Source organism: Mus caroli, unplaced genomic scaffold (assembly GCF_978045245.1).
Source record: "Mus caroli unplaced genomic scaffold, Mus_caroli_1 scaffold_12, whole genome shotgun sequence".
Taxonomy (NCBI): Eukaryota; Metazoa; Chordata; class Mammalia; order Rodentia; family Muridae; genus Mus; species Mus caroli.
In genome coordinates, this window is record NW_028227267.1 from 74,493,139 (window position 1) to 74,565,227 (window position 72,089).

The 72,089-nt window shown below is 44.3% G+C and overlaps 1 protein-coding gene across 1 annotated transcript; it reads right to left on the minus strand.

Moving 5' to 3' along the window:
* Positions 1-6,226: 6,226 nt before the first annotated feature.
* Tnfsf11 (TNF superfamily member 11) lies at positions 6,227-38,480 on the minus strand. Its single transcript, XM_021182380.2, has 5 exons — positions 38,194-38,480; positions 30,577-30,738; positions 12,261-12,306; positions 12,080-12,178; positions 6,227-6,768 (listed from the first exon to the last, which is right to left on the minus strand). The coding sequence occupies exons 1-5, from the start codon at positions 38,413-38,415 to the stop codon at positions 6,347-6,349; spliced, it is 951 nt and encodes a 316-aa protein (XP_021038039.1). The 5' UTR covers positions 38,416-38,480; the 3' UTR covers positions 6,227-6,346.
* Positions 38,481-72,089: the final 33,609 nt, after the last annotated feature.

Below are 72,089 nucleotides of genomic sequence, written 5' to 3' on the forward strand. Positions count from 1 at the left end.
CTTACAAAGAAGCATACCTGATTAAATCACCATGCCACAGTTACATGCTAAGAAAACATTTCAATTAATTTATCTCCGTTTCTGTCTTGCTTACTCCCTGTTGATGGCAGAAAACAAGCTGTCAAAGTAATCTTTGAAAAATTAACTCTGAGCCCCTTAAACAGACACTTGAGGCATGCAGGGCCCTGCTCTCCCTTCTTCAACCACAACCTGCTTCCTAATCTCTTCATTAGAATTAGGAAGACAGAGGGAATGCAAGTCTTAGGAGAAAGTGATGCAGTCAGTAGTGGTGACTGAGCCCGACTCCCACAGGTATATTTAGCCTGAAATCAGGAATGTAATCCAAGTCAAAGTCACATTCCAGCTCCCCAGTGCTCGGCCCAAGCCCCTGGGCATTCCACTTCAAAAGCACACAGGGCCACCGCTCAGAACCTAGATTGTTCCAAAACCAGAGTCTCTTTCCGATGTGTTTTAATGCTCCTTACTACCGACTTCAATAGCGCTGTAACAACAGCGTGGCAACAGGAAGAAAACACCCATAATCCCACCTCTCCAACACAGATACATGCTGGTGTTTGTGAACCTCCCCTGGGGTTTGCCTCCACATTTTTAGAAATTTGCAGACACAGACATGTGCATCGCTCTGTATTTTGCTTGTTATTTTCATAATCACAGTCTCTTCGGGCCCAATCCCTCCCTCAAGCCAAGGCCCCAAAAGGGAGGAGAGGAGAGTGGCTGGCAACAGAGCAGCTGAGACTTTAGACATGATGCTTGGGAGAGTCTAGTAGGTGGAAGGGCCCCCAGTTAAAAGACATGTCGACAGCCTCTGAATTCTGGAACTCGTGAATGTGACTTTCCTCAGTCAAAGAGCCATTGCAGGCATAAGGCTGTATGTGAAGATGAGGTCAGGGTGGATCCTAAACGTCACGCCCTGTTCCTTTATAAGAAAGAAAAGATGAGGCTGGTAAGATGGCTCAGTAGGTGGAGGCCTCGGGTGTGAAGCCCGAGGACCGAGTTGAAAAACAGCTCCCCGAAGAACTTGTCCTCTGACCTCCGTACTCCAGCTGTGATATGCTGGTGCCCACACATAAAATAAAATAAAGAGCTCAGATGGAGAACTGGAAATCAGAGGTATGGAAAAGTGTGAAGACGAGGCAGAGGCAGAGGCAGAATTTGGAACAAGACTGGTACTAGGAACTCCTTGAATCCTTGGAAACCAGAGAGGTGAAGAATTGGCTCTCAGAATTTCCAGGTTATGGCCCCGCCGACGCCTTTGTTTCAACCTCTTACTCCAGAAGCAAAGCGAATGCATTTCTGCAGTTCTAACCCACCAGGTTTGTCTGTTGTATGTTATAGCGGCCATACCCATTCAGAGGTCAACAGTGTTCATCATAGTTTCAAGGCAGGACTTCATGGATGCTTTGAGAATTCACCCTGCAAAGGCTCTTCTTTATCTCTCTAAGGCTCACAGGCACATGGCGCCCCCTGGTGTCTGGGTAGCCCAGGACTCACAGGCACAGGGCGCCCTCTGGTGTCTGGGTAGACACTCAGCGACTGGATGATTTTTGGTGATTCTGCCAGTCTTCCTCCTGAGTTACATGCTCTGAGCTAAACAGATGCCGGTACTAATAGCCGTGAAACCTGGGTTAACATGGAATCTCACTGTTCTATCTCATCCCCACGGACCAGACGCTCCTAATGACTCCTGTACTACCGACCTGGGCATGAATTCAGGCCAGGGAATCGTACTGCCCACATTCAAGTCTAGTCTGACTTCAACAAACCTAATCTAGATATACTCTCTCAGGGGCATGATCAGAGATTTGTTTCCATGGTAACCTCCATCAAGTTGAGAAGTAAAATTGCCATCGTCCAAGTGCGTTTGGGTTTCTAAAATAGCAAACTTCTTCTAAGTTATGTTACAGGTGACTCGGAGTCCTTAATGTCGCATGATAGTTAGCTTTATGAGGCAGATCCACTGAACAACTATAGGACTCCCAGACAGACAGGAAAACACTATTTCTGGGTGTGTCTGTGAGGGTATTTCTGGGATTGATCATCTGAGTCACGACTGTCTTCCCCAGTGTGGGTAGGCAGCATCTGATACACTGAAGGTCTGAGTAAAGCTGGAAGAGAAGTCATTTGTGCTCTTTGCTTGATCTGGAATGCCCATCTTCTGTGCTCAGATGCCAATGCTCCTGGCTCAGGCCATGTCTAATTAAAACAAAAGAACTGGAATGTTGTTTAAGATGCCGTAGTACCGAGCCCTGAATAGAATTTCAAGTTACCAAAATAAAAACAGGGCTGGAGATGTGACTTAGCAGAGATATGAATTTACTTCCCAGCACCCACGTAAAGATGCTCACAATGGCCTGGAACTCTAGTTCCAGGGGATCAGAAGGCCCCCTTTGGTTCCAGAGCATTCGTTCTCTCTCTCTCTTTCTCTCTCTCTCTCTGACTGTCTCTTTATTTCTCTCTCTCTCTCTCTCTCTCTCTCATTCTCTCTCTCTCTCTCTCATTCTCTCTCACACACAGTAAATCTTTAAAGTTAAAAAAGAACAAAAGAATTGCCATAAGTGTGTTATTAGTAAAAAAAAAAAAGGGGGGGGATGCTTGTTTTATAGCTGTAGACAAAACACCAATGCAATTTTTTTTTTCTTTTCAAATGAATGGCAAAAAGCGAGACAGTTTGGAGAAAGCCAACACACTAAAGTAAGAACCGCTTCATGTCAGTTTTTGGATGCATGGGCCTGGTGTGGTTGTAAAAATTGATTCAGGAAGACAGATAACCTGGGACTTGGCATGCTCTCCTTCCCCAGACTTGGCAGGTTAAGAGGGCTGACATGCAGCAGGTAAAAGGAGCCAGCAGCTCAGATCCATTACTTCCAATAGACACAGGTGTCCTACACTGTTTTGTCACGCCTCCCACCGAGGCAGCTGTGACAGGACAGGGACATACTCTAGGGACATATGTTCATCTCAAGGAGACCCAACAGCCTAAGGACCATGAGTATGCTGACCAGATTTTATCAACCTGACACAGACTTAGGCATATCTGGGAAGAGGGAACGTCCACTGGAGGATTCCCTCCATCGGATCATCCTCTGGGTAAGTCTGTGGGACATTCTCTTGATTAATGATTGGTGCAGGAAGGTCCAGGTCACTGTGGATGGTGCCACCCCTGGGATGGAGGTCCAGGGTGGTATCAGAAAGCAGGCTAGCCAGTAAGCAGTGTTCCACTGTGGTCTCTGCCTCCAGATTCTGCCTCTGCTCCTGCCCCGACTTCCCTCTCTGATGGACTGCAATTGAAACATGAAGGCCATATAAACCCTTTCCCCCCTAGCTGCTTTTGTTGTGGCTTCCGTCACAGCAACAGAAAGCAAAGTAGGACGATGGGAGACACGAGAGTCTGGGCAGGCGGAGGATGGGAGGGTTCAGTCGTAGAGGGCAGACACAAGAAAGAGATGCACAGGAAAGCAAAGCAGAAGGAAGAGAAGGAAGCAGGGATGTGCTGTGTGTTCCCGCCTGCATTTTAAACCCATTTAGAAGATGCTGCTCAGAGCCTGGCAAACTGAGGCATGACCGGAAGAGAGGTGGCTTCTTGCCTCTCGCTATGTCCCATCCCTGCCGTTACCCACTTTAAAACACTGGTTGATTTCTAAACACGTCACTAAGTCATTGTTGTCTCCCCTCCCCCAACCTGCGACCTGAGGTGCCATAGCGTAGCGTTCATTATCCTCCACATCACACTGTGGCTGAATCCCCCAGGGCTGCCAAGAAGGTTTTTCTTGGCATCATGTGAAGCCATGTTGCTTTCACATGGTGGACGGCCCCCACGAATCACCTCAGGAGATCCTGACACTTTAACCCCGCATCTTTGGGAGAGTGCAAGTTGGTTATTCTTGATGGATAGCCCATGTTGAGGGTCTGCTAGTCTGGACTGATCAGGAAGGCACAGCATGTCAGCATGGAAGTTTCCTGGGAGGATCAAGGGACAGAGCCACTTGCAGTATGGGCATGCTTTCTGCTCTCTGACCCCCCCCATCACCGCCATCTCCCCAACATGGAGGATCGAAACCTCTAAAATCTTGAGCTTGAATAAACCTCTCTTCCCCTAAGGTGTTCACTTTAGGTTTTTAATCACAGCAGTTCAAAAATAGCTAACATGCTACCCCTCAGTAAAAATTAATAGTGAATATTCTGTGCCCACATTGTATTTTTGTTCCACTTCCTGCGGTTTCATTTTAGACTCTGAGATTCCCAAGATTTTGATCAAGCAGGGCATGCTCCTTGCCACATCTAACATAAGCAGAACCAGCACTAGAACAGGAGCCTGGGGCTGAGAGACCTGCCCTCGTAGCCATGGTGCCTGGGACTGTAACTAGCACATCACTGACGCTCCACAAAGTAATATGAAGTGAGCGAGCCGAAACTGCTGGTGCACGCTCTAAGCTGGACAAAATTCTATGTCTGCGGAAGCTGCAGAAACTCAGCTGCTCCTCGAAATTCTTCCTTGAAACAAGCAGCAGCTGTCGGGATACACAGCGCCCAAATCACGTTTTGCACTGTTCAGACTCAGATTTACTGACAGATGTAAAATAGTCCGTGTATGTGGCCAACACCATTGAGTCCCACCATGATAGCTCCACTGTTTAAAATGTACAGTTTCTTCTCTGTAACATCTGCTATCCCTCCCTCTATTCTAGGCTGTTGTCATCAACATTTATCTTCCAGTGTCGAGTATCTCAGAGAATGGCTTCCTGTGCCTTCCCAAGCTGACTGTTTTCTGGTCTCTGCCCTTCATGAGTAATCGACATGGTTTAGACAGCTCATCCACACTGATTTCCAAGAGGAAACATGTCCAGGCTAAAGTGAGTCCCCTTTACTACGGTAAGGGAAAGCAAGCTCTAATTTCCCCCAGCTCAAAGCACCATATTTTTCTCATGATTCAAGGAGAGAAAACTTTTCCTTTTTTGAGTGAAGAGCCTGTTTTCTCTCTGGCTACATCCTTGCATACAAATCCCCTGCAAATTATTTTTCAAATTCCAAGGTTCATTAATTTAATTGAATCTGTTCCTAGTTTTTAATTAAATCTGCACTTCTCCCAGTAACCTTTGGAGAAAGATAGAAGCCACATTATCATATTGGAAAGAACAGGATCGCAGAGCAAGACCCACATGAAAGCGAGCAAGAACAAAAAGCACCAGGCAGGTTTTCGTACAAATTTATTTTTTGTACCAAAAAATTAACATTCAGAGACAATGCTTTTATTGTACAGTATAATAAAATAACTTTCACTAAATTAAAAAGTGGATTGTTTTTTGGCTGATAAACTACAGTACATTTTCTATTGAAAAAAAAAAGAAACAAAATTTACAATTTGTAGCTCTTGTAAAAATAGACACCTGTTCAATAATTGCACAAATACTCCTGACAGATTTCAGTAGCCTATTATGTATCCTTTTTGGCTATGTCAGCTCCTAAAGTCAATTAGCTTCTAAATTTGAAAGGCACCAGGTGACCAACATCCTACTTATTATTCAAGGTATTCATTTTATTTTTATTTATTTATTTATTTTTGCTTGCATAGGCTTTACAAGTCTGAAGACTCTATTAAGTTAAAAAGAATAAAGAAACAAACTACATGTGGTCACCAGAAACAGTATTCTGTCCCCTTAGCTACGAGTACCTTCAGGGGAATTACAAAGTGCACCAGTTAAATACATCTGTACAGTTAAAACATTAAATATGTCAACAGTGAGACATTTTTAAATATTTTGAATCAAATACTATAGCACAAATATAATTTACAAAACTTTGCACAGAAAACATTACACCTGAAATATAACTTTAGACATTATATAAAAATACATATATTTTTCTCTCCTCATTAGAAAAAAAAAGAACTTATTTGCAGGCCCCAGCTCAATGTAACAATTCAAAAGAACTTAACCCTTCACGCTATCGTTTCTCTGCAATGACACGGCATCCTCTTAATCTCCAGGTTCTCAGTGGCACATGTCCCGGGGTTAGACCCAGACACTGTGACCCCCTTCCATAGCTCACATGTAATTTTTCATAAGCATCGGAATACCTCTCCCAATCTGGTTCAATTCTAGGAATTCATTACAAAAATGGTAAAACCGTTGTGTAATCACCGTGAATCTAACATCCCCTATGGACTTTACATATACACAACCTGTATAGGTTCAAGAGAGAGGACCGTGAGTTTCATACACCGTGGGCCATGTCCCTTAGTAGTCTTACACATGTATAGACATCATCCATGTTTTAAGAAGTTTCCAAACATCTAGGACATCCATGCTCATGCTCCACGAAACGAGCCTCAGTCTATGTCCTGAACTTTGAAAGCCCCAAAGTACGTCGCATCTTGATCCGGATCCAGCAGGGAAGGGTTGGACACCTGAATGCTAATTTCTTCACCAGCTCGGAGCTTGAAAAATCCCCCAACATTTATGGAATAGAAGTGGAATTCAGAATTGCCCGACCAGTTTTTTGTGCTCCCTCCTTTCATCAGGTTATGAGAACTTGGGATTTTGATGCTGGTTTTAACGACATACACCATCAGCTGAAGGTAGTCTGTAGGTACGCTTCCCGATGTCTCGTGATGCCGAAAGCAAATGTTGGCGTACAGGTAATAGAAGCCATCTTGGTTAACCCTTAGTTTTCCGTTGCTTAACGTCATGTTAGAGATCTTGGCCCAGCCTCGATCGTGGTACCAAGAGGACAGAGTGACTTTATGGGAACCTAGAGAGAAAAAAAAGGCACAGGATTTAGAATCCACTTCTTGGATGAGAAAAGTTCCTCATTATTTCCACAGGTTGGTGGGGTAGCATCATACACTAACATAACAATCCTGATTCCAACACAGGAACTTACTTATACGCATTTTCTATATGGGCCTGGGTGCATGCAGATGTACTTAGTGCATTCTGTCAGGCACTGTAAAGGCACAAAACCAAAAATCCTCTATCCTGCCCTAAGGAAGCTATAGGATACTAGTGATGGAGCAACATGGTCCAGGAAAGCAGCAAAGCTTGGGGGAAATACAGAGAATTGCTATGAGAATGAGAGAGGGGGGCGGGAGGGAGAGAGACAGAGACAGAGATACAGAGAGAGAGGGAGAGAGGGAGAGAATGCAAATTATTCCCACAGAAAAGGATCAAAACTGACTCCATGTAGGTGCTACTGAGCATAAAAAGGAGAAAATTGAGCCCCGTGGACAGGAGCGATTCATTCCTAGTTGAAAGAGGGTAACGACCAGAGTCACTTCACCTTGGAAAGAAACCAACTTGTATAGGAAGAGAATCCTTCCTTCCATCCTTCATATAGCTAACCTTTACTTAGTTTGTGGTGGTGGGGGTGTAAAGGAATGTGAGAATCTGGGTTGCAGAAGCTCTGCGGAGACCAACCCTCCAATTGTGTCACTATCTGGTATCCCCACCTTAGCCTGGGCCATATAACTCGGTAGCTATCCCCAGAAGCCACCAAGCTCCAAGCTTCCCAGCTCCTCAGCATCATGTAATTGCATTCACACATTGTAAAGTCACTCCCAAGTTCCATGTTCTCCTACAACCCCTTCTGGTCCACACAATGAAATGACAAAGGGCTTCCTTGCTACTGTTTTTGGAGAAGTTCTACAGAACCTTCTAAATCAGCTGTGTGCCCAATGGTTTTCATAGCCCAGGTCCTTGATGTGTATAACTGGGTTTTTGAAATGTAAATAAAGAAAATATCCAATATTTTTTAAATTGGTGATTCCTCTGTAATAAATCAAACTATTCCATATGTGTACCAATGCAGACATTTATTATTCTACTGACAAAAGTAATAACTGATAGGGTGAGAGTTTACAGGACTCTGGAAAGGTCCAAACCACATCTTTTCCCCAGGGATTTTATGAAGAGTTTTACCAAACTAACACTGCCACCTCTCTGATGTCAGCAAGTCAAAACACAGACAGGTCTCAGACAATGGGAGCAGAGGATAATTTGTTTCAGTAGCATAAAAAAAAATGTTGGGTGCCATATTGTCTTCAACTTGTTAGTCTTGAGATAGTAAATGACAGAAGTCAGTCAGGGAGACCAAGAGAAGGGAAGAACTACAAGTTCTTGTTCATGTATGGAAACTAGGAGACACACACACACCCCAATCATACAAACAGAAAGGGCAGTATTGGTGACTGAGTGAGATGGAAAGTAAATAAGATCAAAATACATGACATATTTGAACAAACATGCCATTATGAAACCTATTGCTTTATTCAACAATATACATAAATAATTTTATAATTTATTTAAAATAAATATAATTTATTTAAAAATAAATATAATTTATTTTTAAATAAATATAATTTATTTTAAAATAATATAATTTAGCCCAGAGACTGACATTGAAGCCACCACCCCATGAACTAGATTCCAACTCATGAAAGGACAACTCTCTGGTTTGGTGGATCCAAGGAGATCCTTTTATTAACAACAACAACAGCAGCAGCAGCAGCAGCAGCAATAATAATACCACCTACGTACCCTACAGTTTATGAGAAGGAATACTATGGCCTGGTCTTGGGAAGACTTGAACACCTATATCTTTCTCTAGAGAGTCAGAGGATGAACCAAAGATGGTCTATGGTCTCTTGGATCTGGTGATCTAAGGACCTCCAAATCAAGCTACAGCAGACTGAACAACAGGTAACAGAAAAAGTGGGAGGAAAGAGATGAGGCAGTATTCAATCTACAGTGGGACAACCCATCATTACATGACCAAGGAAACAATAGTTCCAGCTTCCAAAGAGGACAGGTGTGTTCTCAGACTTCACAGCAGGGCTGCTACAGTCACCAGCCTCCAGGCTCTGGGCAGCAATTGTCCTCCTTTGCCATGGTAGATCCTATCCCAGCTCTCCCTGGAGTCAAATGTTCCAAATACAAACATCACACTAGGGTCCCAAGTGAGTCAAGATGAGAATAGAAAAGCTGGCTCACTACATAAGCGCTGACATTGTAACTCCTCCAACCTGGTAGATAGCCACCTAACCCATGGACAAGGCTCATGAAATTCAAGATATTGCCATCTCACATTATCCCATGTTGCCCCAGCTTCTCTCTGTCCTGTATTCCATTCAATTGCTATTTATGTGTCTCTTAATAGAGACAAGTTAAATCACTAGTGTGAAGTCCCTTCTTTCTATGGGATTGGCTAACTCACATTGGAGTGAGCTGCCAAGGAAGACAAAAAAGCAATACACAGTCATGGTGAGGAAAGACAGGAACCCTGATCGAGTGCCACTTCGAGTCCAGTGGAAACCGCTATGCTATATATAATATGCCTCTCTGCTTTTCTCCATTCCCGTTCTCAAGCCTTATTTCATCCTGGAGATCTGACAGGGGCACCTGATGTGGCGCTTCCTCTGGACATCCACTCTGCCCATAGTGCAGAAGAACTCACTCCATCCATAATGAAGACTTTCCCCAAGTAGCAGCCCCTCAGGATGCTTACCGCTGACGGAACGGAAAGCGAGCATATAAAGATGGCCTGTCTGGTGCTGCGTGCTATCAACAGGGTTGACTTCAGTGACAAGGAGCTGCCCAAACTAAACTGAAGAGACTCCTGATGCTCAGCAGAGCTGAGCTTGGTGAGAAAACAGGTGAGCTAGAAAACCAGGAAGCTTTGGGTCCAAAATGTCCAAAAGAGGGGGCATCTTGGTGAGAGAAACTCTACTGGGCATTGGGGAGTTCACGGAGCCTGCAGAAGAAAGGCTAGAAAGTTAGACAGAGTGGATAAAAGCACTCACCAAAGATAACAGTCGGCAGAAAGACTAGAACATAGAAGGGCGGAGGGCGGAGGGCTGCCCTGCCTGCCAGGACTTCTATTGCTAATGAGGCACGCTGAGGACCTCTTCGCCCAGTCTGGCTGACCTCCTCAGCTCTCTGCTGGGCTCCTGGCTGCTAGAGGTTGGAAAGGGACCTCAGCAAACATTTAGCCTGCAACAGCTTCCTAAGAAAAATTATATATTCTTACCCTACCCCCAAGAACTTCCGAGTGCATTTTACTCTAAAAAAGTTAAAACCTCCTAAGTTAACAGTCCACGTACAGTAGGTTCTGTCTCCTCCTGTGTAAATAAATATATAACAGTGTTCCAAAATAGCAAGTCAGAGCCAGCTTCCTCTGAATCATTCAGTACTGGCCAGCTTTGAGAGAACAAGGGGTTAGAGGGGCTGTTGGCCCAACCAGAACAACTAACTCTATTCTCTTAAACAGAAGCATAGAGTGGCTCGTTTCCCTGCATCCTAAACCAAAGAGCTGTCGGAACAGAACCAGGAGCTTTGCCTGGGTTTTGGCACTGAGTAGATTCTAGGTGCCTGCAGAGGGAGCTTTATAACTAAAACATGCTTGTGGTTGCCAAGCCGACTTTGGCACACGCTCTCAGGCAATATTTATCCTATGCCATTTAAAGTGAACTGAAAAGATAAATGCAGGGTACAGTCACAGCACACGCAGCCCGCACACTGGTATTAATTTGATTGCCTCTGTGAACATGCAAACTAGTTTCCCCACTCGGAGAAAATTAGTGAAGCACCACCACCAGGCCCACGCAGACAGAAAACCTGTCTATGGAAGTAACTATGCAGAGGATCAGAACAGGCAGCCTAGAGAATCTCCTGACAGTTCAAGAGGTGATTTCTCACCTTCTGCACCTTCCATCAGGAAAAAAAAAAATATCACTATGGCCTATGCTGTAATAATGGCTGGAAACTATTTATTAAAAGATAGATTTTTATTATTTAAAAGACTCAAAAAGTTTAAACTCAGGAAAAAAGGAGAAAATTCTGCCTTAAGCCATTTATGAAACAAAGTGGAATTTACATAATGACTTAATTAAGTTCAAATAGTAATTTTTAGATCACATCTACTGAATGTAATATGGTCCCTCCCCACCCCGAAACATAGTATGTATAGCCGCCCTACAAAAAGGACAGAGCCTTCCTGATTATTAAGACTGAGGCGTAGATTGCAGTACTTCATACAAGGTCACAGGCAGGTCACAGACCCACGGAGACATTAGAGCCCTGTCACTGGTTTCCACACTAATCTACTTCAAGCAAAAATAATGTGACCCTTGGAGAAGTGCCTTCCGACAACGCCATCCTAGCACACGTGCCTGCGTCTAGGATAATGCACGGCGCCGAGCTGAGAATTGAGTCGAGAGGAAGGTCAGTTTCTCCTCCTGTAACCACAGGGACCTCAAACAAAGGGCAAACTGTGTGAAGCACTGTGGTACTGGCTGAACAATCTGAACGATAACTGCTACCTTGCAGTGAGCTCAAACACCCACTTCCGTCCCTGAGAGTGAATACAGAGATGATATGACAGGATGTGAGGGAATGAACACACACTGAAACACCTCAGCCACTGGAGGTGCGTGGCATGCAGGCCACAGTGGTGCTGACACTGAAGCTCAGTGATCACTCTCGCATGATGCTCTCTGTAATCTTTATCATCTTTGCCTAGCTCGGGGTGAGCAGCCAGTGGGGCTCTGTGATGACTACCTAGCGCACTGAGGTAGCTACAGGCACACAGCTCTGGGTCCTCATCTTCAAAAGTAACTAGGTCTCTGGTCTAATAAAGTAAATACTTATTATTCTGGGAAGATAAGCATAAGGAAAGGGGTCAGAAGGTCTCAGCTTCCAGAGGACTGTTGTCACCTGCTAGCCCCCACACAGCCTTCCTAAATGGGGATGTCTCTGGCTTCCTGACTGCAGCCATCCACCAAGGAAGTAGGCAGTGAGGATCCATTTGATATCAAACTCGTCTACTTCAGAGGGAAACCGGATGGGAACTGTGAGCAATTATACGTGTTCCCACCAACTGGCAGGAGCTCAAATACCCACTTCCATCCCTGAGAGTGAATACAGAGATGATATGACAGGATTGGCAAGGTAGGGTTCAACTGAAGGGTTTGCCGCCTCCTCGTGGTTTAGAAGGTTTGAGTAAGTCCACTGGCCGAAGAATGAAAAATTGAAACAATGTTCTCAGGCTGGGTGGAAATGTAACTTACCCGATGGGATGCTGGCAGCATTGATGGTGAGGTGTGCAAATGGCTGGGCCTCAGGCTTGCCTCGCTGGGTCACATCTAACCATGAGCCTTCCATCATAGCTGGGGATGACAGAAGTTCATGAGCTTAAAGACTACCACCCGTACAGGACTTCAAACACTCATTTAAATTACTCACAATTACCTGGAGCTCCTGAGAAGCGCTGTGGCCCCACAATGTGTTGCAGTTCCTGAAATAAAGGAGAACTGTATTCATAAACTCATTCTTTGTGTAAAGCAGGGGAATATATATATATATATATATATTTACACAGGACTACCAGATGCAAAATCAGTTAGGATGCTTTAAAATGAAGCCAGAAGCTGAGAGGCAGCAGAATTCCTGGATCTCACATTCCTAGCATCTGAGCTCCCAAAATGCTTAAAAAGTCCAACACACACACACACACACACACACACACACACACACACACACACATCACCACCACCACCACCAAACAAATCCTTTGAGGCAATAAAAGGAAACAAAGTTAAATTATAAAACAAAACAACTGAGCATAATTAATATGTAACAGGTACACAAATGGAAATGAAGTGTATATAAAATGTATTGTTCTCTTCAGTCTTCAGTGGGTCTCTTTCTGTGGAATTCAGTAGTGAGTTCCTATTATAATGCAGAGGCTCAGCCCACAAGTGAGAGAATGATACCTGGCTCCCAGTAGTTTTTTTTTTTTTTAAGTCAGTGTGTTTAAAGTACTATATGAAGGTCTAAAAGCTTTTAGAATGCCAATAATTAAAATACTGTAGGAAACAAGTCTAGATGCATAAGCCAGATGAAGATTGAGTATAAGAACATAGGAGTAGATAACTGCATATTTATCCTGCGCTCCCAGAATGAAGCCTCTACCAAGTGACCATGTGCCCACCCAATTCAGACGTTAGCTAACAAAATATCCCATAAGGCAGAGCCGGTTGAAGCTCTAGTCTTGCCTTGGTTCAGATCATGGCTTCAAGAGCAGACCAGTCAGGATGGTTAGATGAGGTAATATAGGTGAACACCTAGCCCGAGTGCTCAGTAAACCCAGATACCTGGAACTACCAACACAAGATGGGGTTCCAGTTCACACTTAATGGGATAAATACTCCTGCTGACTGTTACTACCCCACAAGGTCTAAAGAATAGATCACGTAGCAAGAGCTTTCCCTATGTAGACAGAAAGGCTTTCAGCCTTATAGTCGGACCAATAAATGGGTAGATAAAATGACATGAATTCAATTCTGGTCAATGAGAGATAAGATTTTATTCTTCTTTATTGTTCTCTCTGCCTTCAGACACCCCCAAAGGAGATAAGAATCTATTCTGTTTTTCATAACTCTTAGAGACACCACTGAGGTCACATATGGTCAGCCTCTCTCTGTCCTGGCCTACCCCTTGGTCCCTGTGCAGCCTGAAGCCCACTGTAGGGAATGTTAAGCAGATGGTGGCTTCCTGCGTTAGACAAAGCAATGGCTCTTAGTTGGTTTCCTTTTCCTCCCCACCCCTGCTGACCTCTAGTCCACAGGTCTCTTCTTGGGATTCCCAATGGTATCCCAATTTCTGGAATTTTCTGATTTTGCTTGATTCACACACACACACACACACACACACACACACACACACACACCTCATCATAGAAAAAATATCAAGAAAAATGTCACTGTGGCCAGGGCAGTGACACTCAAAACTGGGGGTGGTGCATGCTGACCTAAAGGAGGGGCAGGCAGGTGCCAGCTGCAGGATCAGGTAGTCTGAGATCCAGGAAGCCTGGGCTGGAGTCTCTGACTTGAATTTCTAACACACTAGTAGCTGCTGCTGCAGTCTCTACTGAGATCGACAAATCCCCTTTGAAAGGATTTCTACATGGGCAAATGAGGAAATGATCTTAAAGCTTGAGACCCAGACCAAGCAGCAGGCTGAAGCCCCAGATTAATGGGAAGGGGTATTTTTCTCCCTCTCCACTGCGAACACACTTCCCTTGCCCATTTAATCAGTGGCTTCTAGGTCAGAGCTGCCACAGACCCATTTAGTTACAAGAAAATTCAATAAATAGCACCTCTCAGAGGCACTTTCAATGCCTGCTGTCAGGGGAAGAAAGGGTTCATGTCCCAGGATGAATTAGAGCGCTCGTTAGAGACCCAGGGAGGTGACGCTTTCCTGTTATTTCTCTAGAGAACCCAAGAACTGTAATTCTTCTCAGACATTCAGAAAGGAAGTTTCAATACCAAAAAGGGATCTTAGGATGAATCTGTGACCTCTGGTCACACAGACACAATACTCTAGCACGTATGTCTCCACGCCAATCTTCTGAACCCCAAAGAAATCGCTATTTGTGGGCAATCATAAACATATCATTCTAGTAAATCTATAATTTTAAACTGTCTTTGGGTTTTGAGATGAATAAAAAAGTAATCTTAGCTGAAGGATAGCTCAGTTGGCGTAGTGCAACCAAGAAGTTAGAGTTAGAGGTTTGTTTGATTGATTTAAAAAAAAAAAAAGAACCTGGAATATTAGACATTGGTGCACTCTTGTAATCCTCACTCTCAGTGGGTCATCCCAGCACACAGTAGGTAACCTCTGCACTCAGTAGGTCATCCCAGCCCTCAGTGGGTCATACCAACACTTGGTAGGTAGGTCCAGCACTTAGTAGGTCATCTCAGCACTCAATGCATAATCCCAGCACTCAGAAGCTCATATTTGGAATTCTCTGGACAGCCGACCTAGGCTAATCATCACTCTTCAAGCCAATGAGGGAAGGGCCCTGGTAAACCATTGTGTGTGGCTTCTGAGGAACAGTGACCTCTGGCCTCCACACACATACGCACACACACCCATACACTAGTGCACCCTTTCACGTGCACACATAAATGTCTTCTAAGTAGGACTTGATGCTTTCCCACTGGGGGACACAGCTGCAATTTAGAGAAACCTTTGGAGTTGCCCTGGTCCAACTCACAGCCACTGGTCTCAAATCGCACTGATATTTTCCAAAGAGGCTGCAAGGTGGACTCTAACCCATAGCAGGCATTGAGAAACGGGATTGCTAAATGAGTGTTTTCATGAGTCAGGTCCTCTCAAAGAGTTACATTTCTATCCCACACATTGAAACATAGTAACTCCTTATGTTTTCAGCCAACCAAGTTTTCCCTTGTAGTATCCTTTAGAATCATATGAGACGCAGAGAGTAAACATCCCAGAAGCCTGGACAGTTCTTAGAGTATGGAACAGAGCAGAGTCCTCTTCCCTCCCTAACACCCCCCCCCTTGCCTAGATCCCACTATCAAGTTTTGCTCTAGAGAACCCAGTTTTCTACCTGACTTCCCTATCTTAGAAGATCAACAATCTGCCTTCCCAGAACACAGCTACCTGCGAAACACACACACACACACACACACTCACACACCTACCTTGATTTGTATAAACTACCCAGGACAACAAGAATCTTTAACCTGTGAGAGCTAATAAGAAATACCATGAATTAATGAACGTGTTTATGGTCAAACTGTAACAAGTAGTCTTTTCAAAAAGATGTAATCATTTTTAGATAAGCATAATTTAGGCCAAAACTATAGCAGCTTCCTTTACCAGAACAAGGAAAGGGAACAAGACAGAAAGAAAAGAGGAAAGGGAATAAAGTGGGCATCCGCCCAAAAATTGCAACCAAGTCAAGGATAAATGTTCGGACACAGTGCCACCTAGTGGACATTGTCCCAATTGACAGTCCCTGGATTGCTACAGGTTTTCCAATGGGGAAGTTTCAACACTGAGTACTCTGTCAAAGTAGATTACATTTTTTTTTCATCTTTTCTGTCAGAGTACATCTGCAGAGACACGAAAACAACTGATTTGATTTTTTTTCTTAATTTCAACTGTAGTTTAACTCATAGGAAAAAATGCTGGGATTTCACAATCTCTCCTCCAGGGAGCACGGCATACAAAAGATCAATTGTGTAACTGTGGTCTTGACTTTCTGCGACTTTTCTTAAACAGGACATCCAAAAAAGTGTGGTTCCCAGGAGTGTGATAGCGAAAGCATCCAGTCTCCTAGGACCCAGCTCCCTTCAGACCCCTGCATGGCCTTTTAAATGATTTAGGAGGGTTTTTTGTTTTTTGGGGTTTTTTTTTTTTGCCAAACCCAGGAAATAGCTGCTCATCTTGAGAAGTTGGGCCCACTTATGGGAGGCCACACTGGCAAGAATAAATACCAAATTCTGAGTTGTACTTGAAAGTCCTTGGCTGGCAATAGGGATTTCAACACTTTCAACCAATTTCTAAACCGCCTTTACAAACTGCCAAATAACCACTAGGAACAAGACCCCGAGTATATATAAGATTAAATTGGTCTTATATTTGTTTGACTGCAATCTGGATACCATCCTTCTAAATAATAAAAATATATGTCCCAGCTGCCTAGGTTCCATGTAAAAGGTCAAGTTACTGGAGTCTGGGTTTATCAGACTGAAATCCCATTTGGACTGTGATAGGAATCACGTGATCCATTGGTACCTGTCAATCAAATCACGGGAGAAGCAATTTGTACAACCAGATGCTCCCGACACTATTGCACCAGTCAGTAGCAAGGGTCTCAGGTGGCTGCCTCCCTCTGCAATACCACAGCAGCTGCAGGGACATCTGGCTGGTTGAACAAGGATTTAACACCCCGCTTGCCAGATATAATACAGGGTTCATACACTTGTTAACATATGTAATGCATTCATTTTAACATCTTAATGATACCCTTCATGTAATTCTTCTCCAACCTAGTTACAAGAATAGTGCATTCATCAGCCAGTTAGCACTTGAATGCCACACTCCCGGCTCTTTCTGGAAATGAATAGTCCATTTCCCACTCCTGCTGGGAAGTCCTGCGGACTTCTCCTTGGTAAATAGCTCAGAAATCCCATCTCCTCCTCCCGGGCCAAGGCTGCAGCATCAAGATCCCATCACTCCTCAGGAAGACAAATGCCTCTTGCCACCTACTCTCACAGTCTTTGTGCCACAGACAGATGCATGGATGGATGGTGGCAGGAAAGATCATCTTAAGTGCAAGGGGAGCTTGTCCCTCCTCTTCTTGAAATCACTTGGTGACTTCAGGAACAAGTACAGCCCTAAGGTTTATAAGGCCCCTCATGACTGGGCCTCTGTGATATTGCAAGATAGATGGAGAGAGAGAGAGAGAGAGAGGGAGAGAGAGGAGGGGGGGGGGGAGGGAGGGAGGGAGGGAGGGAGGGGGGGGGATAGGAGCATCTTCTGTTATTCATAAACCTTTTTCAACCAGACCTATTCATGCCAATGAGATAACGCAAGGGATGGGAGCTGGTTGCCAAAGCAACCAAGTACACGATTAGGAGATAGGAATTTTGCAAGGCGTATCCCACTGTCCTTCCACATCTTAAGACTTAGAAACTGTTTTGGTCAAGGGGAAAACTGGAACACTTGCTATCTGAAGTCTTTGGGTGTAGAGAAAGCAATAAGCTGTTCACTGAGCTGACTGCCTGGCTTCATAGCTCTTCCTCCGCTGTGGGCCACCTCCTCCCTCAAGGATGCTGGCAGCACTGTGGGTAGATGCTGGCAGCACTGTGGGTAGATGCTGGCAGTACTGTGTGGGCCCCATGGAGCTGTTTCTGATGGTGCCGGGTGCCAGAACCTGGCTTCCCATTCATGGGTACCATTGATACCTGCTGCTCCTTTTGCTGAACCTGAGAATCTCAGAAGAGAAAAGACCAAATCCACGATTGTCCAATTAAAGCAAGCAAGCTGTAGTTTGGGATGCACCGTGAACTCGCCAGCCAGATGATTCACCCTAAGTCTCAGGATTCGAGAAGCAGCCCCTGCTGGCCTCATGAAGTTCCTTTTTTTTTTTTTTAAAGAAGAGGTAAGGTGTTCACAGGGGTGAGAGTTGGCTGTTATATACATTGTTAGAAAGAATGATAGGGATGGAACGAGGGTACAGTATACATCACGTATATGGGGTTGCAGTTTACATCAGATTTAAGAAACGGATGCTTGGTTCCAGATCCTGGGTCAAGGGACTGAGATGCTTATCTTACACACCAAAGCAGACCTGGCCTCCAGGTTCTCCCAGCATCCCTCAGTCCCTAGCTGGCATACTCTGCCCCCAGCCGTGAACTTTCCAGCCCAGGGGCTGGGCTGCCCTTCCCTTAGGGGCTCTCCTCTATATAATCCAGACATTTTGTTCTCCTCCCTCTCTTCTCTCTTCTTTCTTCTCTCTTCTCTCTTCTCTCTCTCTCTCTCTCTCTCTCTCTCTCTCTCTCTCTCTCTCCCCTTCTCTCTGTTCATGCACACTTTCTCTCTTTAGTTCCCCCCTCTCCTCTCTCTCTCTCTTCCAATGGCGACTTCCCTGGCCTCCTTTCCAGGGGCCAGAGAACTCGCCCAAGAGTAGCTTCCCAACAAACCTGTCTTTAATATAATCTAATCTGGCTTGAATTGGCTCATTTGACCAGCGGAGAAATAACTTATCAACAGAAACCTATTCTTAATTACAAATAGAAACCTTAATTTGCAAGGACTTAACATAGGACAAACAGGAACTTATTTTTAACTGTCTTAAATGCAAGCAGAACCCTTAACCTGCAAGGAATATTGTTCCTGTTTTGGTTCCCCATTGACTTGCAAGGTATATCGTTCCTGTTTTTGGTCTTGCACCTAGCCAGAATGCCCTAGTGGTACCTGCAGTGAGTCATCTTTAGGCACAAAGCTTTTTCACCTCCAAGACCTGGAAGAGCTACTATCATGTCGCTGTACAACCCCTGCCAGAGCAGGACTTAGAATCCTTATCTCAGCTCTCCCTGACCCTAAAGCTCATACCCAGAGAGAGATGATTATTTGTCCTCAGGATGGCGCAGGTCCTTAGGCGGAGTCATTGAGTCCCCAAAGCTAAGAACTGTAGAGCCCTCTTCTGTCTTAGCAGGTACATCACCAGAGATGCCCCTCACCTTAGCCCCGGGAGAGCTCTCAGAATGAACACAACTCCTCACCATCCCCATGAGGGAAGGATGAAGTCCAGAAGGGCATCCAGCAGCTCAGGAAAAGAAGGAGAGGGCAAAGGCAGAAGGGGTTTCTAACCCACTGAACCTGAGAGTCGGACCTCATCCTGCTCTCTGAGCCAATGCCATGGACGTCTTTGAAAGCTCCTAGTGAAGAACTTGGCCGTGATGGCCACATGGGTACCATTTCTTCCAGGAGTGAGCGGAAGAGACATTCTACAACTGCTGATGTACTTTCTACACCGAGAGCCCGAGGAGCTACGCGTCCTTGTTTTCATAAAGAAGAGTGATGCTTTTCCTGGAAGGGCAATGGGTACTCTGGGAATAGAAAATTAGTTTTTATTGTTTAACCTTCATGGTTTAAATGAGGAAGCTTCTACAGTGGTTAAAGGTCTCCTTGGGCTTTGATTTAGCAAATGCCTTATGACAGCGGTATTAGTCTTCGTAAAAGCCCAACTTTAAAGTGTCTTCTATTGTGCTACTCATTTTTAAAGGGGAGGGGGTTATGCAGGGGCTCAACAGAGGAGTGCGGCGTGCCTTTGCTTTGCTGTGTCCACAGCAACAAGAATGCCAGCCATACACTAGCAGAGCTTTCTACATCACCAAACACCGCCTCCTCACAAAAGGATGGCTTCCACAGTCTCCCAGCCCTGTTCTTGATACTCTATTCATAGAGTATATTCATAGAGTATATAGGAGTCCCAGAGCAGCCAAGATGTCAGACCAGCCACTGCAGACACTGAGGAGGACAATGGAAAGAGGCCATCAGAGAAAAGCCCCTAACAGGCTCACGGCTACAGAAAGAAAGCTGCCCTCTGGAAACAGACTATACTGGAGAGCCACAACCCTAACAAATCTTATGAGTGTACAACATGACTTGCTTCTGATAAGTGACTAGCGGCGTGTGCTGACTTGTTTTATGTCAACTTGACACAAGGCAGAGTCATCTGGGAGATGGGAACCTCAATTGAGAAAAGAACGCCTCCCTAAGATGGAGCTACAGGCAAACCTGTAGGGCATTTTCTTAATGAGTGATCAATGGGGGAAGGCCCAGCCTGGTGTGGGACCATCCCTGGGCAGGTGGTCTTGGTTTCTATAGAAGGCAAGTGAAGCAAGCCATAGGGAGCAAGAAGCACTCTGCTGTGTTTTTCCTATCAGCTCCTGCCTCGAGGTTCCAGCCACTTCTAATTTCCTGCCCTGACTCCCTTCCAGGATGAGCACTGATATGTAAGTCAAAGAAACCTTTTCCTCTCCAACTTGCTTTTGATCATGGTGTTTCATCATAGTGATGAAAACCCTGCCCATGCACAACGTGACACATAATTCAGGAAAGATATGGGTTAGTCACTCATTAACTTTGTGCTTCAAGTTGTATTACCACGTGCCTGCCACTGGGGGCATAAAAGTCACAGGTCCTTGAAAAGCTCACCTGTGGTGAGTCAGGCCCAATCTGGATGCATATAGCTGGTGTACAGATAATAAACTCCATGTGTATCCGAGACGGCCTCCTGATTACATAGGCAGGTGGGCAAGCGTTAGTGGGAGCCTGTTTTGAGAAATGCCTGCACTTCATTATGAGAGACAACTGGAAAAACGACTAGACAAAATGGGCTGGAAATAATAAAAGAGCACACACAAGAACCCTAATCCATCCATGTATCCATCAGGTAAATCCTGCTTGGATGTTTTGTGAGGAGACAGAATCCACAGCAGGCCACCAGTCAGGGAAGAGTCGGTGGGCAAGAGTTTAAGACCATCCTCAGGCTCCTAGCTTGGTGGTGTAGTGACTAAGCTGTCCACTCGGGAGGGTAGACCAGAGGTGTAGCTGAATGGGCATATGGAGAGGACTTCGTGTTCTGGAAGAGTCTTACCCTTAGCATTTTAAATTGGTGTTTTGTTTTGTTTACCACAGCCATTGCTGTGATCACCACTTGGTATTCCCAAAAGGCCAAGGCCAAGAACTGGAGTAGCCTCTTAATAACCAGGATGCTTCCTAGAATGGGCTTCTTCTAGACCTTGAACTTCAAGCTCAACAGGCACTCCATATCAGGTCATCTCTGATATAGATGATTCTCTCCAGCTTCTAATACTACCCTTCCACCAACCAACTCCATTCTGTTTATCATATTTAATTTATTAAACAAAAAAGGGCTGTTCTGTCCATCGGTGGCTCTTAGCACTTAGGCTGGTTTGAAGACATTATGGGGTCCATCCTTCTGGCTATCAAGGCAGAACCTCTAGCCAAGGCACTGGGAGCTCTTAAGCAAGGGCCCCAAGGTCACTGAAGATGTAGCTATTGTAAAACACAGCCCCCGGACACATATTCCCATCTGTGATGGTTTGTATATCCTTGGACCAGGGAGTGGCACCATTTGAAGGTGTGGCCTTGTTGGAATAGGTGTGACCTGGTTGGAATGGGTGTGTCACTGTGGGTGTGGGTATAAGAACCTCACCCTAGTTGCCTGGAAGTCAGTCTTCCACTAGCAGCCTTTGGATGAAGACATAGAACTCTCAGCTCCTCCTGCGCCATGCCTGCCTGGATACTGCCATGCTCCCACCTTGATGATAATGGACTGAACCTCTGAACCTGTAAGCCAGCCCCAATTAAATGTTGTTGTTTTTTATAAGACTTGCCTTGGTCATAGTGTCTGTTCACAGCAGTAAAACCCTAACTAATACAGAAGTTGGTACCAGGAGTGGGGTATTGCTGTGATAGGCCTGACCATGTTTTTATTTGAAAGAATGTGGATTTTGGGACTTTGGATTTGGAAAGCAGTGGAATGCTTTAAATGGGGCTTAATGGGTCATCCTAGTAGGAATATGGAAGATTTTGTTGCTGGGAGTAATTTGAACTGTGTTGACCTGGCCCAAGAGATTTCAAAGGAGAAGAATTTCAGAATGTGGCATAAAGACTGGTTTTGTGGTATTTTGGTGAAGAATGTGGCTACTTTTTGCCCTTGTCTGAAAAGTTTGCCTGAGGCTAAGGTGAAGAGACTTGGATTAATTGCATTGACAAAAGAAGTTTCAAAAAAGCCCAGGAGAGACTTTGTTCTCTGGTTAAGTCTTATGAAGAAAAGTTTGAACAAGCATAGCAAGCTTAGAAAGGAAAAATATAAAATATATGGTTTGAGTATTAAAGGAGTACCAGGAAGTGAAATGGAGCAAAATCTTGTGTTTTAGGAGATAAAGATTAAGGGAGTGGGACCTTGGGGCAAGATCCTACCCAGCTAAATTAGATCCAGGCATGGTGCTACACACCTTTAATCCCATGAGACAAGCATGCTGATCTCTACATTCAAGGTCAATCTACAGAGCAAGAACCAGGATAGCCAAGCTTAGGCAGTGAAGGATTTAGAAAACATAAAGCTAGTGATAATGTGATAATACAAGGGGATCATGTTCTAGTTCCTGTAAACAGCAGAACTCGGCAGCTTCAGCCATGTGCCTCTGGCTCTAGAGTTAAGAATGGAAGGAACTACTGGGAAAATTGATGCTGGTTAGCTGGAGCTAAGGAATTAGCGGTGATTAAGAAGAGACCAGCATCGTTGAGGTGAAATCTTCTGGAAATTGTTTTCTGGGAGCACAAAGAAGCTGTGTTCCAGAGATACCCAAGGTTGTTCTTCATGCTGCGGCTGGACTTGGTAATGTGTAAGAGTCACTCAGGTGGTACTGCTTGTGTAGGAATGAAGGGATCATGGAGAGAAGCTGAGGCTTAGCACTGTGAGAGGCCAGGGAAGCCCATTGGAGAAGGTGAAGCCTCAGCTGTAGTTGATGGCCCAGGATTGAAGGGATCATGCAAAGGATTTGAGACTTGGCACCTTGAAGAGAGCCTATGAGAGGCTATTGGTGAAGCCTAGTTGGAGTGGAACACCCCAGTGTATTGGAGATGTCAGTACCATGGGATGATCACCAAGAACAGCAGCCGTAATGGAGTGGATCAACCTGATCATAGAGTGCTACAGAGGACAGAGATGGAAAAGTGATGCCAGCCCTCAGGAGGAGTCCAAAAGATCAAGTGGAATCCCAGAAAGAAGAAGCTGTAACATTGAAATTGCCTTGGAGACTCAAAGATGTTAAAGATGCCAGAGCCATGGGATACATGCTGAGGAAAGCTGCTAACAGGGAGTGGAACCAGCCCAGGAGGAAGCAGTTTGTTGCAGTCAAAAAAGATGAAAAAGGAGTGGAGATCTGAAGACCACTTTGACATCAGCCATGGAGATGCAGAGTTTGGAGTTTGCCCAGCTGGTTTCCTGCCTTGCTTTGGGGATTACAGTTAATTAAGTTGAATGAATCTCAGAAGAGACCTTGAACTTTGGACTTTTAACATTGTTGCAACTGCTATAGACTATGAGGACTTTGAAAGTTGCACTAAATGCATTTTGCATTATGCTATGTTTAAGTATGGCCCCCATAGACTCATGTTTTTGAACAAGTCTATGGGGACCAGGGAGTGGAATGTGATGGTTTGTATATCCTTGGACCAGGGAGTGGCACCATTTGAAGGTGTGGCCTTGTTGGAATAGGTGTGACCTGGTTGGAATGGGTGTGTCACTGTGGGTGTGGGTATAAGATCCTCACCCTAGTTGCCTGGAAGTCAGTCTTCCACTAGCAGCCTTTGGATGAAGACATAGAACTCTCAGCTCCTCCTGCGCCATGCCTGCCTGGATACTGCCATGCTCCCACCTTGATGATAATGGACTGAACCTCTGAACCTGTAAGCCAGCCCCAATTAAATGTTGTTGTTTTTTATAAGACTTGCCTTGGTCATAGTGTCTGTTCACAGCAGTAAAACCCTAACTAATACACCATCCATTCCACAGGTTGCCACTCCACTCGAATTCATGAGCCAACCCACCCCTTAGCAACACAAGCTCCATTAAACCTCTGAAGTTAGCCCGTCATGAATACCCTCCTCTCGGGTGAATGCTTCTAACTCTGTTTCTTCCAAGATGCCCACTCAGAATCTTCTCTTCCATCCTGGGACACCCACAGCACAGATCAAAGCTCACCCCTGGCATCACTTACTGGTTAGTTCTGGATTGCAACCCTCCTGTCTCTGCCTTCTTCCCTGAGATTGAGCACACACCACCATCAGCTTTTGTTGAGTGAATGACAGTGATGGTTCTGTGGTTTAAATAAGAATGTCCCCCACAGTCTCCTGCATTTGAACACTTGGTGGCACTATTTGTGGTGGTCTGGAAGGGACAACCTTGCTAGAGGAAGTATTTCACTGGAGATGGGCTTCAAAGCCTCCTGCCATTCTCATCATGCATGCTCACCCCTCCGTGTGTGTGTGTGTGTGTGTGTGTGTGTGTGTGTGTGTGTTACTTATGACTCACAATGTGAGCTCTCAGCATCTGGTACACACTACCATGTCTGCAGTGTGCTGCCAAGCTTCCCGGCTGTATCAGCCCATCATGAATGCCTGCTTCTCAGGATCCGGAAGCCCAAGCAAACCCTGTCTTCTGTAAGTTGCCTTGGTCATGATGTTTTATCACAGCAAGAGAAAAGTAAGTACAAAGCTTTGGCTCTGTAGGAAATCTCTGTGGATCTTACTCTAGATTTCCCATGAAGACAGCTTTTATACACACTAAATATGACTGAGGTTGGTTGCAATTCTCAAAACCACGGTGGCAAAGGGGGGGACGGGATTCTACTGGAAAACCACTACATGACTAACATCTCGATTTGAGAATGCCAGTGACCCAAACTCAAACCTTCTGGGCTTGTGAGAAACTCTCATAGGACACATATTCTTGAACACAAAAGCAAAGAGGCAGTAAATGGAATTTAAACTTCCCCCTTGATCCTTCTTTTGTAACTAGGAAGCCTAGGAGACATTTCATCCACATAACAACTCCAGTTGTCTCCAGGCAGATATAACCTGTCTAAGATTTCCAGTGATTTCTAATTTACTTCAGTTGAAATTTAGGGGAAAGGCTTCTTTTTAAATTTTATTCTATCATCTATCTATCTATCTACCTATCCACTTATCTTTCTATCTATTCTATCTATTTACTTGAGACATAGCTCTGACTGTCCTGGAACTCACTATATAGACCAGGCTTCTCCTGAGTGCTAGGATTAAAGATGTATATACAAGCCTGTCTCTAGGCTTCCTCCTTCCTTTCTTTCTTTCTTTCTTTCTTTCTTTCTTTCTTTCTTTCTTTCTTCCTTCCTTCCTTCTTTCCTTTCTTTCTTTCTTTCTTTCTTTCTTTTTTCTTCCTTTCTTCCTTCCTTCTTTCCTTTCTTTCTTTCTTTCTTTCTTTCTTTCTTTCTTTCTTCCTTCCTTCCTTCCTTCCTTCCTTCCTTTCTTTCCTTCTTTCTTTTCTTAAACTAGGCTTCTTTCTAATAATCAACATTAGAATCCTAAAGGATAAGAGTTCGATGAAGAACAAAAAAAAAAAGAAAACAACCACTCAAAATGAGGAACATTCTGACTTTGAGTAAATGTTCTCAATCTATGAAATCTAGCTGAAAACAACAGGCGGCCATCAACATTCCTGACACTTCCTCTTAAATCCACTTTTCGGTCTCCCTGCCATGCTGTCTCTAGTTCCCTACATGTGAACTTTAGAAAATAAAATCCTGACCACCTAAACCTTTCAGGTTTGTGTTAATCCTTGATCTGCATATGAGTGTATCTATGTGAGTGGGCGTGGGGAGGTGGATAGGTGTTGTATATCAAGAATCACAAGCAAATGGGAGTTCAGGTGGAAGACAGATGTCTAGCCTCCCTTGCTACAAGGCGTGGTCTTCTACGTCCTGCCTACCAGCCAACGGGATATCGTTTGAAATGTAAATGAATAAAATGATTAATTAAAAAAAGAGAGTGAGGAATCTACCAGCCTCTGTATACACAAGCAGGGCAAGCATACATAGACACAATTCGTGCACACATGTGTGTGCACACAGGCACACTCATACACACAGTTCACAGTTTAAAGTCTAGCTTTGAAAAACAAGCACAGGGGCTGGAGAGATGGCTCAGCAGTTCAAAACACTGGCTGTCCTTCCAGAGGTCCCCGGTTCAATTCCCAGCACTCACAGGGCTGCTCAGAACTCCAGTTCTAGGGGCTCTTGCTCCTTCTTCCAGCCTTTGAGGACACCAAACATACATGTGGTGCATAGACATACATGAAGACAAAACACCCATATAGATTAAATAAAAAAAACGGACAGACAAAGCAGCCGATAGCCCTTTGCTGTGGGGCAATGGGCTATGCACAGACAGGCTGGTCTCCAGTTGAGCTGAGGTCTGAACCTGGGGATCTGGTGGTGATAATTCACCTACATGGGAAGGTAGATGTTCCCTCATGTCTCCTGGAACCCTGGCTCCTGTTGAAGTTACTGACCCCACAGCCCCCACAGGAGAAGTGTGGCTAGTAGTCATGTAGGCAATGTCCCAAGCTTCTGACCTTCAGGCTAAACTCCTCCCAGTTACCTAGCAACAACAAGATAAAACAGCCCACTATAAGAGGGGCTGCTTGGCCCCACCTCTCTCTCTCCTCTCACTCTCCTCATCCTCTCCTCGTTCTCTCTTATTCTCTCTCCTCTCACTCTCTTACTCTACTCTCCCTCTTACTCTCTCCCTCACTTACTCTCTAAGCTTTCACCTCTCTCTCTCTAACCTTTCTTACTCTATAGCCTTTCTTCTCTCTCTCTCCTTTCCCCCTTCTCTCATTCTTGGCCATGGCCAGTCTCTCTCTCTTTCTGCCTTCTCTCCTTTCTCCCTGCCTTTCTATAATAAAGCTCTAAAACCATAGACTGTCTCTGTTCATCAAGGCCCACTGTGCTTGGATGATGGGATAGGCTTTCTTCTAATGAGCCTTCCTGTGCTCCATCCACGGACCGGACTAAGGACTCTTGCCTGTGTGGGAACCTCTCTCCCTCAGCCCTCTCTCCCATATCCCCGGGACCCTGGTATCGGGGGCTGCCCCTTGTCCACCCCCCCGTAGAGTGGGGTCAGTGGCTTAGATGCCCACCAGGGGCCGAATGGAAAGCACTCTGGCAGCCCTCCCGCATCCACCTGCCCAGAGCACAGGAGCTCTGGCCGGACATGGGCTCTTTCCTTCCCCCCTCTTTCCCCTACCCCCTCAGCAGCCCACACTTTGCTTCTTCTTATCCTTCAAAGCACTCAATATCAAACCTGTAAATAGTTCTACAGACGGGGTCCTGGAGTAGAGATCAACAACCTGGCACACTGAAGGCAGGTGGAGTCACATCCCCCAGGGCCCAGAATCTCTACTTGACAAATAAAAGATGTCTCTCCACTGAGTGAAAATGGACGACGGAGTAGGGTGAGCATCCTCCCTTGCCACGCATGGCAGTCCTGGTCACCGCCTGAACTCACCGCTCTGCCCGAGCCCGACTGGCTGGGAAGAGCCCAGGAAGGCTGCCAAAATTGAAACCAGGCATCGCTTTACAAATCAGACACCACATTCATACTAGTGTTTGTTTTATTGTCATAGACTGTTTTGATAGACTTTATACATTGCGGTTGGTAGAGCTGGCCCAGTAAGAGGGTTTTCAGAGTTCTGTGCTAAAGGGGAAATAAAGCCAAGAAAACCCAGCCACAAACAAAAAGAAAAAGGAGGGAAAAACAAGATTACTTGTCTGACCACAACGAGCTGGGTAAACACCACGTTCTGCCCGCCTATAATGTGATATTGCACCCATGTCTGGCGTGGGTCGCCGCTGCATAGGCTGATCTCTCAAAGCAGATGGCAGCTACACCTGAATTGTTCTTTGGGTTCGCTCAGTATCTCCTAGAGCTAAAGCTAAGATGTGCCCACTACTTCCAGAGTGCTTACCACACCCTTCCTATTTTTAGCATTTGCCAAGACAAATGAGAAATCTGATTACTGTGGCAAATTACTCGGACGTCACATTAACCAGTGGTATTCATCAAAGGATAATACATTTGGTAAAAACCCGTTCATTTGACTAGGATAAAAGAGTACATTCTGGGGCATAAGAAAAAGGTCTGGCAAAGTGCCTCCTTCCACAGTTGCACCCTATGGATGTCGGTTAACTGTAATGATAAGGTTTGGGTAGCATTCATCTCCCTCCTAAAGATCAGGCCTCCGAAGAGACAGAACCGTCTCCTCTAGCACATGCTGGCGCATTACAATAATGTACATGCTATTCTAATATGTACTGGCTTATTGTAATTATTCATTGAGCTTTTAAAAAGATTTTATAAATTGCTCATTTTTTTTACATGTAAACTCCTACAGCATAGCAAAAACAAGTACAACATTAATTTAATACAGTCCAATTCCTCTTGAGAGCGAGCCATTATTATCTGTTAATATAAAAGGTCTCTCTCTCTCTCTCTCTCTCTCTCTCTCTCTCTCTCTCTCTCTCTCTCTCTCTCTCTCCTCTCTCTCTCTCTTCCCCCCTCCGTCCCTCCTCCCTCCCTCCCCTCCTCTCTTCCTCAGAGGTAGTGTTTCATTATGTAGCTCATGCTAACCTCAACCTCACAATTCCTCTGCCTCAGTTTGGGATTACAGACATGGGCTACACCTGGTAACCATGTGCCTTTAATAGAAGCCGTTGACTCTATTGTTGACGCTATTGACTCATTGTCTAGCCTTAGTCCTAGTTTGCCGGGCTCTGACTCTGAATGCAGAGCCTCATTCACAATAAACACACATTCCACTACTGAGGTTCATCCCAGACCAAGAAAAGCCATAACTTTTTAAAAACTGGTAAAGTTCTTTTTTTTCCCCTAATCCAAGTTGTATTCACTTATTTCAAATAATTGTATGCTGTATTAAATTATACATGCATATATTCACACAGGCAGATAAGGCTGCCATAAGCAACACGCCTTCCTGTGCTTGCTACAATAACATCTATTTCATCAACTCTACGACACTCAGTTTTAATCACCTCTGAAATTAAGATGCAAGTAGACTCTGTGATGATCGCGTTGAATTTTTTTAGTTAGCATATTGTCTGGGCAATGTGACACAATGAAGTAAGTCTAATGAAATACAAATCTCACCTTCAAAATGTTATACTTACCGTAAAAGTATTATACCTTGCCTGTACTTTTAGCTGACACTGTTGGACCTAGGCTATGCCTCTGAAGAGCTAAGCTAGAACTGGTTCAGACTTCTAGTTAATTAGTAAGTCTGAACAAATCCAAGGCCCAATGGCTTTGAGACGGTCAGGGTTTACTCTGAGAGGATGAGGCAAAGCAAGGAGTAGCCATCTGGAAGCTGGGAGGGCCAGTGCATGGGGTTCACACGCAGACACACAGCACTGAGCACTGGTGGAGTCAGTAAGTACTCTAGTTCTGGGGCAGCAGAATTCCCAGGAGGCTCAGGAAACCCTGACAGGCAGGTATGTTTCTCTCGGTGGCGGCTGTTGACACCAGTCTTCTCCATTCCCATCTCTCCTGTGGCCCAGCTCTCCCAGAAAATAAGACAGGAGCACACAATACCCATCTCACGCATCACTATATCTCCTGCTCCGACCCCTCCCTCTCACCACATGGTTGGCCAGACCCCTCCCCCTCACCACATGGTTGGTCAGACCCCTCCCCCTCACCACATGGTTGGCCAGACCCCTCCCCCTCACCACATGGTTGGTCAGACCCCTCCCCCTCACCACATGGTTGGCCAGACCCCTCCCCCTCACCACATGGTTGGCCAGACCCCTCCCCCTCACCACATGGTTGGCCAGACCCCTCCCCCTCACCACATGGTTGGCCAGGCCCCTCCCCCTCACCACATGGTTGGCCAGACCCCTCCCCCTCACCACAAGGTTGGTCAGACCCCTCCCCCTCACCACAAGGTTGGTCAGACCCCTCCCCCTCACCACAAGGTTGGCCAGACCCCTCCCCCTCACCACATGGTTGGCCAGACCCCTCCCCCTCACCACATGGTTGGTCAGACCCCTCCCCCTCACCACAAGGTTGGTCAGACCCCTCCCCCTCAATGGTTGGCCAGACCCCTCCCCCTCACCACAAGGTTGGTCAGACCCCTCCCCCTCACCACATAGTTGGCCAGACCCCTCCCCCTCACCACATGGTTGGGAACTGGTTCTAATGCTTTGTCTTATTTCACTCCCAAAAGCTGAGCTTTCAGACCTGAGGGTCCCTGCCCTCAGCTAGCTTCAATCGATAATAAAGAATTGCGCAGTACAGCCAATGGCTGGGCAGGAAGACTGGGCAGGACTTTTAGATTGTCTGGGCAAGGGACCGAGAGGGAGCGGGAGAGATGGAGAATGGTCATGTCTGAGAAGCAGAAGGATGAAACCTAAAGGCCCGCCAGCATGTAAGAATCCGGGAAAGTGGACCTAGGGCGTCACTTCGCCAATTGGGTATGGGGTAGCAGAGATGAACTATAGATTTTTTTTTTTTAGTTAGCACTTCACGAGCCTTAGCATTCAGTTACTGTAGCATCATCAAGACCCTTGACTTTACGACGTCAGTGAGGACTTACCTTTTGCACAGCCCCCTGAAAGGCTTGTTTCATCCTCCTGCAGGAGTCAGGTAGTGTGTCTTCACTCTCCGGAGTCGAGTCCTGCAAACCTGCGTTTTCATGGAGTCTCAGGATTCTATAAAAGCAGTGAGTGCTGTCTTCTGATATTCTGTTAGGATACATCTAGGAGGGGAAAAGATATTAAAGGGGGTTATAGTTAATGAACTGTGACTTGATAAGAGAAGGGTCATGCTTAGACTTTTCTATCCCCCAGTGGTTGATAATTAATAAAATTATCCTCAAGCCAGGCATGTTCGTATACACCTTTAATCCCAGCATACTAAAGGCAGAAGCAGGTCGGTCTCTGTGAGACGCCAGCCTGCTCTACGAATTGAGTTCTAGGGCAGCCAGAGTGGTTACACAGAGAAACATTGTCTTGAAAAAAATATTGTATTTATATATATATATATATATATATATATATATATATATATATATGTGTGTGTGTATGTATATATATGTATATATATAGTATTATTTTATTTTAATACATATTAAAACATCTTTTTGGAGTGTGTAAGTATGTATGCACACATGTGTGAATGGGTATGAACACCTGTGCATGCACATGTGGTACACAGGAGTGTGTTCCACACTCCACTTTAATTTTTTGACATGAGGATGTTCATTGAACATGGAGCTCACTGTCTGGCTCACCAGACTGGCTGGCCAGCAAGACCTCAGGATCTCCTGTCTCTATGTCCCATCACAAGGATTATTGACGGATCCATTTCCCCTGCCCTGAACACACTGACTTCTAATTCACTTTGATGAGTAGCTGACAATCACCCCAGACACATGAGGCCATAGATTCTTAACAACAAAAGAATGTACGTGTATAATTTACAGGAATTGAACTTCTTCATGGATAGAAGAGGTATCACAGATATCACGTGATCCCAGCAGGCAGGAGAAGACTCATGACGGTAGATTGGTGGCTCATAGCTATAATCTATTTGAGACGCTAAAGCAGAAGGAACACAGAGTATGAAGACAACCTGGGCTACACAGTGATTTCCAGGCAAGCCTTGGCTACCTTAGTGTAAGGCCCTGTCTCATAAACACGAATAAGACACAAGCCAAAATGCTAGATGAAACCACATAGAGATGAAGCCCACTTTAAGAACCAAAGCTTGAAGCCTGCATAAATCAGGCAAAATTAGCATAATCTTTAGCTACTGTTGCCATTGGTCTTCTTCCCTAATCTATGAGTATTTTGATGAGTGAAAGAAGAGAATGAGAAACCCATCTGCACCTCAATCAAAACGGAAGCCAGGAGTGCAACAGCTCTTTCTGATGAATACTATGTAACTTCCCTTTCTGATGAATACTATGTAGCCAGTACTCCTGGCCTGGATCCTACAAATATGTTAAAGTGACATCCATCATCACTCTAAGGTGGAGAGGATACTCCTGCAGGCTATCTGGGCAAATGCTAGCAAATACTAAAATATAAGCATTGTCTTGCCCAACACATCCCCGTGGAGTTACTAGCTGAACACTAGGTTTTAAAAAGATGTCCCACCCAGCCCAGCATCTCTGTGAGTGCTGTTCTAGAAGCTTGTCTTCTATTTCCCAAGCTCCCTCAAGGTTTTCGGTGGCTTCGATCACCATAGAAATGGGAGTTTGTTCTTGTTGGGTTTTTGTTTTGCTTTGTTTTTAGAGATAGGGTTTCTCTGTGTGGCCCTTGATGTCCTGGAACTAGCTTTTTATAAACCAGGCTGGCCTTGAACTCAGAGATCTGCCTGCTTCTGCCTCCAGATTGCTGGGACTAAAGGCCTGTGCCACTACCACTCAGCTGAACTTGATTGTTCTAACAGCTTAACATGTCCTCTTCCTTCCAGAAGTCAGTAAATAAAAACTAGACCAAAGGCAAAGTTTATAATTACTAAAGCTCAGTCAGAAATAAACTATCTCCTTTCCTGGTTTAATTAAAATACACAGAAAGATGTATGCCGTTATTAACCAATCCTCAGGAACAATCTAAAAGGTCCCCTCTCTATGCACACATAGACATGTTTTATTATTCTAGTCATGCAAATAGAAGGATCATCTAAGCCTGGAGAGATGGCTCAGCAGTTAAAAGCACTGACTGCTCTTTCAGTTCCTGGTACCCACATAGCAGTGCAAACTGTGTAACTCCGGTTCCAGGGAACCTGACACCCTCACACAGACGTATGTGCAGGCAAAACAACAATGCACATAAATAAAAATAATTTTTTAAAATTTTGTATATTTTCAGACACACAAGCACACACACACACACACACACACACACACACAGGAGTATTTGTTGCCTGTAACTCCAGCTTTAAGAGATCTGACCCCTAGTGTGGTCTCTCTGTAGGTGTCTGCACACATGCACATACACACACAGACACATACACACAACTAAATAAAAAATAAACATTAATGCTCTAAAATACCTAAGGATGCTCTGTAAGCACAGGTGAGGTCATACCACGAAACAAAATTACTTGCAATGCAAACGTATTTCATGTATTTTCTTTACAATAAGAAGTACAAATAAGAGTGTGAGTTTTCACTGAAGGGCAGCTGTCAATCATAGTCTGGGTTCAGACCTCAGGAAAGCAGAATTCTGCAATAGCTTCCTACCAGACAAGAGCTAAGCTGAAGAGACCATGTGGCATTAAGAAATGCCCAGAGACTCTAAACAAAGTTCATTAGACTTGCATCCCACAAACAAATTGAAGCTATCTAACAGAAGCAGCAGCTCCAACGCTGTCAGTATTCAGGATGTAGCTAATCACCTACGTGGGCTTATGGGGAGTTGCATATTAATTAGATCCAAGGTCATGTTCTCTGTATTAAAATATTATTTCTCTGAGACATAATGCTTCGAAGTGTCAAATAAACAAATACATATAGCTATTGTAGCTATTCTGGTATGAACATGAAAGCAAACCCCCTCCACCCCACAGCACAGTTCACTAATTAGCACAGTGTTGCATCACCTAATAACAGGACCCGATTTGGAGCAAATTAAAAAGTAGAATGCAAAGATTTTGTCTTTTCTCTCTTAAATAGAAACATAAAAATAAATATGGCTCATTTGGAGCCCTTGGACAATTTTATCACGTGCCTAAGTTAGATTCAGTTGTTGAATCTTTCATTCAAAATATACTTAAGAGCCACTCATCACATCTCCATGATGTTTAAGACCTCATCAATTACTGTGAATGAAGAAAGAATGATTACTCGGCAACCATTAACTTTGTTCCCTCATTTTCTTTCTTAAGCATCCCAAGTCAGAAAGCCGCTTTGTGTCTCTAACCCAATGTGTTTTCTCCTTCCGGTGCCCTGGAAGGAAGGAGGTTTGAGAGGCTCAGGGGCAAATGCACAGGTAACCAAGGACAGTCTGAGGAAGGAAGGCGGGGCAAGGAATAAGGTTGGTGGGTAAGACTAACAGAGTGTTGAGTGACCAAATGCATGTAGCTCCCACCCAGCAGCATGTTCTGGGGTACTGGGCAATCTAGATAGAGCACTTTCACGGTTGAAGACCTATACCATGTCAGCTACTAGACACTTACTTTGCATAATAGTAAAGTAGAAATGGAAAGATGTGTAGGGTGGCAAATCATTTGAAAGGCCCTTTCAGTAGATTAAGTATTTCAGGTCCTGTGTTAGATGCTGGGGGTTGGTGGGGCAGGGGAACAGAACAAACAATCTGTCCCTGTCTTTCCCTGGAAGGCATATCAAATCACATTCCACAAAAGAGCATAGCAAGCTGAGTTACAGTGAGTCACACCTACAGGTATACCTGCCAACACTAATTCTTGAGTTATCTGATTGTAAAAGGAAGGCTGGGGCTGGGAAAGCATTTGTCTTCCATACTGGAGGCCCTGGGCTCCATCTCCAGCACCACACACACAGATAAACAGAGGACTTGGAAAATGCAACTATCCCTAACGGATGATGTTGTGACTATGAAATAAACGTGTGTGTGTGCGTGCGTGCGTGTGTGTGCGTGTCAACTTCTTTCAAACCGATCATTCATAGGGTTAAATGAGGCAGGATGCTTGACATTTGGGCTGCTTCCTTATCAGTTTTTCAAACAAGCTGCCTGCCCACCTCAACATCAGATTTGCAGTACTGACTGAGGTCCTGAGTGAAACGCAGCCAGAGGCTGCCGGCTGCCGCGTGCACAGGGGAGTTCAAAAGCAAAAAATAAAAATAAAAAAATAAGAAAAGCTCCAGCTTTCTGAGAGGCTTATCTTACCCCTCACCCTAAACTGGAAACATGAGTATGGTTTTCTCTCTCTCTCTCTCTCTCTCTCTCTCTCTCTCTCTCTCTCTCTCTCCCTTGCCCCCCCATACCACACATATATACCACATACATCATCATATACATATAGATCACACACATACACAGCAAATACACATAACATACTACAAGCATACACACACACACCACATACACACACACACCACATACACACACACACACACACACACAATTTTACAAGCAACATTTTAGGGAAGCTTTTTTTTTTTTTTTTTTTTTGTCTTTGAAAACCATAGTATGAATACTATGTAGTAAATACATAGCACAAACCACAGGGCCCCTTTGGCAGGCCTGGTGGGAAAAAAGGAAATCTACACTGGATCCTGGCTTTTTTTTTTTTAAATGTAGACATAGACAATCTAAAACACACAGGATGATTTTGCATTAGCTTTGGTTTTAACTTTGGTTCTGTTTGTTGTTTGTTGTTTGTTTGTTTTGATCCAGGCTGGCCTGGAACTTCCAATCCTTTTGCTTCAGAGAATTCATATTATCTCTGTTCCATGTCTTTAAACTGTAATAAATCTGGCTTGCTTTATCTTAAAGTATAAATGTGTTCTCTGATAGGAGATGATTTCAATTCCAAATATTTCATCCAGAACTTAAAAACTTAAAAGAACTTTAAAAAAGAAAACAGAAACCTAGTCAACACCAATACCTAAAGTACAAAAGAAGGTTTCCATAATATATAAAAAGGAAAAGAATTGTAGATTGATCCTTTATGTACCCAAAACCTATCCTCAACAACCATTCGCCAACAGCAAGAAACCTCACTTCACGCATAAGCTATTATCTCCCAATGCCTGCACTTATTCAGTCATTTTGGAGCATTTTCCAGACATCATAGCATATCATGGGCAAAAGATTCAGGATGTATCTCTAAGTGACTAGGGTTCCCTTAGGAGTCAAATGTGGATGCCACACCACACTCAGTGAGATGCAGTCAGAATACTCAAACATTTTCCTAATACTACCCTGGTGACGGAGACAACCTTTTAAAAATGTAGTGACAGCCCTGGGTTCAGAATAATGACTAAAATTATTTTAAGTAAGTCTCTGAGAGACTCAATCCTTGTAGCGACCGGGGACTAGAGGTACAGTCAGTGTACTTGGTAGAGTGTTTGCCTAACACACACACAAAGCTATGTGCATTCAGTCCCAAGCATCACACTACATAAATGGGGCACTGTGATGCATGTCTGAAACACTATCTTGCGGGTATAATATCCTTGGCTATATGACAAATTTGAGGTCAGCCTGGGCTACGTGAGACCCTAGCTAGGAAGGAAGAGATGGAGGAGGAGAAGAAGGGACGGGGGCGGGGGAAGGCGGGGGAAGGAAAAGAGAGGACAAACGCTTGGATCCAGAATTCTGATGACATTAAATCCTCCAGAGGAAAATCACCTGGCTCTGATTGCTATCTCAAGTGTTTACATTGGGGAAAAAGTTGTTTTGTACAATTTTTATGCCATCAAGATACCCTTAGATTGACAGACATCTCATGTCACCCTACCACCATAGAATTCCTTCAGGAAAACTGGATAAGAACACAGCTGGTGACTCATTCCTCCATAGCCATGCCAACTCCCAGGGTTCCTGGTAAGCTAAGAACCCCAAGAACATGCTCAGCCCACACTTCTTTCCAAGTTCAATGCTCACATCACTCTTACTGCTGGGAAAAGATGCTGTGACCCTAACAGGCTTAAAAAAATAGAAGACACGGAGAGCTACTGCATATCTTCTGGCCTAAAGTCTCTTTGCAAAGAATTATAATAGCCTTTCCTTGGAAGCATACGCTATCCTCTGGTACCACACACAGAAAGACAGGAGGACTGTATCTAGAGTGGTTCCGAAGTCAATCCCATCTCATTTGATAGTGGCATGAACTATGCAGGCTCTCCGGACACATCCGTTAAAATGGCAGACGGCAGAAAACAACAGATAAACCATTCTTCATTGATTCCTATGTATCCCAATGAAAAGGGGGGTGGGGATGTTTACTCACGTTCATAGGGATTTCTGTGATTCATATCGTAAGCAAGCCACTCAGACCTTGTCTAAGGAAGAAAATCTCTACAGGTACTACATGTGATTATGAGCATGGAGACCCTGGTTTTCAGAAGGACTGGTTTATGGTCTGTTTTTGCATTAGTGGGTAACCACAGCATGGGATAAAATGCAAACCAGTAGGTCTGAAGACGTAACAAAGCCCGTGATCCAAAGTACGGCTCAAGGCTTTGGCACATGTCAAAAACCTATGCAGTCCAAGCAATGACACATTGTAATGCATCCAGTTCGGTTTAGTAATCACCTCTGATTCTGGAAACAAATGAAGTCCAAACCCAACTTTCTTTTCCCATAAAAATATGCACAGTCAGCCCCCCACTTCCTCTGAGAAAGAATTCATAGCACCAGACAAGAGTATTTGAATGAATCCGACCAACTGCGCTGCAATTTCCAAGAAAACACAAGAGCACAAACCACCAAAAAGCATAATATTACAAATTTACCCCTTCCTCCCTCTGCCATCTCCCCAAGGTTCTGAATCTTTAGCACGGAGCTTCCTCCTCTCTTCAAAGGTTGGTTACTGGCTAGATTGTAGTCAGGCTAAACTATCACACAGTCACACGCGCGCGCGTGTACACACACACACACACACACACACACACACACACATACACAGGCACCTTCCTTCCTCCACCCACCTCCTAGGCAGGCACAGTGGGGCTGTCCCTTCACCTTTCAGAACCTAAGCTCCAGAGGAGCCACAGAGCCCCAGCCCTGAGACGGGGCACATCTGATAGCGCTGTCACTGTGAGGGATGAGTGTCATCCCTAGCTGTTCCAAAGACTACTGACACCCTCTCAGTGTGGTCCCAAAGTGTCAGGAAACCAAAGCAGCCACAGGTTGGTTAGTGGCATTGGGAAGCTTAGATGCCCAAGTAAAAGTTCTCACTTTCCCCACTTTCCCTAAACGAGTTGAAGTTGGTTCTTAACTCCAAGTGAAAAATTCACGGTGGGGAGAAAGCGTGCGATCACTTGAGGCACACGAGGGGAGCGGCCAATGGGGGGAAATTCAAACCCATCCTCAGCCAGAACCAGAGTTCAGCTTCTGCACGCTGCGCTGACGGGAGATGAGCTTGGCTGGAGGCCCCCAAGTTCCCTTCCTTGTGGGGGGTTGGGTCTCTTTCCCTTCCAGAATAAGTCCTAGGACCAGACTCAGCCCCACCCCCCCGACTCACCGCAGAGACTCGGACAGGGATGTCAATCACTCACCTGCGCTCGAAAGTACAGGAACAGAGCGATGCTGCAGACCACCTGGCCCAGTCCCAGCCCCAGGAGGGCCAGGAACATGGAGCGGGAGGCGGCGGGTGGTGGCGCCGGAGCCGGTGCTGAAGGCGCGGGGTGCAGCGGACCCTCGTGTGGGACGCCGGGGCCGCTGCCCATCTCCTCCGAGCTGCGCAGGTACTTGCCGTAGTCTCGGCTGGCCCGGCGCATGGCGCGGCGCCCGGAGTTCGGGCGCCCTGCTCCGCGATCGTTCTCTCCCTTCCTCGGCCACCCACCGCCGAGCAGACTCCCGGCCAGGCGGCCCCCGCCCCGACCGGTTCACCGAGGTCGTGGCAGTGGCTCCCCGGGACGTGGGAGAGATGGCAGGGTACCCCAGCCAGCCCTAACTCTTATAAACCTCGTGGAGAGAGCTGGCCTCCGGAGCCAATCAGCCTCCAGGAGGGTGCCTCTTTCACTCCCACATCTGCCCTCCTTCCTTTCCTTCGCCCTCCCCCTCTTCTTCGCTCTCACGGACCCGCCTCCTCCCTCCCCATCAGGGCCCTCTGAGGTGGAGGCTGTGGGTTGGGTCCAGTGGTTGGTTTCTGGCTCTCTAGGCTGGCCCCTATCCTTTGCATCTCTGGGCCTCAGTTTCCTCTGTAAGATTTAAAAAGTTAGCTCTAGTGAACTCCGTCAGAAGCCCTTTCCTGTACACCACTCTCAAAATCTTAGAGGAGACCACCTTCAAGAATCGTGAGGTTTGGCCTCAGTTATCCCTTCAAATATAGCCTCACGGACTATTGGGAAGACTTGGGGAAATTCTAGAACTCCCTCCCAAGTGCCTTTATCTTCATCTCAAAAGTGACTTTAAATGTGGCAGATGCTCCAATGAGCCTAGAGACTCCCGTAAGAGAGGAATGAAGTAGGAAAAGAATGGGATGGGTGAGCCAGGAAGAACTAGACAAAGGGATGGGTAGAGGGTACAAAACTGCATGCAGGCTTCCCAGCGTGGGGATGACCGAACAGTCAGGAAAGAGCTGTTAGCAGAGCTAATGTCAGAGTTAAGTTTCACTGCTTAAGAAATCCTTATGCTGAGGGCCAATGAGATGGCTCAGCTGGTGAAGGCACTTGCAACTTATCTTGAGGACCTGCCTTTGACCAGAAGAATCCTCATCCTTGTCCTCTGGCGTGTGCGCAAGCACACACACACACAAATATTTTTGTTATTGTTTTCTTGTCGTTTTGGTTTTATTTATTTGTTTGAGACAAGTTCTCTGTATGTAAACTAGGCTGGCCTGGAGCTTGCTATAAGAACCAGGCTGACCTCAAACTCAGAGATCCACTCGCCTCTGCCTCTCTGCCCTCTCTGCCTCCTCTGCCTGTGCCTGTGCCTGTGCCTGTGCCTGTGCCTGTGCCTGTGCCTGTGCCTGTGCCTGTGCCTGTGCCTGTGCCTCTGCCTCTGCCTCTGCCTCTGCCTCTGCCTCTGCCTCTGCCTCTGCCTCTGCCTCTGCCTCTGCCTCTGCCTCTGCCTCTGCCTCTGCCTCTGCCTCTGCCTCTGCCTCTGCCTCTGCCTCTGCCTCTGCCTCTGCCTCTGCCTCTGCCTCTGCCTCTGCCTCTGCCTCTGCCTCTGCCTCTGCCTCTGCCTCTTTGGCTTCTGCACCTGCCCTCGCCTCCTCTCTCTGTCTCTCTCTGTCTCTCTGCCTCTCTGCCTCCTGAATGCTGGGATTAAAGGTATGTACCACACAACTAGAATAAATGTATGTTTTTAAAAATATGTTTTAAAAGTTTTTTTTAATGTCTTGAATCAGAATTGTGCCTTTAGGGGCAAATATTAGCTCTTACAAATTCTGATACAAGTTCACAGTATACATGTTCAGAGTATCTGATATGTTTTCAAAGGTGAGGTGCTGTCCCTTAGAACACCTATAAACCTTGGGTGTTTCTAACCTTTTTAAATAGTACTTTTGTTGGGCATTTGTCTCAGCCTAGTTCTCTAACAGACACTTCCACAGGGGTCATGTATCACTGGTGACCTATCTCTGAGATAGTGGTGTTTTCTCACTGTGCTACAATGAGATCCATGGTTCCTCTTATTCTTTTAACGAATCTCTTATCCGTTGCCACCGATGCCAACACAAGGCATTCATTGATCATTTGGAAAGTATTGATTGGGTTCCACAGAGCGTCCAGTGCTGACACATGGCATGTCTCAATAGCCAGAGTCTAAATCGTCTATGCCACTTTTTATTTAATCATGAAAATCTTTAGTGTTTGGGAAAGTACATTTCTGTGTCAGAAGTTTCTCAAAGCTATGATTTTTTTTTCCTTGAGAACTTGAGTTGTATCATTAGCCACTAATGAGGCCAGTTGCTCCTAAATTGAAAAGCGTCTTATTCATTTTCCAGAATAACCAAGTTTACCTGTCTTGTGATCAGCTTGCAACCTGGGCATCAGCGCTTCTGCAAGACCACCACCTCATTCTGTAGCAGAAAGGTTCAAAATGCACACTTCCCACTTTGCCCACAGGATGTTGTTTTTTAAATCGATATCTAAGTGTCACGCTATAACAACAGCAACTTTTACGGGCCTATCAATGACATTCTTTTGCTTTTAGGATTACTTATTTTATTCTGTGTTCATCTGCTTCCATCTGCATGTGTGCATGCATCTCGTGCATGCCTGCTGTCCTCTAGGTCACAAGGGGGCCTCAGATACCCTGGAAATGAAGTTCCAGATGCTGGAGAACCACCATGTGGAACCTGGAAACCAAACCCAGGCCCTCTACAAGAGTAACAAGTGGTCATGGTCATATCACCAGGGCCATCTCTGCAGCCTCAGCGAAGGACATTCTTTTTTTGTTTGGTTGGTTTTTATTGAGACAGGGTTTCTCTGTATAGCCCAGGCTGTCCCAGAACTCACTTTGTAGACCAGGTTGGCCTCAAACACAGAAATCCACCTGCCTCTGCCTCCCAACTGCTGGGATTAAAGGTGTGCACCACCATGCCCAGCTAGCGAAGGACATTCTTAGATGAAAAATGGCTTCTGTTCTTCTGTACGGGTTTCATGCTGGCTCTCCTTGCTTTGTGATGCGGCTGGACCATTCTGTCTGTTAGTGTTAATGTCTACATAGTAAAAAACTGAGCAAGTATTAAATAAATAAACCCATGCCACAGGGATACTATACTATAAAGATAGGTGTGATCCTGTCAAGATGCGAAGAGGACCTTTAGAGAAACATTGCTCTCTAAGACCAGCTGTTCTTAATCTGTGGGTCATGACCCCCCTTGGGAGATATCAGATATCCTGCATATCAGATATTTACATTATGACTCATAACAGTAGCAAAGTTACAGTTATGAAGTAACAACAAAGTAATTTTATGGTTGGGGTCCCCATACCATGAGGAACTGTGTTAAAGGATTGCAGCATTAGGAAGGGTGAGAATCATTGTCTTCAGTGAAAACTTCTTTTAGGAAAGCCATGCACAGTACAGCTAGTTTTAGTGTATATGGCAAGTGCTTGGTCAAAAGACCTTTTGAAGGTAGTAAATAGCACTGGGGGATTCTAAAGCAAGAGAGAAAGACATGTTATCCAGAAGAAGGAAATGAGTCAGGCACAAGTGAGGAGCTTGGAACTCAGAAACACTAAGCAATGGGCCAGTGTTGGGAATTGCACTCTAGCCTGCCTCAACGTTTCTCCCATCCAAGTGCTAACCAGGCCGGACCCTGCTTAGCTTCTGAGATCAGGCACATTCAGGGCAACAAGGAATGTCAGTCATGATCCTCTGTCCCTGGTGATTACTTTGCCTAGTTAACTGGTATAAGGACACCGATTTCATAAACATTTCCTACTTCCAAATCTACACAGCAGAACTCACCAGGGTCTCTTCTTGAACCATCAGATCACCACAAGGATAGAGGCTAATGTTCACATTCCCACTGCAGTATGAGACAGCCTGGTTCCATCTTTTACCCAGTACACTCCCTGTTAAGCTTTCATCTGAAGAAAAGTTGCTGTGACCAAGGTCAGTATGGACTCAACTCTGTATACTGTTTTCAGCAACACCCAAAGCAACAAGTTTAAGGTAAGAGAGCCCTTGGCTTTAAATATGCAAATTTCACTGGATGAGGAATCTAAGCATGTGACACATGGTCTGATTTGAGGTTGGACTTGAGAGATGGCAGACCATAGGCAGATAGATAGACACGCTGGAAGAATGTACAGGCACCTAAGGTATAGCTCTTGAAGAGGCAGTCTGTCGGGGCAGGGAAGGCATAGTGGAGTTTGAGGCAGCTGGGTGCATTGTACACATAGTCAAGACACAGTGAGAGAGACAAATACTGATGCTGAGTTGGCTTTCTCCTCTTTACACGGCACCTGGCTCCCATCATCAACAGAAGAGCAGAGAGTAAAGAACTCTAACAAGGGTCATGTGACCTAAGAAAAAGCATTCAAACACAGTGTTAAACATACTGACTGTGGAAAAAAAAAAAAAAAAAACACATACTGACTGTGTATAGCTTGCCCAGCTTCAGTAGGTAGCTACATTTCTTCCTATAAGCCCAACAAGAGCAATTTAGTTTTCTTTTTTTTTTTTTTTTTTTTTTTTTTTTGGTTTTTCGAGGCAGGGTTTCTCTGTGTAGCCTTGACTGTCCTGGAACTCACACTGTAGACCAGGCTGGCCTCGAACTCAGAAATCCGCCTACCTCTGCCTCCTGAGTGCTGGGATTAAAGGCGTGCGCCACCGCGCCCGGCCAATTTAGTTTTCTGAACACTCATTTTCAAGCTAGGCACGGAGTTAGGATTATCAGCATCATAGAATTATGGGAAGGCCTAATTTAATTGATCTAGACAGCGTGTAGTGTGCTGGTTATTATTATTTGATGGTGGGCGCATAAGAACAGCAGCAGGGGAGAGACTGGCAGGTTTCTGGTTCAGAGATTGGATGAGACCATAACTCAGAGAAACCACAACGGAAAGGTTTGGTGATGCCATGGGACGGAGTCATGGGAAACTCACACTTAACTCGCCGTCTCAACTGTTCTCTTATCCATATTCTACATGTAGAGTTCGTAAACTTCTTCACATTCATACGCTTTTGATATATCTTTTCATTGCATCATTTGGAAATGTTTGTTATCTATGGGTTATCGGCGCGCGGTAAAGAATGTGTATTTTGAGGGAAGGGAAAATCTGCTGTTCTGAGGCACTGATTGAAATGACCCTGGAGGCTGATGGGTTTGGTAGCTTCTCTCTCCATGGCCGTCCTGACCACAGCCAACAGAGAAGTCTGGGCAACATCTGTCTCTCCTTATTCCTTGTGGCCAAAGAGCATGTATCTACCTCTCATTGCAGAGATAACGGATTTAGTAAGTTAAAATGATGGAGACGTATATTAGTATTGCAGCTGTCTGAAATATTTCTTCATAGGGTTTTGGAGGCTTGTTTTGTTGGAGTCTCTGGGGGAGAGGCGCCTTCCCTTGTTTTTCCCAGCTTCCACCCCCATTCCTTGACACACAGGCCCCTTCTTCGTCTTCAAAACTCATCAATCCAACCTCTGACCTCTACTTCTGTCCTTACATATTCTTTCTGACCTCCACCCATCAGTCTCCCTCTTATAAAAAACCCTTTGCCCTCTCAGATAGCACTGTACCCTCTCAGATAATCTGGCTTTATACCTTGATCTTAAGATCCTTAGCTTTAAACCAGATTTGATTAGTTTAGATAGATAGATAGATAGATAGATAGATAGATAGATAGATAGATAGATAATTATTTAAATTATTGTTCCCCTGTGCCCTATAAGATAGGGTCTTCACTAATTAACTTAAGATTTAGGGTATGGCCATTTCATGGAAAGTATGAATCTGTCTCTTGCAGTATAAGAAAGATCCATTTTTGCTTCTTCCCAGATTCATCATTATTTATTATTAATCTGCTTAACTGACCATAGCTCTTCAAAGTCTGTTGAATTATGCTTCTCAGATTTCCCAGCCTTTTCTTGATAGGACTTGGTGTGATGTATAGTTAGCCTCTGGTGTTTATGAATTTCATACTCACACCTTCAACCAATCATGATGAGTGAAAAATGTTGGGAAAAAATTCTAGAAATTTCCAAAATGAAAAACTTGGAATTGGCCACATCAAGTACAATGATAAACTTATGAAACCTTATGTAAGTTCTGTATGAGCATTGTATTATAAGAAATATTACACTGTAACTGTCTTCAGACACACCGGGAGAGGGAGTCAGATGTCATTAAGGATGTGCCCCTTCTTAGAATTGGAAACAATCACCCATGGAAAGATTACAGAGACAAAGTTTGGAACTGAGACAAAAGGATGGACCATCTAGAGACTGCCATATCCAGGGATCCATCCCATAATTAGCCTCCAAACAATGACAGCATTGCATATACTAGCAAGTGTTTGCTGCAAGGACCCTGATATAGCTGTCTCTTGTGAGACTAGGCTGGGGCCTAGCAAACACATAAGTGGATGCTCACAGTCAGCTATTGGATGGATCACAGGGCCCCCAATGAGGAGCTAGAGAAAGTATCCAAGGAGCTAAAGAGACCTGCAATCCTGTAGGTGCAACATTATGAACTAACCAGTACCCCAGATCTCTTGTCTCTAGCTGCATATGTATCAAAAGATGGCCTAGTTGGCCATCACTAGAAAGAGAGGCCCATTGGACATGCAAACTTTATATGCCCCAGTACAGGGGAAGGCCAGGGCCAAAAAACTGGGAATGGGTGGGTAGGGAAGTGGGGGGGAGGGTGTGGAGGACTTTTGGGATAGCATTGGAAATGTAATTGAGGAAAATATGTAATAAAATATATATATATATAAAAGAAATATTACAGGTAATGTAGAGATGATTTAAAGACTATAGGAAGGTATACACAGAGTGTAGTCAATATTATTCTGTCTTATGTAAGGGTCTGGAGCATGCCCAGATACTAAGCAATAAGTAAGTATTAAGTAATACTTACTAAGTAATAAGTATTGCTAAGTAAGCAATAGCTGTACTTGCTAAACTGAAACAAATTACATCTGACTTAGGAACTTGGGTACTGCTATACATACATGCATACATACATACATACATACATACACACATATAATTAAATATACATTACATGTTAATAATAACTATAAATGCATATGCTATGATAAATAGTAAGCATATGAAAATGGCTTATCCAAGCAAACTTGATAACGTGCTTTCCTTTCCCCTGAATATTTTGCTCTCCTTGTTCCTTCTCTGAGCATTTCTGCCTCTTTGATTTTTCAAGTCCAGGCTGGCTGGGTTTGCTCACTGAAGATCCCATATCTCACATTTAGATCTAGCCTCCCAAATCATCTTTCCAACGCCCCCATTGCTCTTTACAAACAACCTGTCCTCATCGCATTTCCTTCAACTGACAAAGAAATTAATAAGATGAGGCAAGTGAATGCTGATATATGGCAACAGGAAATCAAATACATTTTTTTGAAGTTGACTGCCAGGAAACGCACTGTCTTCACCATAAAGGAATGTACTTCTAATAGGAAGTTATCAGCTACAAGGTGAACAAGTTAGTTACTCTGTTCACACTGGGACCAAACACTCGAACAACACAACTTAAGAAAAGGGTTTCTTGGCACACAGTTTGAGGGTTCAGTCATTATGGCGGCGAGCGTCGTTGACAGGAGCAGTGTTGGCTATGGGAACAGGAATATGAGGTGATTGGTCACACTGCATCTGCAGCCAGGAAGCAGAGAGAGATGAAAGCTGGCGTCTAGACCGCTTTCTCCTTTTTATTCAGTCTTGGACCTGAGCCTGTGGAATGATGCAGCCCACATTCAAGGTGTGTCTTCCTACCTTAGATTGGCCTCTCTATAAATGCCATCAAACATGCTCAGAGTTTTGCCTTATTATATAATACACACACACACACAACAGGTTGATAATTGTGATTAATCATCACACTAGAGAAAACTGAAGGGGAACCAGAAGAGGCATCTATATCTTAGTTGTGAGGGAGAGATCTCCCTCTCTGTAGGTCTGTGTCTCTTCCATGCTCAGTGATGAAAACCCTGATAGTAATGTCACTGCTAGGTCTCTACCAAGCAACCCTGCAGGATAGTTTTTAAATTACTAATACTTGCATTTTGTCAAATGAAAAATTCTGTCTTAAGTGTTGGACCTTTGAAACAAACTTTTGAGAATATTGAAATAAATAAGGAAGATTATTGTTGTTTTTGAAAACAGTCAAATGATACATAAGTGTCACATTGTATGTATCCCCTAATTGTTTCTGAATCGATGTGCACTTTCGTTTTGCTTATGAAACACTACCTTGTTAATGTCTCCTCTGTCCTGTTGACTGAAGCTCTTATTGTGTGGATCATAGGAATTCTTCCATTCTTTTTTTTTTTTTTAAAGATTTATTTATTTATTATATGTAAGTACACTGTAGCTGTCTTCAGACACTCCAGAAGAGGGCGCCAGATCTCGTTACGGATGGTTGTGAGCCACCATGTGGTTGCTGGGATTTGAACTCTGGACCTTTGGAAGAGCAGTCGGGTGCTCTTACCCACTGAGCCATCTCACCAGCCCCGAATTCTTCCATTCTTATTGTTAGAACTTTCCTGTATCATTTCTCATACGTACATGTACATACATATGCCTTTCACTTGATCTTCTGTAATAGATCTTTGTTCGATTTTTCAGCTGTTTCTATTCTGTTATTTGAGTGATCTGCTGGATTTGGAAATCCAGACCTAAGTTTTAAGTCAGTCTTTCGAGATGCTTTCATGTAGCTCAAGAACTTTCCTAATTATTTTAGATTTCTTCTTTCCTATAGACATCTCTCTGTTTTCTTGGGTTTTTCTTTAGGACCTTTAATACTTTTTTAAAATTCTTCTCTCATAAATTATATCATGACCACAGTTTCCCTTCCCTCTCCTCTCCCCAGCTTCCTCCCTCCTCAATCTCTCCTTTCCCCAAGATCCACCCATCCTGCCTCACCTCAAAAAAGAGCGGGCTTCCAAGGGACATCATTCAAACACTGCATAACAAGCTACAATAAGACTAGACACATGCCATCCATCACATCAAAGCAGGAGGAGGCAACCCAGGAGGAGGAAAACAGGGTCCTTACTACTTTATTTTGTATGAGGGAGTTTTGCTTTGACTCATAGTATCAGAATCTTTAATCCATAGTCCTTTGGCTCCAACACTGAGGTAGGCTGAACAACATGGCGGCAGGAATATGTAGTAGAGAATGCTACTCACCTCTGTTAGCCAGGAAGGAAAAACAAAGACAAATAGGGTCCAGAAACAAAATATGTCCTTCAAAAAGCACCTCCCAGGCAGCCCAGCTCCTCCCACTAGGCACAAGCCCATAAATCTCAACCATCACAACCGTGCTCTCAAATTACGACCCCATGAGTGGATAGATGCAACCAGTAAGTCAGAGCTTTCCTGGTCCAATGGATTCCTCTAAGCCCTATCTGCAGTAGTGGGCTTCCACACGGGAGCTTTGGGAAGGCATGGTAGACTCCAACCACACATTCTGCCTTTGATTCTTGTGTCAGTACTTGACTGGAAGAAACGGAGAAGTGAGCTGCTGGACACACCTCAGAGGGCTTTCCTTGCTCAGGTGATGTGAAGTAGAAAGATCTATCCTGCATGTGGGTGGGCAGCCCAGATAAAAGGAGCTCTGGGGGCAAAGCTTCACGTTCCCCTCATCGCCTCCCACCTCACACTGCTGGGTTCAGTTATCACCTTGCTGCTTCATTTCTTCACTGATATCAGAACTGAGCCTCTTCAGGCTTCCAAGAAGATGAAGATGGGTGGCTCTTCAGGAATCCTCCAGACCCTCAGCCCTACATTTGGACTTTTGAGGCGTCCAACTATGTAGACTGAATATCTACTGGTTCAGCTTTCTCCAGTGTGGCTACAGCCATTGTTAAATTACCCAAACTGGTACACATGTACAGTAACCTGATAAACTCTCATTTAATATATATTCATTCTATCGGTTCTGCTCCTGTAGAAAACACTCCAATTCATCCCTCTAGGTTTGTGTTCATTATACAATGCGAAATTTATTTAGTTCATGTCTAACAATCCCCAAAGTGTCAAGAGTTTTAATCTTTTTCAAAATTCTAAGTTCAAATTCCCTCTGAGACTCAGGCAGAACTCTTGGCTGTGAGCCTCTGTAAAAGCAAAAATGAAAGGCATAGTTCTAGCACACAGCAGTGGAACATGCTATACATTTCCATTCCAAGAAGGAAGAGGAGGGCATTGAAAGAAGGCACAGACACAGCAAGACTAAACCCCAGAGGGCAATCGGATAATCCTGCAGATCATGCCTGGCATCTGGCACATTTCTTGGTGCGATACAGGCTTCTAAGGAAGGGCTGGACAGCTCTAATCCACAGCCTTCCTGACTGCGGCCCACATGGACTCTGTCTTAGTCAGGGTTTCTATTCCTGCACAAAACATCATGACCAAGAAGCAAGTTGGGGAGGAAAGGGTTGATTCAGCTTACACTTCCACATTGCTGTTCATCACCAAAGGAAGTCAGGACTGGAACTCAAGCAGGTCAGGAAGCAGGAGCTGATGCAGAGGCCATGGACAGATGTTACTCACTGGCTTGCTTCCCCTGACTTGCTCAGCTTGCTCTCTTATAGAAACCAAGACTATCAACCCAGGGATGGCACCACCCACAATGAGCCCTCCCCCCTTGATCACTAATTGAGAAAATGCCTTACAGCTGGATCTCTTGAAAGCACTTCCTCACCTTTGTGTCATCAGCAACATGGTGCTAGTTCAGCAGCCATGTTTGTAAGAAGCTACAGAGTCATAGAGACTTAAAAGACTCAAAGGAAAGTTTGGGGTGTGCCAAGAAACCCTTGTCTTAAGTTGTGCTGGTCGGGTGTTTAGTCCCAGTGCGAACAGAGTAACTAACTCATCCACCTTATAGCTGATAACTTCCTACTAGAAGTATGTTCCTTTATGGTGAAGGCAGTGCATTTCCCAGCCATCAACCTAAAAAAATGTACTTGATTTCCCATTGCCATACATCAGCATTCACTTGCCTCATCTTATTAATAATGTTTTGGTCAGTTGAAGGAAATGTGATACAAAACACGTATCTCTGTAGCTGTCTTCAGACACACCAGAAGAGGGCATCAGATCCATTACAGATGGTTGTGAGCCACCATGTGGTTGCTGGGAATTGAACTCAGGACTTTTGGAAGAGAAGTCAGTGCTCTTAACCACTGAGCCATCTCTCCAGCCCAAACGGATGGATCTGGAGGATATCATCCTGAGTGAGGTAACCCAATCACAAAAGAACATACATGATATGCACTCACTGATAAGTGGATATTAGTCCAGAAACTTAGAATACCCAAGATACAATTTTCAAAACACATGAAACTCAAGAAGAACAAAGACCAAAGTGTGCATACTTTGTTCCTTCTTATAATGGGGAACAAAATACCCATGGAAGGAATTACAGAGACAAAGTTCATAACTGAGATGGAAGGAAGGACCATCCAGAGACTGCCCCACTTTGGGATCCATCCCATAAACAACCACCAAACCCAGACACTATTGCATATGCCAGCAAGATTTTGCTGACAGGACCCTGATATAGCTGTCTCCTGTGAGGCTTTGCCAGTGCCTGGCAAATACAGAAGTGGATCCTCACAGTCATCTATTGGCTGGAACACAGGGCCCCCAATGGAGGAGCTAGAGAAAGTACCCAAGGAGCTAAAGGGGTCTGCAACCCTATAGGTGGAACAACAATATGAACTAGCCAGTACCCTCAGAGCTCGTGTCTCTAGTTGCATATGTAGCAGAAGATGGCCTAGTTGGCCATCAATGGGAGGAGAGGCCTTTGGTCTTGCAAAGATTATATGCCCCAGTACAAGGGAATGTCAGGGCCAGGAAGCAGGAGTGGGTAGGTTGGGGAGCAGGGCATGGGGAAGGTATAGGGGACTTTCAGGATAGCATTTGAAATGTAAATGAAGAAAATATCTAATTTAAAACACACACACACACACAAGTCTCTTCCAGCCTCTGAGAGTACTCTCTTCTCCAGGAGGAAAAAAAAAACTTTCAAATAAGTTTACTGTTTTATATTCTGAATGGGTAGGGTCTTAGGAATTCCTGAGATTTCTTTCCTATTGCCCAGAGTGAATCGTTCTCATTTCCTTTTAACTGAGTTTATCTCCTTCTTTATATACCATCCTTGTCTATAGCTTCAATTGTCTTGTTTTCCTACCAGTGCACACAGTGGTTTCTAATGTCTATGTTCTGCTTTGTTCCCAGTTTTCAGTGTAATGATGGCTAGAAGAAGCCAGCAATAGCAGTGCTCCATCTTAGTCTGCCTTGGAATTTTATCTTCCAGAGATCTTGAAACTTATGTCTTGAAACTTAGTCTACCACAGAGTCTCAGAATAGAAACAAAATATAGCCAAGGACTTTGTCACAAAATAACATGAGTATCCACCAGTCCAGTCCACAGTAGCACCCTCATTCCTACTGAAACCTCACCATCACAATCTCTGTTGTCTAGATTCCTGCCAACATTTCAGTCATTAAGTTCTACCATAACTTCTCATTAGTGTAGTTCACTAAAGACACTTTTGGCTTTCTCAGGCCAATTTCTTCAAAATTTTCTAAGCCCTCTCAAAAACTATTTCTGAAGACTCTGAACTACTTGGTCCAGTTTAGTCACAGCCATGACTCCACTTCTTCTAACCAACTTTCTGGAAACAACAACAACAACAACAACAACAACAACAAAAAACCCAAAAAACAAAAAAAACAAAAAACAAACAAACAAACAAAAACTTAAAAGGAATGCTTGTGCATTTACTCGAGCTTTCAGAACCATGGTGGTAGAAATGTAAAATACATTAACCTTCTCTTTTTACACCAAGCCACTCCTGGTCTGCTTCTCCCTTCAGGGTATCCAGGCACATTAGACACCAGGCTGGACTGAAGGAAGTGGAGCTTATCCAGCTGGGTGGGTTAGGCAAGATCTCTGCTGTTGTGAGTGCAGGAGAAACAGCCTTCTCTGGAGAAAGATTTTAGTGAAAAGTCTCTCCTTATTGGGAAGGAGGGGAACAAGGGCTATGGATACACCTTGGAGAATGGGGTAGGAATTGTCAGAACGAGAGGACAGCATTGGCTGGGCCTGAGGAGCTGGGAATGCTTCATTTGCATGAGGAGGAATTTCAGGTGCTTGCTGGACACATCCTTATAGGAAGAGAGGAAGTTTAACCTGTAACCTGGCTACCAAGCTATGTGACTACCTCAGAGATGGCAGAGGTGAGAGTCTCAAGGCTACATGCACCAGAATATGCAGGCCCAGAGCAGGGGGAGAACAGTCCTACTCCTGTCAGTGTCAGGATGAGATTTTCGGGATTCGGACATGTCTCCACCTCACCCATGCTCTAGATGGCTCCCCCAGTTGCTCAGCTTTCTGGCCTCACTCTCCCAGAGTTCACTAGTGTGAATGTCTACTGTACCTGACTATGTCTGGTGACTGGGTGCATCTTGGGCAGTGGTAGGCACTTATGAACAAGGTAAGAAAAATGTTTCCTCCACAAGAGAGCAACCAAAGGCAAGCCAGTGAGTTTCTGCCAGCGCTTGGAGTTTCCAATAGATTCCACACATCTCTTAAGATATATGGCGCCAACTCTCAGTAAAATATGGGATTGCTTCTCTTTTCAGACATTATAGAGTCTATTCTTTACACTATATGTGTGTTTGTATGCCGTAGAGCACATGTGTGGCTTAGAGGACTGCTTTGCGGGAATAGGTTCTCTCTTTCCACCACATAAGTTCTGGACATTAAGCAGGATTGTCAGGCTTGGTGGCATGTGCCCTTTCCTGCTGAGCCATGCCTTTGTTCTGCATGGTGTGTTTAACGCATAGGCCCACCCATGGTTGCAAACAGTTTTGTCTCGGAGTCAGTCTGTGCTCTTGTGTTTCTATGCTATCTCATCAGATCCGGAAGCTGTAGGCAAGTATCCATAATCACATATCTTCTGTTGCTATTTAAGACAGAAGAAAGTAGCTATGAAAAGAAATCACCTGTGTTGATGCTTTCCCAGAACCCCAATTTCCCTCTCGCTTCTTCTAAATTCTCTTGCCCTTTGGTATCTGTAGTGTAAAAATAATTTTCTTCTTGTTCTGCTTTGCCCCATGGAACCAACCTTCCCGGTTCATCTATTGATTATGTGTGTTACCTTCATAACATTTGAGACCTGAGCTCCTTGCTCCTTCATTATTCAACGTGTGCCTTTAGTCCCATCTTTTATCACTGTGTACCCTGCATGTAAAAGTCTAGTTTGGGAACATAAACAATGCATACTGTCTTCACACCCTGCGATGTTTCTTGTCAGCCCTTCGTGTCTTTGTTCTCCTGATCTTTGTTTACTCAGCAAGTATTTACTGAGCACCAGGTACAAGGCTGATACAGTTAACCTAAAGCCAATTCAATAAAAGACTTCAAAAGTGAGAAACATAGAGGATATATCATTTGAAAATATAACCAGAACATGAGAAAATAAAAATGGAACTCGAGGAATGTGTGGAACACAACCACATGGTCTTGTGCATGTAAACTTGGAGCTCCAGAAGGAAGGAGGATGGATAAGAATCTAGATTGACACAAGACATTTCCCAGCTGTCTTAGTCAGGGTTTCTATTCCTGCACAAACATCATGACCAAGAAGCAACTTGGGGAGGAAAGGGTTTATTCGGCTTACACTTCCATGCCACTGTTCATCACCAAAGGAAGTCAGGACTGGAACTCAAACAGATCAGGGAGCAGGAGCTGATGCAGAGGCCATGGAGGGATGTTCTTTACTAGCTTGCCTCCCCTGGTTTGCTCAGTCTGCTCTCTTACAGAACCCAAGACTACCAGCCCAGAGATGGTCCCACCCACAAGGGGCCTTTCCCCCTTGATCACTAATTGAGAAGATGCCTTACAGTTGGATCTCATGGAAGCATTTCCTCAACTGAAGGTCCTTTCTCTGTGATAACTCCAGCTGTGCCAAGTTAACACAAAACTAACCAGTACACAAGCCAATTGAAATTGACTCAGATTCAAAGGTCAAATAATTTCAAAGGCTCCACACATATACTCATGATCATTAAGTCACCAAAATTCAAAAAATAAAGACCTTAAAACCATTGGGTGACTATCCAGTTTTTTCTTTTCTTCATTGGCTAGAGATGTCAGGCCAGTCTCTCTCCTAATTTCTTTGCTCACACTGACATGGATTTAAATGTTTTTCATTTAAATGTTTTCCCTTCCTTGCCCAGTGCTATTGGAAATGTTATACGATGGGAGAACGATGAGAGGAAGTGGTGGAGGGAAGGGTTAAGTACGGAATGATAAAGGACAGGAGGAGTTCTGATTCGACTATTAAAGTTAACATCTGAGGGAATGATCTCTGTGTTTGGTAAAAACGTTCAAGACTAACTACTTCATTGGGTTTTTTTAGTGACTCCTTGAAGGCTTCGCTCCAGAAACTTATGACTAAAGATGCCTAGCCCCAGCTGAGTGCTTAAAGCACTTCCTCCACCAATCAGCTTCTGTAACTCCTGGCCCATCCCATTCGCTTTCTTCCGGCCAGCCTGGCTCATGAGGCGCCTTCTTGGATCAGGTCCCTTTGACGTTTGTCCTCAGACTGTCTCCTTTCTGGTCACCCACGACTTGTCCCTGGGATACACTTGGTCCTGTTGTCAGTGAAAACAAACTATGTTTTCACAGTGTATGCCACTTTGTCTCAGCTCTGCCGCTGGACAGACGGCCACTACCATGGCTTCTAACTTTTAGGCTTCCTAGAAAAGGATTAAAATTTCACTCTCTGCACCTCAACAAATATCACCTTCCCCAGCTGCTCCTCTGAAAACACTTCTCAAGTAATTTTCCCATTTGGTCAGGTTTGCTTACCCAGCCCTCCTTTTTGCTAATAGAATTCTTTGAAACTCTCTCTCTCTCTCTCTCTCTCTCTCTCTCTCTCTCTCTCTCTCTCCCTCCCTCCCTCCCTCCCTCCCTCCCTCTCTCCCTCTCATTCCTACTTTAACCTACTGTCACACAAGCAGACAGCCACTTACCGTATAGTATAATTAGCAAAATGTCTTGGGAGCACATAAGAGAAGTTTTTAACCTTGGCCATAAAAGACTTGTTGAAGGAAGCCATATTTAAACAAGACTTGTGGGATGAGTAATCATTATTTAAGCAAAGTGGGAAAATATAGGGGCCAAGAAACAAAACAGGATGTATTCAAGGAACTGAAAGTTTAATGTCACAGTGTGTGAGGATAGAACGTGTGAGGAGAAACCAGGATGCTGGAAAAACAAGCCTTTGTCTCTTCAGATAAAAAGTTGGATTCTCTTCTGAGGCAGTGCAAAGCCTTTAAAATGTTCTCTCTATGTGTTTTGCTGCATGGTTCAAAAGGTGTTCAAGTTGCAGTGTGGAGGACAGGTGTGGGAAGCCACATGTGCCATTGCAGGGTGGCTGGCGCTGGCTTCTGCTGGCCACCACGCGTACATAGGCAGTAAAGTTCTTTTGCCAAGATGAAGTTTTGAGAATTAACCAAAATTAACCAATCAGATGAGAGACAAGTTAACCAATCAGATGTAGGCATGCAAATGAGATGGTAAGCATAATCCAAGCACAACCAATCTGGGTGTGAGACACGCCTCTCCTAGGCCTATATAAGCAGCACCAGTTCTGGGCTTGGGGTCTCTTCGCCTCTGCAATCAAGCTCTCCCAATAAACGTGTGCAGAAGGATCCTGTTGCAGCATTGTTCTTGCTGGTGAGCCAGGGTGCGCGCAAGAAGTGGTGCCGAAAACCCCGGGAAAAGAAACATCTTCAGGCACGAGCGAAGACCCCCTGCTACAGGGAGGATTCAGAACTGCATCGCGGGGAAGGAGCAGTTAATAAAGTGTTCCCGTAAAACAGACTGCTGAGAAGGATCCAGTGTGGATTCAGAACTCTTCAGTTGGGGAACGGTGGTACCGGTAAGTCTCCCAAATTGATCCCCAGGTTAAAGGGGGATAAAAAGGAAAAGAAAAGGGAGGAAAAATAAAAGGAATCAGTGATAAAGAAAAGGAAATAGTGAAGAAAAGGAAAGGGGAAAGGAAAGAAAAAAAAGGAAAGGAAAGGAAAAAGGAAAGAAAGGAAAAAAAGGATTGAGACAATAAGGTTCCCGGCTTTGGGACAAGTTAAGGTTCCCGGCTTTAGGACAAGTTAAGGTTCGTGAGTTATCCTTTTTTTTTTCCCATTGACCCTTTGTGGGTAGGTCTGATAGTTTTGGTCTTGTTTGTTCTGATATATGGACTCTGTTACTGTTTGAAACTGTGTGTAGAGGCAGTCAAGACAGGTCAGAAAATCCTTACAGAGCAACAAGAGAGTATATCGGAAGAGGAGAAGGGCTTAAAAAGAAAAAAGAAAAAGAAAGGAGACACAGTGTTATCAGGCAGACAGAAAGGACAAAACAAAAGAGCCAAGGCGGAGGAGGAAGGCGAATTAGCTTCTGCGCCCCCTCCCTATGCCTCCTTGGCAGCCATCTATAGGCGGACCTTCTGTCCGGAGGTTTGGAGAGAGGTTAGATTCTCCTTGCTGGGATGTCCTATTTTCACCAACCAAGCAGGGCAGAGATATCATGAGCCTCTAGATTTCAAAGTAATCAGGAATTTGGCTGAGTCCATGCGGATGTACGGCTTAACTGCCTCCTAAGCCTGGATAAAGTTCTTTTGCCAAGATGAAGTTTTGAGAATTAACCAAAATTAACCAATCAGATGAGAGACAAGTTAACCAATCATATGAGAGAGAAGTTAACCAATCATATGAGAGAGAAGTTAACCAATCAGATGTAGGCATGCAAATGAGATGGTAAGCATAACCCAAGCACAACCAATCCGGGTGTGAGACACGCCTCTCCTAGGCCTATATAAGCAGCACCAGTTCTGGGCTTAGGGTCTCTTCGCCTCTGCAATCAAGCTCTCCCAATAAATGTGTGCAGAAGGATCCTGTTGCAGCGTCGTTCTTGCTGGCGAGTCGCACAAGAGACAGGCTTGTGGAGGAAGATCATAGATAATGGGCAGAGCAACCCTGGAGGAGAAGTCAGTTATATGGCCGCCGCCAAATACAGGCAAGGACCGGCAATAAATGGCAGAAGTGGTGTGGAAGTAGGATCCTCAGAGCCATTTAGGCAAAGAGTCCACTGGGTTTGGTTGTGAGAAGATGAGGAAGACCAAAGACCCAAGATGTCACCCAAGTCACTGCCTTCACTGAGATGAACACCCAGGAGGAGTCACAGACTCTCCAGGTCCTGACTGCAGGTCAGAGGAGCCCGTGACATTTTTTCTGCTTCATTACTGAGGTGACTCCTCCTATTCAGCCTTCAGGTCCCAACTCATAACTCCTTCCTGCTTCCTGCACACACAGAGATTTAGTTAAACAATGCTTTCACTTTGTCCCTCTCTCACTCACTTCACCTCTATCACTTTCTTTGTTACACTCTAGATTAGAATGACTCTAATCATTTCTGTGTAGTTGTCCTAGTAGTCACGAACTTGAAGACACAGAGTCTGCTTATTTATTATGTGTACCCCCCGCACCATCCAGCAGCCAAGTTCCTGACATGTGGCAGACTGAGGCTTGTTGGGTAGAGTGAGGCCTCCTGAATTTTAAACCAGATAGGAATGCTTGTGGGGAGGTATTTCTGAGCAGGCATGTTGCAGAAGTAACAGGTGTGCCATCTGTCACCATCACAGCAAACACACAGGTCACTGCTCCACAGCAACACGGCTCTTCCAGCCTGGGAAAGAGAGAGAACTGAGTTATTCAGATGGGGCTTTGTTCAACACAGAACTGCACCAAAGGTCTGGGCAAATGTCTCATCGAGGCTGTCTAGTTAGAGACCTTTCATTCTTTCTGTCGTCACAGCTCTCGACCATCGAGAAAGATGCGGGTTTTAGAAAAGCCCTCCGTGGAAACTTCAGCGTAGAAGGGACTGGTCTAACCATGAATCCATTCATGCTCCGTGACAGAGTGAAAGTGTTAGGAGCCTGCCCTAAAACCAAGCAGTTAAAAACGGGGACCCTGTGGTCTCACATCCTGTGATTAAATCCAAGCTGCGCCACTAACAGGAGAGGTGACCTCTATTTCTGGGTCTGAGTTTCATTCTTTGAAAAGCTAAGGTAAAACACTACAGGATGCCTACAGAGCCACGGTGCCAGCAGACCTGAGTGGTGAGAGCTCTGGTTTAGTTCTGCCGAGTTGTTTTGAGTTCAGTGTGAGTGGACATATATGGAAACTCCAGTTAACATTGCTTAACATATGTGCTGCTGTTCCAACCACTCTTTATCTCGCTATGGCCACACCACAGCATCCTTACTCAACCTGATCGTATTTTTGAAACTGAATCTCTTTAGGTGTCTTAGTATGTCCCGGAATTCCTGAGCTCAAGGGATCATCCTGCTTCCGGTCACTCTGCGCAGTTTCAGATGGATTTTTGCTGCTATCATCAGCACTGGAAGTAAGGAAGACTACCAGGAAAGTACACAGGATCTATGTTCTTTGCTAACCTGCCTTGGTGGAAGCCTCAAACCCTGCACTAGGAAGAACAAGGCAAGGGGACTCCAAGTTCAAATGCTTTAGGCCAGACTGGTCCACCCAGTGAGACAGACCCTCATGTCAATAATTGTAAAACTTACATGTGAAAGTCTGTGTGCTTTATCCAGTGACAGTACTCATATCTTAGTAGGATGATCACTCACTTGTTTCTATCTTTAAAAGTAAACTCGGATGCACAAGAAGAGAGAAGACAGAAAGCTATGAAAGAACTCTCCTATAACAAAGGTCTGCCCACAGCAGATGTGGCAGGGGCTGGCCGAGGTGGAGATCAGTAAGGAGATATGAAGTGCAGAGAGGGTTTCTGAGGTCACGATCCAGCACAGCTCTGCACCGCCATGTTCTGATCAGGTCGATGGGGCTGTCAATGACAGACTTCGCTTGAGCAGACATCCCATGAGAATAAATCTAAGTATCAGTTTCAGGAATTATAAAAGACAGGCTTAAGTTTTTATTTGGAAAATTCAGTTTTCAATTGTAAAACTTAAAAAGAATTGACATTGTGTGTGTGTGTGTGTGTGTGTGTGTGTGTATGAGAGAGAGAGAGAGAGAGAGAGAGAGATTGAGACACACAGAGAAAAAGAGTGAGGGGGAGGGGAGAAGTAGGTGGGGGAGGGGAGAAAAAAGTCGGGGAGAGGTGGGAACATAAATGTTATGGGTTGAGTGTGGAGGTCAAGAGGTCGGAAGACAATTTGAGTTTCGGTTTTCTTCTTCTACCGTGTGGGTTTCAGAGATCAAATCAGGTCATCAGGTTGGTGGCAAATGCCCTTATCCTGGAAACCATCTTGTTGTCCCTTCAATTTTAAAGTATTTTTGAGAGAGAAAAAAAAGTCATTGAGAAATCTGTAAGACTGTCATTAGTAAGAAGGTGTCTGTTTGGCTGTGTCATTAGATCCAAACATTTTCATTATCAGCAGTACATACAAGGAAACTGGGACCCGTGGGCAGACGGCAGGGGAGCCTCATCTTCTGACATTTGGGTTCACATTTGGCATTTATTCTTGCTCTTCAGCATTTTGATGGAAATTGTGTGACTCACTTATAAAGAAAGACATTTTCCTGTATAGAATTCTTTCAAATTTGCCAAGTAAAATTAGCATTTCTACAGTCCACATACTGAATTATTCCAGCCATTTTGGACCTCAGGAAGTTGGCTGATAAAAGCCCCTGCCAGAGAAGGTAATTTCCATTGTTAGAATTGTGAAACTCACCACGGACAGACTAGGGAGATTGCATTATAGAGTAAATTAATGCTCAGAGGGGTAGTTTGTATAATCTAAGATGTTGTGTCCACTCTGCTATATAAACTAGCAATCTTCACTGGCACTTAGGTGTGAGACATCAGACTATTTTAAAAAAGTCTGTGTGTGTGTGTGTGTGTGTGTGTGTGTGTGTGTGCGCGCGCGCGCGCATGCGATGCGTGCTGTGTGTTGCATGTTTGTGTTCACATGGGTGTGCATGTGGGTAGAAGTGCATGTGCTCATGTATTCATACATGTGGAAGACTGAGGTTAACATTGCTTGTCTTCCTCAATATCTCTCCATCTTATTTCCTTCTGACAAATTCTTCCAGTAAAAGAACCCATCAACTCAACTAGAATGATTGGCCAACGAGCTCCAGAAACCTGCCTGTCTTCCCCACCCTGTAGCACTGGAGTTATAGAAATGCAACTATTGCACCCAGGACTTTAAGTTCTGGGGACTCGGACCCAGACACAGGTTCTCATGCCGCACACCAAGCACTTTACCAAATGAGCCATCTCCTCAGCCCCTGTGACATGTCTTGATGTGCAAGCGTTCTGAAAATATCCATACTAAATTGTTTATATTTCTGATGGAACATCCCACAATGACAAGATGCTCCAAATAATTGCCACTCAACATGAGAGACTTAGACACAGCGAGCTGGCTAGGAACATTGTGATTAAAGAATACTAGACCCTGGTCTATTAAAACTCAAAAACTGAATTTCCTCACTCTCTCACTAGCTCCTGAGTTTGTGGCCGTTACACGCAGTGCATAGACCTAAACCCTTTTTCTTAGACCTCTCACTTCTGGGGCGGGGGAGATTGCTCAGCTGTTAAGAGTTTTGCTGCTCTCTTGTCAAGGACCTGAGTTTGAGTCCCAGCAGGCACATCAGGCTCTGCACAACTTCCTTTAATTCCAGGTCCAAGGGATCTGACACGCTCTTGTGGATCCCACATTTACACATGCATATACCCACACAGAGACGTACACATAGACACAAAAATTCAAATAAAAGTAAGTCTTTAAAATAATGTCAAATCTCTTCCTGTTCACTAGAATTCTGCATGTAAAACACTGATTTGAAATTCGTTAAGGCTCAGCGTGACCCAGTGCCTGTGGAGGAAAACAGAAGAGAGTAGAATTCTTGACAAAGTTGAGAGGGAGCAATCCCATTCACGTCTTTTCTACAACCCAGAAGAAGGCTGTGTAGTTCGTTTCCACTGGTCCAGAAGTACTAGGATGATTCAACTTTAAGAACTTTGTGAACCAGCTCATACATGAGCTCAGAGGTCAGTCAACATCTTAAACAAACAAGCTGCTCTCTGTTCTACTTTGCCAAGTCTGGGACCAGAACAAAAGACAGTCAGGAAAGAGCTGAAAGCTTACCTCTCTAGAGTTCATCTCTTTATCTGCCAGTTTACCAGTTTAACCTGTTAAATGTCTAACTGGTCATATAAAAGATGCCAATTTGTACTGGGGACCACTCAATTTACCCCACAACTGGGTCAAGAAGGTCACTTTCTCTGGGACCTAGCTGAGCCCACATCTTTCAGGGTTCAGTCCCAAATGGAACATGGCATGCCTCCCCCTATCTTCCTGTTTATCTGGCTGAGGGTTCTCACCATAGACCTGTAGCCACAGTCATGGTAAGATGAATATAGCTGCAGGAACACTCACATTTGGGTGCTCAGTGTCGAACACGGGTGTTTTTGTAACACCAAGCAGAGTTTAAACAAATAGACATGATCAGGACACACTATAATTAATGGCTCCACCACAGCCAAACTGTCCAGCTTCATAGTGTCAGCCTGTCTAGACTCACCCAGGACTTGGCTTTCTCTTCCATTTAGGGGAGCAGGTCTGATCTGGCTGCAACTGAGTAGGTTCTCTTGGGACCTCGTGTGATGATCTCATTGTGTGGCCATGTTTACTGGGTGATGTTGCCCATCTCTCTTCTATGGGTGGAAATTGTTGAGGACCCTAGGCCTACAGATACTAAGTGTTGGGATATAACTCTGGTGCCAATTTATCATGGTCATAAATAAATAAATACATGTTATTTATTGAAGGGCTAACAGACCCAAGCATGGCAAACATCAAGTTGTGCCCACCCTGCTTCTTTCTCCCTTGATAAACCCTTAGACTGTATTACCAAAACTAGCCCCGAGGTCCGTTTCCCATTTGGCCATTGACTTATTCCTGAGACTGGCCGCCAAGGTCCAACAATCAAATCACCAGGGCCCAGCAATCAAAATTCATTATTTGGCTACAGGGGCAAACCTGTCCAATAAGGACTTACCAGCGCATCCTAGCACAGACTCCTCCTTTTCTCTTTAGAAATCTCAGTTCTGCAAAACCCATTTGCTGCCACCGTCTGCTCTCTGCCTTTGCTCTATGCCCACCCCATGCCCCTGCTTGCCCCTCTGGGGTAATCAATCTCCTGCTGGAAATTTGGCGTTTGGTGTATCCCGTGCCTACTCTGAGGACCTGCCCCAACCCTTACAGGTATTATGGATAGAAATGTTTCCTTAAAACGTACACGGTGAACTCCTAATCTTCAGTATCTCATAATGTAGCAATACTTTAATTACATTAAAGTCATTAGAATAGCTCCTAATCTGAAATAGCTGTCCTGAAGAAGACAGAGGTTGAATACAGACCTGTGCAGAGGGACAGCAATGTGGAGATGTAGAAGATTCCATTTGCATTTAAAAGCCTCAGGAGGCTCCAGACAGCCCCTCTTATGGTCCTGCCTGTGTTTACATCTTATAAGGGAAGTGTAGGAACCCCTGAGTGACTGTTCTGTTGGCATTGCCACAGCCATGTCAAGGACCCCAAGGCTTCACACCCATGGAAAAATGGCAAAGCCTTCCCAAGGTGTCTTGGTCAGGGTTTCTTTTCCTGCACAAAACATCATGACCAAGAAGCAAGTTGGGGAGGAAAGGGTTTATTCAGCTTACACTTTCCACATTGCTGTTGATCACCAAAGGATACAGTACTGGAACTCAAGTAGGTCAGGAAGCAGGAGCTGACGCAGAGGCCATGGAGAGATGTTACTTACTGGCCTGTTTCCCCTGGCTTGCTCAGACTGCTTTCTTATAGAACCAAGACTACCAGACCAGAGATGGCACCACCCACAAGGGGACTTCCCGCCTTGATCACTAATTGAGAAAATGCCTTACAGTTGGATCTCATGGAGGCATTTCCTCAACTGAAGCTCCTTTCTCTGTGATAACTCCAGCTGCTGTGTCAAGTTGACACAAAACCAGCCAGTACACAAGGCTAGGCTAAGGGTAATGCTAAAACCTTCTTTATTGGTCCATGTGTGGATATTGATGGTGTGTGCAGAAAACATCCACCATTCCCCACCTCTTCCAGTCCAGATATATACACCCTGAAGACTGCTCCCTACAGAGTCCACTCCTACTGAAATTAATCCTGTCTCCTTGATCCAACTGTATACCATCAACCTCACCTGCTTGTATACCTATATGTAATAGCCATGCGATATGATAACTCTGCCTGTGCATAATAAACACACTTCTCTGTCAGAGAGCCAAGACCACCAAATTCCAGCTTTTTCATGTTTCTGGGTCGGTTGGTCTGTCTTGTCTGCCTTTCTGTCTGTCTTTCCGTCATTCTCTTGCTACCCTGGGTGAGGTCCACCCCCAAGCCACACTGGCCTTGCCAATCTTGACCTTCTTATCTCCATTCTGAGGAAGTTTCTGTAGCTCAAGCTACAAAACGCCATCAGTGGTATTTTGTTAGAGCAGCACTATCAAGCCAATATACATTTCCCGTAGTTCCATCTCTGCAGGGTCACAGGTTTCTTAGTAGAGATAAGAACCCTTTGGCCAGAGTTACTTTATTTCCATGAAGACAGAACCAGAATAAATACAAGTCCACCTGTCTATTCCATGCTACGGCCATTTTTTTTTCTCCGTGAATACCTTCATCCAAAATAAAACAAAGAAGTTGAAACTTCTTTTGCTTTGTATTCTCTTCTCCTGTCATCCAGGACGAATTTGTCTTTGGAGTCCAGGATTTGATGTTCCTCTGGAGAGGCCAGAAAATCCCTGAGGTATCCCCAAACCCAACACCAATTCTTCCAAGCATAGTCCTAGGAACAGCAGGCTACTTTGGTAAGTAGTTCTTGCCAGATCTTCTGGGCCAAGAGTTTTGTTAGAATCTATGAACATGTGGGAGCTGGGGAGGGGGTGGATCAGTGGACAAAGCACTGGCCACACAAGCACGAGGACCAGACTTTGGATCCTCAGAATGAGCCTCGCTTGCTAGGCATGGTGCCTGTGTGTAATGCAAGGCCTTAGGAGGCAGAGAGAGAAGTCCTCCGGACTGGCCAGAATTGATGATCTCTGGATTGAGTTAGGGCTTGCCTTGGTGGATAAAATGAGACGCAACCAAGGAAGATACCAATGTCAACTTTGAACCTCCACACTCACATACACATATACCTCCAAACACATGGTAGTATCCATGCACACACAGAGACATTAACTTAAAAACAAGAATCTATGGGAACAAAACACCAGTTCCCTAAAACACTTCTGATTATTGCCCGGCAGTGAAAATTATCAATACGTTCAATGGCATGCTGCCTTTAAGGTTGTTCAAACAGGAGTCTCTTATTCTACTGATCTTCCACAAGTGTATGTTTCCTTTTGCTTTTTAGGAATGTTATATGGTTGGATGTGTCATGAGAACCCCAAAGGTTACTGCCAGTGACAGAGGACTTTTTTTTTTTTTACCTTATTCTGATGCCCACCCTAGGCCTGGATCTAAGCCTCTAAGAAAACTGAACTGCCAAGAAAAGATTTGTTTAGGTTATTCTGGCTTTGCTATATAAAGCTGTCATTAAATTCATCAACATGAGAGAGGCACCTGGACAGCTGTGGGGAAGTAGATCACCACAGACAGAGAGAGTTCGATAATAGGGGTTGATAGGCTCAAGGATGTTATCAAAATAGTGCATTATTACAAAGACCCTGGAATGGGGAGCTGCGTCACCTCACTGGAAAACAAATACAAAGCCAAACTCTTATTGCCATGTCAAATGTTCCTCACCCACAAGAAGTATTCAGTAGCCAGTTTCCCATCCTTAAGGCTCAACAATCCTTCAGGTATATCATCCCCAAGGATTCATTATCTATCTATCTATCTATCTATCTATCTATCTATCTATCTATCTATCCATCTATCCATCTATCTTTATCTCTTCTTTTTCTTCTTCTTTCCTTCTCATTCCTTGAGTCTCCTCTTTCTTGTTGTCTTTGAGACACGGTCTTTATATAGCCCAGGCTAGCATTGAATTTACTATGTAGCTGAGGATGACCCTGAATTTCTGATCTTCCTGCCTCTACCTCCCTAGTCGTTATTTGATTTGTGTTTATTCACAGTACTGCCTATGTCAAAAGATGAAAAATACATAATTTTGTTTTTAATCAAACCTTTTAAAAAAAATCTCATACATGTATACTGCATTTACATCATTTCCACCCATCCCCCACTCCAATTCTTCCTGTGTCTCTCCAATTCAATTTTATATTCATGGCACCTCCTTCTTTAACATTTATTGTTGTATACATGTGCGTGTGAATACATACACACATGCACATGCATGCAGAGAGAGAGAGAGAGAGAGAGAGACAGAGGAGGAGGAGGAGGAGGGGAAGGAGAAGAAGGAGAAGAAGAAGAAAAGAAGATGTTAAATATATGATTAACTATTAAGTATTCTTCAAAATTCCTCAACATAATCTAGTAAGGCATGGCAAAGTAGTCACAGCACAGAGCATATGACGATGGGAAGACCAGTTGAGTTTCTTGTGTATAGTATGATACTATGACACTAGATACAGCCATATTAAAATTTCCAAGGTATAAATGATAGCTTCATTAATAGCTTTATTTTATTCTATGTTTTATTTGATAGATTTTTCTCTTAAAAGAAATCCTCATTATAATTTCCTCTTCATCTCTCCTTTGGGTTCCTCTCGACTATTATTCCCCCTCCAGATCTAGTTCATTTCTGTAGCTAACTGTAAAAGAACAGGCTTATAAAATATAACAACCAAACATGACAAAATAAAATAAAATAACAGGAAGCAATAACTTTAAAATCAACATTGCACATGGCAACTCAAAAGAAACGAGTCTCGTGAATAGGCAAAAGTGTCAAAGAAAACATGAGAGCAATCTCTTAATGAAGAGTCCCATTAAAATCCTCAGCTAAATAGTTAAAACATAAGCAAGCAGGACCTGGGTTCCATGTATAGCTAAAACATAAGCAAACAGGACCTGGATTCCATGTATATAATCCTGTACTCCCTAGTGGTACAGGATTACAGCCCTGTACTACTTCACCTGGCTTATGTGGTGCTGAAAGTCAAACTCAGGACGTTTTACATGCTAAGAAATCACTCTACCAACTGGACTACATTCCCACCCCTTCTCCATGTCATTTTGGAGGAAATACCCATTTATTTTACCAAAGGACCTTACTTCACACATTTAAAACCATTTACCATTAATATGTTTTTGTAGTTAACCTAGTTCTATCACATTATGATTTTTTTTGTAATTTTAATATAGTTGTACTTACTATAAATGTATTGATAGAAAATCTATATGTATCTGGATAAATGTGTGAACCTTAAAGATAAGGTAATTATACTACTGTAAGTGGTAAAAATCAGTGTGGATAATTTAGGATACACATCAATAGCTACTTTTTAAATAAATAAACCTTTACCAATAAAATTGTATTCTATTTTCATTATTATGCTTCTTTTGATATCTACAGCTTTGGGGGCACTAAAATAGCTAAGTTTTTTAGTCTAAATTATGAATTATTTGTATACCATGTAGCCTCACTGTACTTGTAAAAAACACCTAATTACTCAAATTCTTAGAACTGGGGTCAAAGGAAGGAAAAAGAAACGGTTCCAGACATGAGGCAAGGATTAAACACTTCACTTTTATTCTTCAACTTGGAAATCCAGTGGTTTGCTCTGCAGGGACAAACATCTGTCTGTGGCATCAAAACACTCACAGCTAAAGGAACAGCTTTCCACTTCAATGGCTGTACCCAGAAACTGGCTTAGCCATCACCCACTGCTGGATGTTAGTGTTGTTTTCAACTTCTGTCCTCACATATAGGGCTCAGGTGCCCTTTGCTGGCTGTGGCTCTTTTGCTTGTTTGCATATGTGACTCTGAGGCTATGCCCCTGGGAGAATTATTAGATGAAAAGGTAACCTCCTATAGCATCCTGTAGTTCTTGATTCGTGTAAAGCTGTAATTTATACTCTCGTGACCAACACTACCTTCAGTAGAACATAACTTTCCACAACGGTAGAGTGTACTATTTGACTTCCTTCTTAGATATTCTAGTACCTTCAGTGTCTGTGAACTTTAAGTTTCCCTCTAAAGAGAGGTGACATTCAGGGAATTTTGCAGCCAATCTTGAATGGAGATGCCTGCTTGCTAAAAGACTCTTTGCATGGGATGGAAGTGCTTTTGGACTTCTTTTTCCTGCCCCCAAGTCACCAAATCATGTGTACTTTGTTCATATGGCTCCTCTGGGTCTCTGACTGAGGTAGCTATCCCTGCTTTAACCTATACTCTCTCTCTCTCTCTCTCTCTCTCTCTCTCTCTCTCTCTCTCTCTCTCTCACACACACACACACACACACACACACACACACACACACACACATACACAGTTAAAACAGGGATCTGTGCTAATAAAAATGTTGGTTCCATAAAATACTCTGTATAGTGCAACCAGGTAGCAAAAATGCCATACTGTCAAGGAAAAGAACAGCAGATACAATGGACACATTGGCCAAAATTAAAACTAATATGAATATTCTGGCAAGCACACACCTATGAATAAAGACCTGGAACTTATTGTATCTTAAAGAAGACCCCTGCATATGAAATGCATTGGGTCTATTTATACACATTTGCTCATTCAATAAAGTGGCACCTACAGTGTGAGGCTCACCTGCTGCTGAGATGAAGGTAACTACACACTTACAAAGTGGCAACAGAGGCACAGCCTCCGCCCCCGTGGAGTTTATGTGGGTGAGCGCAACCCGTACCATGATGAAGTCAGATGGGGAAAGCCTTCCTGCCCAGCTGGGAAAGCCTGCGGACCGCACAGTGCAATCTGACCTTTCCATCATGAACCCAGCCAGCCCCACTCCCAAACCTCCCACAGTTTCCCAAGATGAGTCTGGGTGAGCTTATCTTGCCTCTTCAAACTGTAAGTTGAGAAGAGCTGACGAGGCAAGCAACCAGAGGCACAGTACTGGATTTAAGTGAAACAGTAGAACTGGCAACAGGGGAAGAGATGGCCCTGCCCAACTGCTCAGCCCCAACATTAGACACATCCTTGAAAGGAGTGAGTGAATAGAAATATCCTGTACCACGCTGGCTGTGACCTATCATCTTCCAGGCCAGACTGGCAGGCTTCCTATGCAAATAAGGGGCTCCTTACTCTGTGTCTAGAGTAAGTTTTATTTGTAGACCAGCAAACCAAATTCTGGGGCTCTAGTGAGAGAGAGAGCCCAGAAATGCACAGAGCTCATGGCCACCCAATTCATACTGAGCACATCTGCTCATGTGCAAATCTTACCAGAGATTTGTGTCTATTTGTCTGCCTGTCTATCTGTCTGTTTCCTCTCCAAATCTTTAGCAATTCAACAATAAACACCAGAAACCAAACTCCACTCAAAACATTCACAAACACACTGCAAACATGTTTAATGGCATTTGAAGCCAAGGAAGTGGGGTTGGGGGAGACGGGTGTTGGTGGGTGTTCCCAGTTCCTATGGTCAGAGCCTTAGCCACAGTTTGAAAACACAAGGTATCAGGTTCTCAGCTAAGCCCCCTTGGTGAGGAGAGCTGGGAGCTTCTGACCTCCTTTGGGGTTATGGCTGCTGTTCTCAGTCTGTGCGTAAGCGAGTGGTCACAGTCCTTAATTGCAAAGGGGAAGTGGTCAGAAAGCACACTGTCTTGGCGAGATTGATAACTTGTAAGATCTCTTGGAAGGACTCCAGGAAATAACAATGGGGTTGAATCTGAACGAAACATACAGATACAACACTTGTGTGCTTGCTTATACTTTCCAGTGTGCTCTGAAAAGGGAAAGCAGAAAGAAAAGTTGATGGGGAAGCATTGAAAAGCGAGTTTATAACAAAGCCCTCAGTGCTCACTGCCATTCCCCACTTCAGTGACGAGAACACTGAGTGAGTAGCAAACAGCTCATACTAAATCCAACCCCACATTCCAAGCTCACTCTTACGGATTTAGTCGTGAGTCTGCCTCCATAACCTTACAAAACAGCCCTCTGCTCCCATTTTGCAGATAACAAAACTGAAGCCCAAACACTTAATATCTAGAAAATACTAATAACCAGAATTTGTTCTCTGGGTTTTGGAGATTAAGCATCACAATTCCACTCTCCTGCCATAGAAGTCTGAGCCCTTTTCATTAAGTTCAAAACAAATGCTTGCTGTGGGGAAAGGACTATTGTTTGAATCATACTGATGGCTAGGGAAGCTGTCTCCTTTAAGACCAAGTCTCGAGAATAAAGAGTGGTTTACATTAGATGGCCAGCGCTGGGTGTTGGGGTGGGGTACTCCAGGGCTGGGACACACATTTCTTTTAGTCTTTCTCCCCATTCCTGAAAAAAAGAATCTAAGGAAATCACAGAAAATGCTGCCCGTGAGCAACTTCTGATTTGCTATTGAGTGTTGTTTCTATGTCAAACAACACCTCTGCCAATTCCCTATCTGCCTTGAAATGAAGGAATTATTGACAAAGTGAGCTGTAATATCACTCCTAGAGTTCCAAGAACTTAAGTGTAGAAAGAAGCCTCAGAAGCAGGAGACCATGAAATGGAGACCACATTGTTCACTTGGTCATTGTATACCCACATCAAGTCTTCCAGAGAAAAACTGAAGAAGACGGATGCCATCTGGGTGAACTGATCTCCATTAAAGGCAGAGCTAAAGGGGATGCTTCTAGTCTTTTCTGTTTGGCCTTACAGAGTCATGCATATAAAAATCAAATTAAATTAAGAGTGGTGAATTTTCTGGAATCTCCTCGATTAGCTGGGTGAAGACTCTGGTAATTTCAATAAACCTGCCTAAATACCTACCATGTGATGCATGCATGCCAAATGTTGTGGAGGATACAAAAATTAAGAAGGCAAAGATCCTTCCTTCCAGGAGTTCTTGGGGCTGATAGAATCAGAATTGTCTCCACTATGAGGCAAGCTGGGAATCAGAATTCAGAATGTGAATTAGAAGGGAAACAACTAAAGATAGAAGTGTCCTTGGTGAATTTATGAAATTATTGGGCAAATGGATGTATCTGGAGGATATCCTCCTGAATGAGGTAACCCAATCACAAAAGAAGTCACTTGATATGCACTCACTGAAAAGTGGATATTAGCCCAGAAACTTAGAATACCCAAGATACAACTTCCAAAACACAAGAAAATCAAGAAGGAAGACCAACTCGTGGATACTTCATTCCTCCCTACATAGGGAATAAAATATCCATGGAAGGAGTTGCAGAGACAAAGTTTAGAGCTAAGATGAAAGGATGGACCATCCAGAGACTGCCCCACCCAGGGGCCCATCCCATAATCAACCACCAAACCCAGACACTATTGCATACGCCAGCAAGATTTTGCTGAAAGGACACTGATATAGCTGCTTCCTGTGAGGCTTTGCCAGTGCCTGGCAAATACAGAAGTGGATGCTCACAGTCATCTATAGGATGGAACACAGGGCCCTGCAATGTAGGAGCTAGAGAAAGTACCCAAGAGCTGAAGGAGTCTGCAACCCTATAGGTGGAACAATATGAACTAATCAGTACCCCCAGAGCTCGTATCTCTCGCAGCATATGTAGCAGAAGATGGCCTAGTCAGCCATCATTGGGAAGAGAGGCCCCTTGGTCTAGCAAACTTTATATACCCCAGAACAGGGGAAAGCCAGGGCCAAGAAGTGGGAGTGAGTGAGTAGGGGAGCAGGGCCGGGGGAGGGTATAGGGGACTTTGGGGATAACATTTGAAATGTAAATGAAGAAAATATCTAATAAAAACAGTTTCCTTGGAGAATGTGGAGTTTAAACTGAGTTTTGTGATTGAATAGGGATATTGGTGGGTGAATTAGGGAAGGAGAGATTCATGCAGAACAAGAAGAGGTCAGAGATGAGAAAACAAACAGTGGATCCCAAACTGACAGTGGTAAGCTACGTTTGACCAGTTTAGGATGGATCTGTGTATACAGCCCTTCCTAGGTGTGTAAGGGGATTAAAAGATACAGGTATACAGAGATAGAGACAGAGAAAGCAACAGAGATAGACAGAGATAGAGATGCAGATACAGATATAGATAGAAGATATATATATATATATATATATATATATATCATATTCTATATATTTCATATATTATACATAATCTTGAATGTTGGGCAAAGACTTGTGGGATTTATTGTACATATTCAGGAAGTATATGGTCAAAAGTTTTCTGGGGCCTATGGCTGGTGCCACTTTCTAAGATTCTCAAATAATACCCCTGATTATGCCATTCCATGCTCAGAAACTTGGTTGATCACCTACCTCCTGAGTGATTGCTGCCAAGTAGCACTTCAACAGTCATGGCCAGTGCTGTGTAAATCAATAGTTACTAGGAATGTTCTCCATCCATGCCCCCCTCCCCCCATCCTGACAGCTCGAAATTAAGCTGGTTTATAAGTAAGCAACCAATCAAAGTTCTGTCTATGAAAGTGACTGCACTGCCTGTTAAACCTCCTTCCACAGTTTTATACACATATCCTCTACAGAGCAAAGTCTACTATTATACAGCAAGAAAAAAAGAAGCTAGCAGCAACAGTTGGATTTTTCTCGTGTAGAGTATAAGCCTTAAGACACCTTTAAAAGCAGCCTAATGTCACCTGACTGAGGTGTTTGTACCAATAAAAGTTGAGCAGCCATGCCCTGGCTGGCCCACTGCCTTGGAACCTCTCATGCTGGAGGGGAGAAGTCAGGACAGCCCTAGAAAAGAATCCTGGTTTTCTTCTAGTACTGACTCAGCAGCAGCAAGCTGAAAGAATGGTTTTTGTTATTTTTTTCTGCTTTGTTTTGTTTGTTTGGTGGTTTTGTTTTGTTTTGTTTTGGGGGGGGCTGGGAAGCAAAAAGAGATTATCGTGGAAAGAAAGTTGGCTGTAAGATTAAACAAGTGGGCTCATGAAAGCTGAATAAAACCAAAAACATAGGTGAACCACTGTGAGCATTATTAAATTGTGTCTTCCCACTACTCACAAAGACAGCTGCCACAAGCTCAGCACTTTCAGTTCCTGCAGGGTCCTCATGATAATAAGGATAATAAAAAGAACGCTTCTAAAACAACAGTTCATAACATGGACAATTCCTCCTTTAAATATTTAAAATGCGGTATGTGTTGGCCTTGCCCGTGTGATCGGCTCTAACAACAGACAAGAGGGGCATAAGTGTTTGGTTCTTTTTTTATTTTTTTTCATACTCTTAGCATCTCCAACGTTGAAAACTGATATAGTCGGAATCATTTCTCTCCCTATTCTCGTGGCATACAAGTATGCCATGGCAGGGGCTGGAGAGATGGCTCAGGGTTTAAGAGCCCAGGCAGCTCTTCCAAGAGGACCAGGTTTGTTTTCCAGCACCCGAGTAGGGACTCACAACCAGCTGTAACTCCAGTTCCAGGGGATCTTCTGGCTTCTGTGGGCATCAGTCACATGGGAGGTGTAAAGCTACACACACAGGCAGAACACTGATACATATACAAATACTACTGCTGCAGCCAATGATGGATAAGGCTGTAGCTACCAAGGCAGCATTTAGCAACTCAGAACATACTTGAATTTCCTCTGGATTAGACACGTGAACTTGTTTCACTTACATTTCCCTACAGTTTCCCTTCCAGT

Excerpts from the sequence above, each read along its gene's own strand:
- Tnfsf11 (XM_021182380.2), bottom strand. The coding sequence starts at position 38,415 with ATGCGCCGGGCCAGCCGAGACTACGGCAAGTACCTGCGCAGCTCGGAG. Across the intron at positions 30,739-38,193 it reads TCCTGTACTTTCGAGCGCAG|ATGTATCCTAACAGAATATC; the intron begins GTGAGTGATTGA and ends TTCCCCTCCTAG. Across the intron at positions 6,769-12,079 it reads TGCTGCCAGCATCCCATCGG|GTTCCCATAAAGTCACTCTG; the intron begins GTAAGTTACATT and ends TTTTCTCTCTAG.